The following is a 57,469-nucleotide window of genomic DNA, read 5'->3' on the forward strand; positions in this document are numbered from 1 at the left end:
AGTTCCCCTTTCCATTCTTTTCTTTAAATGGGTAGCTCTTCATTTCCGATATAAAGATTTTTGTTCATCAGTGTTTGTGAATATCTGGGAGATAGTGTAAGCCAACGCACAATTTATTTTGATGCTCTTAAAGTGACTAACCACATAAACATTTAAAAAGAAGTGCATGTCTAAATATATATAAAGTATAAGAATTATATATACATAGATCATGTACATAACATACCTTCACACAATTCCAAACTACAATGAAAGATAAACTCTTTCAGTAGCGTTTCAATTCAATATAATTTGCAAGCATTGCTGGCTATTGATAGTTATGGACTTCTTACTAGTTGTGGATATACAAGTATTGCTAGACAGGATAATTTTTAAGGCCCTCCTCCCATGTTATATATTTCAGGATACTATATAATTTAATTACCCTGTACATCTTAACTAATTAAAAAATCATCTCTATTAAGATATACAGATATACAGATAGATATAGATAAAAATTATCCTCTATTATGTGTCTCTTTGAAGTTAATTTTCCAAATTTACCTTATACGTTTTGTTTCTAAGTTAGGAAATACAAAAGAGTTGGTATGCTGTAACTCTAAAAATATGAAATAGAGGCTGAACCCTGAAGCCTGTGCTTCCCTTCCTTAAAACTTAGATTCTTTGCAAGTTGAAAAAGATTATGTATTGAACTCAAGGGATCACATCCAAAACAGGACATTTAAAAATGAGATCTGAAAAAATACAACCTATAACACACACACATACTCTCTCTCTCTCTCTCTCTCTCTCTCTCTCTATATATATATATATATATTCTGTCTGTCTCTCTGTCTCTCTTTTCTCTCCCTGTCTCACTCTCTCCCTCCTTCTCTTTCTTTTTAAAATAAGCTCAGGTATATATAATTTAATCCATTTCAAAGACCTGAATTCTTAACTTTAGAAATCTCAGATTTGATCTCCATACAGTATCCTGTACAGAACTGGTGAGTTGATTTCTGCACTTGGAAACCTCATAGATATTACATATTAATAAAGATCCAACCCTAAAATCTGGGTTTGCTTCTCCCTTGACACACACACACACACACACACACATCTATATATACATACACACACACACACACACTCATATATACACACACATTAGCAATGTCTTGACAGAAGCTGTAAAACTTATGGGGCCCTCACTGTGTTTTAATAATTAAATAACTGTTATTAAATTATAACACTAACGTTTTGTTTCAAAGTTATACAGGCTGTTAGGAAATTTTCAATGATATAAAGGCCTTTAAGACGCAAGGACTAATTGTATTCGCGATTTCAGATAGTAGTTTAAGCTTTAAAAAAAATCCGACATTTTAAAACTTTACATTTTTTAAATAAAGCATGGATCCCTCACTACTATGATTTTAACTACGTGACTGTTTCCCCGTGATAGGACACCGCTGGGCACACCAGGGCTGCACAGACAATAACAGTATAAAATTAGAAAGAGAAAGGCAGAGGGTGAGTTGTTATTGATGTTCCGAACTTTTCCGATAGACTGTTCAGGCGACTTCTTCTAGGAAGCCACAATTCCTAGTTACAGGTTCCGAACAATCCTCATTATGGATTCCGAACAATCGTAGTTCAGCTGAAAATTTCCTTGTTAAGAAGTTCAGCATAATAATGAGAAAACAGTTGCCACCATCAGATGAAGCTAAATAATGCAAGGAAATGGTCCAAGAAAGTCCAATTTGCTTGTTTGTTATGGTGAAAACAGTTAGGAGGCGAGCACAGAGTATGTAGGTACTGAGATTCTGTCTCCTTTATTCTTGGCCCTGGGAATTGTGTTCTGGACCAGAAGCTCCACCATCCAACTCCTTCTCCAGTTGAGGCAATTCACAAGGTTCTTCCGGTGAATTTCCCCTTCAGGTAGGAACTTGGGGTGGGCAGTGGGAGTCCGGCGCCGCCAGGACCGCAGAGGCGAAGGTGTAGGTGCTGGGTTGCTGCTGCAGGCGCTCCAGCACGTGGGACCCCCTTCCCAACTCCCTAGAAAGAGCCTGACTCCAAGCTCCCCGCATCCTCCGGCTCCACGCGGGACTGGTATAAGGGATGTTAGGAAAAAGTAGGTGGAACCTCCTTGGGTGCCAAGGCAGGGGTTACGCAGCAAGGACCCCCAGTACCCCGGCGTGAGGTAGTGTAGAGACCTCTCTCCCTGGTCTACCCTGCACTACCTTCAACTCAGGTCACCTCTTGGGCTTTGGCCAGGAGTACCGAGGACAGGTTTAGAGTGTGGCCTCCAGGCAGGGCAGGAGAGGAAGGGGGAGGAAATGGTGAGAGAAAAGACAGGGCGAGTGCTAACCTAAAAGAACTTGGAAGAGGGAACAAGAGGAAGTTGTCCGAGAAATTCCGTACCCTGTGAAAAAGCAGGGCTCAGCTGGTTGAATGGGCTGCAGGTGTTGGGACTTCTTGTTGTATGGGTGTCTTTGTGTGGCTAGGCTTGCAGAGTTGTGGAAAAGTTGAGCTTTGGGTGGAACTTTATAAGCCGAGAGTGGAAACCGTAGGGTCACATTCCGGGCTGAGAAAACCTTCACCCCCCGCCCCGCGATCCTGTTCTCCTATAGAGTACTGAGTCCAAATGAAACTGCAAATTGGGCTACACTGTGGCGCGCCCTCTTCTAGGTAATGCAGGTAAAATCACAGTCACGTTTTTGGAGGAGGGGAGCTTCTCCCTTCCCAAGTAGTGTGTATACTAAGCATTAAAAATAAAAACGATTTTCTTTTCACCTTCTGAGATCCCAGGAATATGGGACTTGCCTTTTCTTCAACAAAAAAGCAAACAATTCTGAAAGGCTGCAGAAACACTCACCCTTTAGGGGTTCCAGTATCCAGGAATGTAACATGCAGTGGAAACACAAAAGCTCAACATTTTGATATTTTAAAAGATTTCTCCCTCTTTTAAATCCTGCTTATAAATGCCTGGTTGTAGCAACGTGAAAATGCTTTCTTGTGAAAACATGCAGCAGGGTTCCCTTCCCTTTGCATGCATACTAGCAGCTGCAAAACATTCCAAATGAGCTAAAAGGTCATTATGGAGACTATTAATAAGATGGCATTCAGTGCTGGCCTCATCAACCAATCGAAAGTCTGCCCCAGAAAATGAGAAAAGAGAAAGCAACAGTACCTACAAAGTACTCTAAATTCTGTATTGCCTTCCAAATCCCAAATAACTTTTCATTGTTAGCTGTCCCTCGTGCTATTAACCCACCCCACTCAAGTTCAGTTTCCCCTGTGTTCAAGGGCTGCATTTGTACTTATTTCTTAAGTCTCCAGAACTTTGAGATGTGCAATGCAAACAGTAAAGAATCACATTAATCCTGCTTTGATCTCAGAAAGGAGATCATAGCAGAAATCGGGTCACCACAGAGATAGGCGCTGCTGTGAAAATGAGCTTTCGTTTTTTCTTTTTATTTATTTTTTTCCTTCAAGATATCTCCCTTGGCTTCAGGACATTCATTGCTTGCAAACTGGAGAATTGTCAATATGAACTAAGAATAACTCGTAATTTAAAAGTGGGACAATTAAGCTTCTTAGAGCTGTTTTTTGTCTTATAAATCTAGATACTGGAGTTAATGTACTCACCATGTCTATTTGGTTATTTACATAAACACATTGGACCATATTCCAAATATATGCCCCAAACACAACCTCCACAGGGACTTAATTGCCTAAAAAAAAAAGTTGTATTTTCTCTGCTGCCTTTTACCCTGGAGTCCTGTAAGCATAGAATAATGGTAGTTAATCTGCTTAGATAATTTAAGACTTAAAGATTAGAAGGCCTATATTGACAATTTCAAAAATTCAAGTCTGAGTGCTTTGGCTAAGCAAAGCTTAGGAGATGACAGGTGTGATAAAAGAACTGCCAAAACTAGACTTTATTAAAACTAAAAGTGTGATGTTTTGTGGCTCTGAAAGAAATGATTGTTATAATGCTCACTCAATCCAAATGTGTCCATAAACAAACAACTACAGGGGTATTTTATTTTATGCTACCTGATATTTATACACAGAATACAGTATTTCTCTCTGCTTGCATATACACATGCAGATAAATTTTATAGTGCTTTTCAGCCCACATCCCATATATATAAATATAGTTAATCAGTTAGTATAGTTAGTATAGCCGAGCTACATTCTCAACACAAGTGATGTGTGCATAATCATAAGCATTTGTGCTAAACACACATCCTTCCCCTCATTTCCCAATTTGCTGTGGTAGCATCAACATATCACAGGAGGCTACTTATGAAGCTGTAGCTGCCACCCAGCTTTCTTCAAAATTTGTAGATTGGGAGGAGCACATGAAGATATCTGAATTTGTTAAAAATGCTATTCTCTTTCAAATTATTCCAATTGAAGTTGATTTTCATTTAACCTCAATGGGCCAGTCTTGATGACAGCCGAAATCACACTGACACCAAGGCTACCCAAATGCTTTTACTTGCAGGACAAAATACATTAAACTGCTTTGCTTCAAATCTGTCCTTTTGAAGTGATTTTAGACCTGGTTTGGTGGGAGAACTCAAGTGGGAAAAGAAAGTTTAGGGAGAAAGAGGGCAAGGAGAGGAAGCAGGTGAAAGAGAACCACATGAATAGAAAGTAGGGGAAAGAGAAACCTTTTGTGGCCATAGATTATGTACTGTGAGTTGTGGAGGATATTTTCACATTCAATGTCTGCTCTCACTTTAGTGGCCTTCATTTTTTTTAAATCTGTTCTTCTAAATCTGCTGCCATTAAAGTCAGGTTCTAGAGAATATGTAGTGGAAGCAACCAAAATATCCCTTTAGGAGATGTTGAGAATATGTTATTGGATACAGATGCACAAAGCATTGCATTAAGTGTCCCAGAATGCTTATTTTGGTGATATTTAGCTGAAAAATGTATTTGCTCATATGAGCTGATTTTTGTTTTGTCTTACTTGTGACTTAATCTCTTTCTACAGATTACTTTATAAGCTGACTTTACCCATATTTTGAAGTGATAGATATTTTCTTTCCAGAGGAGCAACAAATGTTGGTTACTTTTTGGTCCTTAAAGATGGCAGTAAACATTCCATCTTAATTATATTTAGAGTTTTGTTAAAAATTTTAATCTTTTCAGTCCACTGTCTTCCTTTTATCAGTATCCCAAAAGCCTGGCATTTCATATGTGTGTAAGGAGAGAGAATAGACCTCCTTGTCTTCTTAATTAAAGTTTATACAGCTTGGAGAAAGTAGTAATTTTCTAGAAAATTAGATCATTTTAGATCACTATAGTTCCACTCTTCTTTCTTAAATATGGTTCTAAGCAAATCTTGCCCTTTAAAGACCATCAAGTAAAAAGCAAAGATTGCTAGAGAAGTATTCTGAATTTAAAGTACTTAGATTTAGAAATCTGACCCTGCCTCTATGAGAGTAGGTATAAATGATAAATGGTGTGACAACCCATGTTGGTTTCTGTATCGCATATCAGAGTGACACATGACACTTCCCATCCCTGCTTATTGGAAACAGCATCATTTTAACTTCTCTCCTCATTATGGGGGTTGTGATTCACATGCACAATAGGTCCTTCTTAAGTCATGATTCCTTTTCTAAACAAGATAGAAACCAAATTTAACAAGGACATAATCAAGGTATTGAACCAAAGGATTTTTTAAATGACCGAAAAAAGGAGTCATTTTCACATTTAAAAAATGTTATGCTTGCTTTTAGGAGATTCACCCAAAAGTTTTTTGTGGCTTTTCATTGCCTACAGAGGACAGACAAGCACCACTGGGACGACAAGCACCACTGGGGAGGCAGTTAGAGTCTAGTGGCGGCGGGGGACTTTAGAGTCAGACTGCTGAAAAATCTTCAGTAAGTTATTTTACTTCTCCCAACCTCAGTTTCTTTCAGTACAATTGGAATAATAATAGAACTGGTTTAAATGGTAATGGTAGAATTAAATGAGACAAATGCCTGTAAAATGCTTACCAAGATGCTTTGTGAAAAGTAAATGTTCAAAGAATACTAGTTAATGCTTAACATTAGCTTTAATGTAATGTTTAACAAGGCCTTTTAGTTTCTACTTATGCATATACTATCCCCTTATTCTGGAAGGCCCTCCCTGGTTCATTGCCCACCTGACTGACTTCTCACCTCTCCAGCTCAACTCAAGTGACATCAGCCCTGGGGAAATCTCCAATGCTTGGAATTAGGTACCTGTTTTTATGCCTCCATAGTGTCCACTGCTTATTTCTTTTACAGCATTTTGCAAGTTTTTTTTTTTTTTTTTTTTGTATTATACTTTAAGTTCTAGGGCACATGTGCACAACATACAGGTTTGTTACAAATGTATACATGTACCATGCTGGTGTGCTGCACCCATTAACTCGTCATTTACATTAGGTGTGTCTCCTAATGCGATCCCTCCCCCTCTCCCCACCCCACGACAGGCCTGGGTGTGTGATGTTCCCCTTCCTGTGTCCAAGTGTTCTCATTGTTCAATTTCCACCTATGAGTGAGAACATGCGGTGTTTGGATTTTTGTCCTTGCAATAGTTTGCTGAGAATGATGGTTTCCAGCTGCATCCATGTCCCTACAAAGGACATGAAGTCATCCTTTTTTATGACTGCATAGTATTCCATGGTGTATATGTGCCACATTTTCTTAATGCAGTCTATCATTGATGGACATTTGGGTTGGTTCCAAGTCTTTGCTATTGTGAATAGTGCCACAATAAACATATGTCTTCATGTGTCTTTATAGCAGCGATTTATAATCCTTTGGGTATATACCCAGTNAATGTATACATGTACCATGCTGGTGTGCTGCACCCATTAACTCGTCATTTACATTAGGTGTGTCTCCTAATGCGATCCCTCCCCTCTCCCCACCCCACGACAGGCCTGGGTGTGTGATGTTCCCCTTCCTGTGTCCAAGTGTTCTCATTGTTCAATTTCCACCTATGAGTGAGAACATGCGGTGTTTGGATTTTGTCCTTGCAATAGTTTGCTGAGAATGATGGTTTCCAGCTGCATCCATGTCCCTACAAAGGACATGAAGTCATCCTTTTTTATGACTGCATAGTATTCCATGGTGTATATGTGCCACATTTTCTTAATGCAGTCTATCATTGATGGACATTTGGGTTGGTTCCAAGTCTTTGCTATTGTGAATAGTGCCACAATAAACATATGTCTTCATGTGTCTTTATAGCAGCGATTTATAATCCTTTGGGTATATACCCAGTAATGGGATTGCTGGGTCAAATGGTATTTCTAGTTCTAGATCCTTATTGTAATTGTTGCTTTATTAATCTGTCTCCTTTTATAAACTATAAGTTGTAGCAAGCACAACATAATATTTATATTTCTCAGAGCTCACAACTGAGCCTGATGGATAGTAAATAATATATGTACACTGAAAGAATATATATTCAATTTTTCTTTATGTTTTGTTTACATTTATAAATAAATTGCAACTGGATGGATTCTTCTGTCTTTAGCTTTTTCTAGCTAGTATTTCTCAAGATGAGTGCTCAACTTTGGGAGGTTAAGGCAGGAGGGTTGCTTGAAGCCAGGAGTTTGAGTCCAGCCTGGACAACAAAGTAAAACTCCTGTCTCTACAAGAAAATATATAAATAAATAAAATAAAATAAGAATTAGCAAGCATAGAGGTGTGCATTTGTAGTCCTAGCTACTTGAGAGGCTCTCTTGAGCTCAGAAGTTTGAGACTGCAGTGCGCTCCGGCCTGGGTGACAGAGCAAGATCCTCACCTCAAAAAAAAAAAAAAAAAAAAAAAAAAGAAGAAGAAGAAAAAAAGGAGTGCTGAAAGGATCCTGTTATTCTCCCTGAGTAACTTTATGAAGAGGTTTGATTGTGGGCTCCATAATGAATTCTTGACATTTTCAGGACAAACTATTTTTGGTGATTTTCTATCTTAATTGAAGAACTTATAAACATGTTGGGTTACCTGTCCAATCCTTAGACATTCTATTGTACTATTCAATATATGGCTTATGTATCTTTGTTGGATGGTGATTTGGATTATCTACTTGAGTGCTAATAGGTTTCAACTACCACAATGTCCTAGCCAAGTGGGCTTCTAATGAATCCAATTATGTCATCACATATTATAGTTAACAGGGATTGCAGGGATCATAAACATTTCAAAAAGCTATTTAGATGTATTTCACTGGCATCTTGGAAGCCTACAACTGTTGAACAGAAATACATGGAAGGCCTCACTGTCTTAGGCTTATTTGAGGGAAGACCAGTATAAATTATTATATGTCAGAATTATAAAATATTGTAATCTATTATATATAACATATTTACATAAGCCAGGGATTAATATTCTGTGGCCAATACTCGTAACTGGATCTGCTTTAATTAGTAGGCCAGAATTCTTTGTATTTATTCATTAATCATTAGGAACAGTTGTTACTGAAGTGTTTGAAAGCAGTCTATTTCCTTAAGGAGATTAATCACCCCCTGCAAAGCCAATTTAATTAGATCTGTAAACTCTCTTCCACCAAAGGGAAAGTTAAGCCAATTCCCCAACTTGGAGTTATCAAATGTTTCAAAGGCACAAGGTGTAAATTAACTAGGTTTTCCTGGAATAACTTAATAAATATATGTGTTAAGTGATAATAATGATGATTCCTGCTGTTCTGCTCGTGTAAACCATAATTAATGTTTATAACCTTTTCCCTAGCCCCCTTGAAAATTAAGTTAAGCACTACAAAATTACAAAAGAAAAAATAAATTTTACACCATTGTGAGAACATTAGAATTTCTATTAATGGTGAAGGGCTATTCAGGTTTTCAAACTAAAGAACAGAGTAAATATTTTGATTTGGTTGCAGATTCAGAGAATGAACTTCACAGAAAGTTATAAAAAGAACGTGGGGAGGGTCATGCAAGTCTGTTTTCTTACATCCAACCAAGGCACTCTGAAGCCATGATAGAACCTATACTGCTTGACATCCAAGACAGTGCTAACCCCATATATTCCCATGAAGGATTTGAAGTGGCTTTAATAACTGACATACAAGACAAAACAAATATTTTCCTCAGCCCACTCTCACTTTAGATTCAAGCTATGGAGTTGCTCACAGCAGGCTAACCAAGAAATTTCTGCGAATGGAACTGATCATTAACTGGTTTTATTATTAACACAGAGAGCATGCATAAAAAACTCTTGATTTCTTTTTCCTATGTAGGTAATGTTGGTCCAGGAAAAGACAACCTCTTTCCTCTTTCCAAATATCAAAATTAGTTTTTGTCACATAAACATGGCCTAACTAGTCCATCTATCAACCATAGTTAAAAGATATTCAAACAATAGTCTACAACTTCTTTTGGAAGCCTATTCCTTGTGGTTGCTGAAAGGATAGTGTGAAAACTTTATTGTTTCAGATTGGACCTCCCAAGCTTGACTGTGAATTTTTATGCCTGAGTATGTAAAAAACTCCAAGAAAAACACAGCCCAAACCACCACATTTTGCTTGCTTTCAGGTTCAAACCCTATAAAACCACCACATTTTGTATGGTTTCCACCCCAAACCATAAGTTGGCATGAGATCTCACTAGACATTCTGCTCAGGTCTAACTGAAATGTTTACCAACCTTGACAACGTTTTTTGTGAACTTGTCACTTATTTGGAATGCAGGTGAAACAAGCTGAGTTCCCAGCAATAGTTGCCTCATTTTGATTTCTTTACCCTATCCCCACCACCCAACTATGGACATGGGGCCACTTTGTTGTCCTCGGTTAATCATTGTTACTCCTTCTGTGACATTCTGCTGATGCTTGCCTTGGACCTTTCTAACACTTTTCTTCCCCTCAAAACTTACGTCTTCTGTGTATCATTCTCCCAGGTTATGGACTTTTTTTCTTTTTTTTTTTTTTGTGAGATGGAGTCTCACTCTGTCGCCCAGGCTGGAGTGCAGTGGCACGATCTCCGCTCACTGCAACCTCCGCCTCCTGGGTTCAAGCAATTCTGCTGCCTCAGCCTCCCGAGTAGCTGGGACTGCAGGTGCATGCCACCACGCCTGGCTAGTTTTTGTATTTCTAGTAGAGATGGGGTTTTACCACGTTAGCCAGGCTGGTCTCCATCTCCTGACCTCGTGATCCACCCTCCTCTGCCTCCCAAAGTGCTGGGACTATAGGCATGAGCCACCGAGCCCAGCCTCAGGTTATGGACTTTGAAGCTAATCAGATAAATCAGTTTTGCTAAGGTGTTAATGAGATTTCAAAATTCTTAGGGAATGCACAGGGCATTAGATTGTGAGTTCCTTGTGGCAGGCATGGTCTCTTGCTGACAATTTAGAATTGCCAGATAAAACATGAAATTTTTATTTGTGAATTCTGACAACCCCATGACCATTTTATCTTCATCTTCTAGTAACTCCCACACAGTAACTGCTCAATAAATACTGATTGAAAATGAATACATAAAAGTAATGGACTATATATATATATTTATATACAAATAGAATATATATATTCAAATGGAATATATATATTCAAATTATACACACACACACACACACATATATATATGTCCTTTGATTCTCCCTAAATCATATTACTTAGGGAGCTGAGTCACCTTGTAGGCCTACTTATATGATTGCAGGCTCCTGAGTCTTGTTTTTGATGGAGATTCAGGTACGTGTGATCTTTGACTTTTCTTGCTTCTGTTGTTTTCTTGTGATCATTGTTCTAGAGGAGCATCCATCTTCCTTGGAGGAGTCTGTAGACTAGAAAGGGATGAGAAGGGGAACACCTGCTATTGTCTCACAGTACACGAAAGGAAGAGCAATCGTGAAAATTCGTTTGGGAGACTTTGAGAGAATGGAGAAGCTAAGTAATCACATCCTACTGTCATTCTCTCTCCACTGGAAGTGGGAGTTCCCTTGATAACTACAAATAGGGGACTCTTCAGAGTCCACAGGGGCTGGGAGGGGAAGTCATAATCACAGATTGGGCTGACTTGAATCTCTTATAAATAGTTCTAATGCCCCCAAAGTCATAATCATGAGGATTCTTAAGGCCTCTGTGGAAGGGGAAAAACTGTGTGGCATGTTTATTTTATAATTATGTTAAATTATCAATTACATTTATCATTGCGACTGCTGTAAAATCATAAGGGTATTCTTATGTTAAGAGCTAGGGGCCATTAGACATAAAGACAGTATTGACTTTGTCTTCATTTGTTGCATCTATTGTTTTTTTCAATAAGTTCCCGGAACGTTTCCAATATTTTTTTATACCTCTCCTTTGGGGCAGTCAGTATCTTTTGGAAAAATGAGACTTGGAAAATAGAGACCTTAGTGGAGAAAGTGCTTATGCTGTAGGGACCTCTTGAACATATAATGTGTTTGTATGTTATCTGTTTATTTATAGCTGTGACTAAAGTTCATGGTTGATATATTTTCATGTATTGGTTGCCCCTGAAAGGCAAGGGAAATACTTTAACCTTGAGACAAACCAGTTCTGAGCTAGACTGAGCCCAGAACGTACACTTCCACATACTAACGTACTCAAATTGTTTTGTAAATGGATTATCTCTGCCACTCGTTGTTTTTTTTTTTTTTTTGAGATGGAGTTTTGCTCTTGTTGTTCATGAGAGTGCAATGGTGAAATCTCGGCTCACTGCAACCTCTGCCTCCTGGGTTCAAGTGATTCTCCTGCCTCAGCCTCCCGAGTAGCTGGGTTTACAGGCATGTGCCACCACACCCGGCTAATTTTTTGTATTTCGTAGAGATGGGGTTTCACCATGTTGGTCAGGCTGGTCTCGAACTCAAGACCTCAGGTGATCCACCCGCCTCAGCCTCCCAAAGTACTGGGATCACAGGCGTGAGCCACTGCACCTGGCTGTCTCTGCCACTTGTTTATCTGATTTCTAGAATCTACTTCTGGCCTCAGGCACATTGACAAAGAGAGGAAAACTATTTGCCATCTTGCTACTGAATTCTGTTCCTGTAACAAAACAAGGTCAAAGTGCTTTGAAGGCCCATCCAGGAGGAGTACTTTCAAAAGTATAGAAGGTTGGTTTTCTACATATGATAATTGAAAATGTGGGTTTTGTAGTCAATTTTATTTTATCTGGAATGGAATTCTGGATCTGTCCTTTATTTGGTTGGAATCGACTTTCTTTTGTTCTTCTAGGCTCCGGTTTTCTAGTATGTAAAGGGGAGGTAATTACTGTATCTACTGTATAGGGTTGTTGTTAGAATTAAATGACCTATTTCGTGGTGAGTCTAGGCCATATATAGTAAGTGGTCAACAAAAGGTAGTCATGATTGTTTAATATCTGGAATAGAAGACTTTTTAAGTAGAATCTCAAAATGTTTCTGTCCAACAAGTACACCTGTGTGGCCTGGATCTCACTTGTGGGCCATGATGGGAAGTGTGGCAGTAATGTCCCTGTACCTGGCTGGCCACATTCCTGGCCCCTCCCTTGAATGTCCAGTTTCTGGTTTAACTGGAAGTTGGAAGACAGAGTTAGAAGACTCTTGCACCCTCTGAGATAGCCAGGGTTGGAGCCTGGTGGAAGGTGGGTGAGGCCTTGTTGGTGCCAACCCAAATTGCCTTTGACCTTCCCCACTGCTCCTCCTACCCAACTTTCTGAGGGTTGTTTGGGGGCAAATGTAGTCCCAGCCCTGCAGAGGTGATGGTTGGGCCCACTGCCTGGGGCTCTGCTGGGCTCCTGGCCCTGCCTTCAAACTTCTAGTGCTCTTCTGGCTCAACCAGAAGTTCAGGTGTGAGGTGGCCTAGTGTTTTGTGTTGGCCTAGGAGAGGGGTGGAGAACAACACTTGAGCAATTTATCTAGAGGCACCCTGGGGAATTTTTTTTTTTTTTTGGTGAGTGGAATTTTACTTCATGCCATTTGTCCCTTTTACCTACTCTGAACTCTTCTTTTCTCTTCTCTTCTCTTCTCTTCTCTTCTCTTCTCTTCTCTTCTCTTCTCTTCTCTTTTCTTTTCTTTTTTCAGACAGAGGCTTGCTCTATTGCCCAGGCTACAAGTGGCATGATCTCAGCTCACTACAACCTCTGCCTCCTGGGTTCAAGTGATTCTCCTGCCTCAACCTCCCAAGTAGCTGGGATTACAGGCATGCACCACCATGCCTGGCTAATTTTTGTATTTTTAGTGGAGATGGGGTTTCGCCATATTGGCCAGGGTGGTCTCGAACTCCTGACCTCAAGTGATCCACCCGCCTTGGCCTCCCAAAGTGCTGGGATTACAAGCATGAGCCACTGCACGCAGCCTTACACTGAACTTTTAATGGATTCAATTCCACTAGGAGCATAAAGGCCACTGCATATGAGTTGTGGAAAGAAGAGATTGGAGGAAGAAGGAAGAACTTGAGATGGGTTCCTCCTTTCAACCTTCTGTCTCCTCCTACCTAGCATCTTCTCCCTTTTAGTCTTTCTAGAATGTCCATCTGTTTTTGGCCATTGCAGAAAGAAGCTGAGCTTTAAAGGTGTAGGAGTTTCAAAATTCTTGTCTCTTCATGTTTGCTCACCTTCTAACCCTGTCTTATGTTCCTTCTGCTATTCTTTTTCTTAGAGCATAGGAAAGGGGAGCTTTTAAATTAATACTCAAAGCATGCAAAAAAATAACTTCAGAAGAAAATGAAAGAAGGGAGATGAGGCTAGTAAAGTAAGGGAAATGGAGAAGAGAAAGAGGAGGAAGGGTTAGCTTCTAAATTCCAAGTCACATTGATATGGAACAGGCAAGGCCTCTCGTCTTAAACTTCAGAAAAGGATCTGCTGAAACTTGATAGAAATGGAAAGGGAAATCCTTCGGGTGGGGAACCTCCAAACATTAGTAGTGATATTGAACAACTCAAAGTATTGAGCAACTCTGCAGGCTACATGCCTGAAGATCACCCATGCAGATAGACCAAAAGGATTAGAATTATCTGTTGATATTAATATTTATTGACATCTAGCTAGTATTGGTAATTTTAAGTTTTAGATTAATTTCTTTGGTGATAGCTATGATATATTTTATAGAAAAGAATTATATCTATAGGCTTGCTATCATAGGCTCTATTTTAATTAGCATTAATTTAATCTACTTATTTTATTTTTAGCACATTTGAAACATTCACTTATTCTAGGAAACTCATTGCCAAAAAGATGATTCCTGTATGTATGGCAGCTATACATTAAGGAGGAGTCTCCCAGAATATGAAAAAGTCAACTGACCTAAATAGTAACTATTACAGGAGCAAGTATCTTCCTATATAGGATTATATCATTTATATGAATTTATATAATAAATTTTCTAAATGCTGTTGTAATGGCAAAAGACTCAGCTTTGAAAGAATTTCAGGTGTTTCATGTCTTCAGCAGAGGGGCAGCCACCTATAGCTGGGGGGTGGCCACAGTCATCTCCATGCCTCCAGTGCTAGCCCAGTGCTGGGCACATAGAGGCACCAGTGTTTCTCAAGCCAAACTAAACTGTGGTGGAAAATAGTGAGGGGGAAATTGTGAGGAAGGGTTATTTATTTGTTTGTTTGTTTTAGCATCCTTATTACCTTGGTGGTAGTCTGGTTTAGAAACCTACTCTGATTTTTTTTCTTGAGACTAAGCGCCTAGAATATTTTAATTAAAAATGTGTTTTGCCACCATTTGTTGAGCAGTTATTACGTATCAGGCCCTTAAATATACTGGGTGCTTCGGACTCTTCACAGGTGAGATTATTTAATGCTCACACAGCCCAGTGATGTGGTAATCTTGACTCTGTTGTACGCAGTGCCTCACTCCACTGCCAGGGCTCAATACATCATAAACAATAGCAGCAACAGCTGCGAGAGGAATCCAAGGATAAATTGGTTGGAATAAAGCAAAACAGGGCTTTACCATATGGGAGATATATCTAAGATGGATTTATTAGATGTAGGATGATTTTTCTTGTAGCCTAAGGGCTTTCTGGAGGGAACCTGAAATCTTTTCACTATGCCCACATCATTGCCAGATGTGGATACAGTGAAACTGACCGTATCCTGTATGTGTATCTCTGTGTGTATGCATGCATAGGTGTGTGTGTGAAAGTGGCAAATTCTGGTTCATATATTGAGTTTCAATTAATCTTACACTCACTTTCTTATGCAAAAATTTCTTCATGAACCTTATAAATATGCAGTAGAACTCTGCCCCCCCACCTTCCATATGTGAATAAATTCATGTTCACCAACATGTAAAACCAATGACAGTAAAATAATGATAAAACATGGTTATTTCATAAGGGACCTGGTTGGTCTTGTATTCTGATAGTAGGATGTAATGGAGTCCTCTACAAAACTTTAAACGTTTATAATGATTATTGACACCATTAATCAGAATTTGCCATGTGAACAACTCAGGGATCTGTTGTATTAAGCTGTCATGTGGTTGCAATCATACCTTTTAACTGCCATCAGAGGTAACTGTCAGCAACACCATATCTGCCCTCCAGTCTATTACAGCTTCAGTTCCCCAGGGCTCCATCCTGAGTCCAGGGCGATTTGTATGGTACAGTAATGACCTGCTGATTCTCTGCACAAAAGCGAAATCATACGCTGTTCAGGCAACACAGTGATTCCACACAAAAGCAAAGGACTGTCTGGTGTCAAAATAATACCAACTCTTACTTTGATAAAGGTTTTTAAAACTGACTACAAGGTACTATTTGGTGGTAAAGTGTGTAGCAGAAATAATGTTTATTTAAATAACAAATTGGCAGCAGGTTAATTTCAGGAGTGTGTGTGTATGTGTGAAAAGGATGCTATTTAGATAGCTATTTCTGTTCTGATGTTTGGTTTTAATTTTGAAAGATATAAAAACTATTCAGATATTTCAGTTGGGTATTTATTTGTGTTGGTGATTATTAACATACATTTTAAATGATATGTCAAATTAAGGGTTTCTTAATAAGCTTTGAAAACATGTGATGAGCACGATACTGATCTATCTACCTGTTTTTCCATTGATTTATCTCTATGGTGTGTCTTAATAAGCAGGTTTGAGGCTGTAGGGGTCAGGTGAAGCCATGTCACTGCTCTATGTGTGTGTGCCTGCCCCATAGTGTCTCCCTTCTGAACCTAAAGTCACAGGAGGAACCTGAGCTGGCACTGGAAAACCATCCCAAATCCTACCCTGACCCTCTTTTGTCTTGCTCCCATACTCCTCTGGCTCTGCAGTGTGTGTATGTCTGTGTGTGTGTCTCTCTGTGTGTGTATCCGTGCGTTTGTGTGTGTCTCTGTGTGTGTGTGTCTCTCTCTCTGTGTGCGTATCTGTGTGTGTGTGTCTGTGTGTGTGTGTGTGTCTGTGTGTGTGTCTGTGTGTGTGTGCGTATCTGTGTGTTTGTGTGTCTCTGTATGTGTTTATATTGAATGGGTTGATTTTCCCTAGAGTATTTGTTGCTGAGTCATTTATCTGTTTAATGATAGAGAATAATTCCTGCTGAGACTCTGACCCAGATCCCAAAGCTTTATTCCAAGACTTGGCTTGTTTGCTTGTTCATTTGTCTATTCTTTCATTCATTCAGTTGATTATTTAAACCTGTTTTTATATACCAGCCACTATGCTGGGCACTGGGATGATAATGATGAAGAAGATTCAGTTTCAAATCTCAAGCCCCTTGTAGTCTTGTTGGAGCTAGTGATCAGTCAACTGGCAGTTACCCAATGCTTAACAGACTGTCAAGAATCCCTTGTCAACTCAATTCTAAAAAGGTTTAAAGAAAATGTGAATTGTAACACATTGGAAAATGAAGGTTACCCCACTAGACTGCAAGCTTGTTTAGGGCAAGAACTGAGTCACATCCCTGAGCACAGGAAGTGCATAGAGTATATGTTCTGTTAAATGTTGATTTTTTTTTTTTTTTTTTTTTTTTTTTTTTTTTTTGGAGACAGTCTTTCTGCAACCTCTGCCTCCGGGGTTAAAGTGATTCTCATGCCTCAGCCTTCCAAGTAGCTGGGATTACAGGTGTGCATTACCATGCCCGGCTAATTTTTGTATTTTTACTAGATACAAGGTTTTGCTATGTTGGCAAGGCTGGTCTCGAACTCCTGGCTTCAAGTTATCTGCCCACCTTGGCCTCCCAACGTGCTGGGATTACAGGTGTGAGCCAGGGGAGGCCCAACCTAAATGTTGTTAAATTTTTCAAGATGCCTAAGAAAAGAATCTTCAGCAATAAACAGTAAATTGCAGATGTTAAAAATAGAGGCTTTGGTGTTCATTGTGGCCTTGGCCTCTACCCACAGTTTAACTTAGTAACCAGTGACAGCCCCACCCCATCCAATTTATTAATCCATTTCAAAAGATATGTGTTTAACACCTATGATATGTCAGGGCACTACTAGGTGGGTGTAAATGTGAACAAGATAGAAACAGGATCTTTCCTCGTGTAGCTCCCAGTTAGAGGGTGTGGGGACCTCAGAACTGGCAGAGAGGATTTCAATAATGTGTGTTAAATTTTATGAGAGAAGAGAAGCTGTTGCATTGACTGCCTGAGGGGAGAGTTTAGGAGGTCAGGAAGAAGAGTGCTTCAGGCAAAAGAGACAAAGTGTGCAAAGACCTGGAGGTGAGAATGTGCAGGGTGCATTCCGGGGACTTTAATATATTAAGAGTCATTGCATTGTCACCTGAAATGAGAGGAGCTTGCAATAAGTCTGGGAATGTGAGTAGGGACAGATCCTGAAGGGCCTTGTAGGGAATGCTAAGTGGTTTGGACTCCCTCTTAAGATCAAAAGGAATTTATTGACTGGATTTGAGCAGGGCAGCACCATGATAAAATTTGCATTTTAGAAAGATTACTTGAGTTACATAGTGAAAGGAGAATTGTAAAGGGTGAAATATCAGTTAGGAAGGCTTTTGCTGTAATCCGATTGGAAGATGGTCCATAGTCCAACAGTGTGGTATAGTGGAAAAATGTATAAGTTTGAGAATCCAACAAACCTTGGCTCTAAAACTTACTATCTAAGTGACTTTTAGCAAATAACCAATTTCACATAGCCTCTACATTTTTTTTTTTTTTTGTGTGCAAAACGGGGTAACTTTGCCTATCTAATGTGAGGCTTAAATGGAATCCTGTATGTAAGATACCAAACATAACATGACATACTTCTAAATGACAGCCCTTTCCCAATGTTGTCAATGGATGTTACCTCCTCCTACCTCCTTGTATTTTTTCCCTTTTAATGTACACCTTGATGCTTTTCAATAGGGTATTTTGTTACTATTATTGTTGGTCCTCTATCTCTGCACCGTGTGTGTGGTAGAGGCTTTCCCTTTTTGCTTCTGTCTTCTTGACTACTGCAGCTCTCCCAGAATGCTCTGAGCCATCACAAGGTTACTTCTGGAAAAGTCCATTTTGTTGAATGCTTTATTCCGATTTGGATGATGTTACAAGCAATGAAAACCAAGCCTGGCGAGGGCTAAAATCCTTGCTCCCTTCCCTTCAGGGTCTTGCTGGTAACTGCTTTCTCCTCCTCATGCCCTCGGAATGCAGCTTTGGTGTTATCTTTGGCACTCCTCAGGGCTGCTTCTTAAGCACTTGTGGAGAGAGAACTTTGTATATTTTACAGATTAGACCTTATTTTCACTCTGAGAATATTCCAGAATCCTGTCATATTTTCCTTTCTGACATCTCTAAGACTCATCTTTTCCTGTGAGTTTCCAATCACTAAAATCCTTTCCTATATTTTGGTCTTCTTTTTATTCTACTCCTCATAAATGCCTCCATTGTGGTCTCTATTCTTGAGTTCAGTCTCTGTTAAAGCAATCTTCTTGGTGCCTTCATTACAACATCTTTTTAAAATGCCTTCACTGGTTTCTTTCATCTGCATTAAATATGGACATTAGGGACCTTCACTGTTCTTCACTGGTTGATTTTTTTTTTTCTTTGCTGGCTTTCCATATTTCTTCTTAATTTCTTAATACCTGAACTCTTTTATGTTTTATTTCCCTCATTCACTTTTGTTTTCCTAGGCAGTTTTAGAGCTGTCTCTTCGCCAGCCAAGAACATTTTCTTTCCCTTTCATATGCCAAACCCAGCCTCTAACAAGTTGTATCCTGTAACCCTTCTGTATTTCTCTCATAGCGCTCTTCCTCACATTTGCTAATGTTTCCCTCTTCCTTATGATAGTCTTTAAAAAAAAAAAAATCAAGGGACTACCAGTATATCTATCTGATAGAGTATATGCGTGCCCCCTTTTGATACAGTCATATCTATCATCTATCAGGGAAGATCTTTGCTATTAGTTGTTGACTTGAGTACATGCTCTTGCCTCCATTGGTACTACCTTAGTTTGGGGCTGACAATTAGTTACCTCCCAGCTGGTCTCACTGCCTTGGCTATCTTTCCTGGTTATTCTACCTTCACATCGTCGTCAGAGATGTCTGTGATCTGGTCCCTTTCCCTTGTTAAAACAGAACAGCAAAACTCTGGCTTTCCCTGGCCTAGAAAATAAAGTTCCACTTCCTTAGGTGTGCATCAAGAGTCTTCAGACCCTGGCTCCTCCTTAGTGTTCCTGACTCACCCTGTCACTTTTCACCCCAAATTCTAAATCCCAGTCACATAGAACTGCTTGAGGAGGCAATTTACTGTGTGTTGAAGTCAAGTGTTCTGCTACCGACCAATATAGTCTGCAGAATTCTTTACTATCTTTTAAAAGCGAAAAAGATTTTCTGTAAAGATCTGTTTTTCTGGCTTTATCTCAGAAAATACGGCAACACTGTACCGCACACCCACCCAGCGGTGGAGGTTTAGAGTGGAATGGGGAAGTCCTGTTGGGTGAAGCGGCTCTCTCTCCAATTTGCCATAGTTTCTGCACTCCTGTTTGCATCCTCAACATTGAGGCAAAGCATCATTTGCCATTTATCACTGATCTCATGCTTTGTTTTATTCCCTAGTATTAGGAGAAAATTGTACCACATGTCTATAGATGAATCAAAGATGAGTCGATACTGCTTTGTATTTCAAGGTGTGCTATGTGGGGCCCACTTGACACTATCATTGTCCTGCTCCTGCAGACATCTGAGTGGGATCTCTGACCAAGCACCTTAGCACTAAGGGTCTGTGTTTAAGTTCTGGCTCCATCACTTACTAGCTGTGTGGTTTGGGGCAATTTACTTAAACATTCTCTGCCTTAGTTTTCACATCTATAAATCGAGAACGATTTATGGAAAGTGCTCAATACATCTCAGCTACATTATTGCCACCATTATTATTATTCTACTTTCTGCAAATCTAATGATAAGAATGACAGATCTTTGAGGGACATGGTTTGGGGCAAGGTTTGGGGCAGGGGTCTTTTGGTGCCTATTAAGCCACATATCCCTAGCTATCAGTTTTGCCACTTAATAGCTGTGGACTGGTCAAGTTATTTAATTTCACTATGGCTTCGTGTTGTCATATTTAAAATGTTAGTGATAACAGTATAATCATAACAATATCCACATCTTTGGCAGTCTCGTCTGAGATAACCACGTACTGAGCCAGCCATGTACTGTGTGTAATAGATGTCTATCTGCCACATAATAAGTACAAGTGAATGGTAGTTATTATTGTCATTGACTGCCCTGCCTCTTGCCCAGGGGTCATCACCCAGTAGTTGTGAGGGCCCAGGGAGCCAGGTCAGCCACCTGTATGTTTTATGTGTTACTTACGCATGGGCTTTTCAAAAATTGAGGCATAATTCATATACCGTAAAATTCACCCTCTTATAGTGTACAATCCAGTGATTTTCAGTACAGTCAGAAAGTTGTGCAGTCATTACCGCTAATTCCAGAATGTCTTCATCACCTCCGAAAGGAAACTCCACACCCATTAGCAGTCATTCCCCATTCCACCTTCCCCTAGTCCTCCACAACCATTAATCTATTTTCTATCTCTATGGATTTGCCTGTTCTAGACATTCCATATAAATGGTTTAAATGGAATCATATGATACATGGCTGGACATGGGCTTTTTTTTTTTTTTTTTTTTCCCTGTGTGTTTTCCTGAGGAGTAAAGCTGCACCCTTTCCCAGAAAACAGATTTCTGTTGGGAACATGAAGGAGGCCCTAAGTAGGAAGTTTCAAGTAGAAAGACAGCATAGGCCATGACTGAGCTGAGAGGAACAGAACCAAACAGACTTAGATTCTAGGGGCCAATGTGAGTAGGTTAAGAATTTAGAGGAGCAGCAAACCATTAATATAAAGAAGCAACCAAGCTAGACTCCCTTAAATTCCTTGCAGCCTGACCCTTAATATATTCTGAGAATCTCAAATATCCACCTGTGGACTGCCTGCCTTAGATTTATCTCACAGCTGGCAAAAAAGACACATTCTGGACTCTTCCTCAGGCTTACTGAATCAGAATCCCAGGGTGGGGGTTGAGGAACCAGGAAAGATGGTTCTGCCAAGAAGTGGATTTAGAAATTGTTGAGTTACATTAGGCAAGCTTATATGACATGGATATGGACCTGTGTTGTGTTTCATCCTCAACAACACTGCTCTGTAATGTGGGTGTTCTTTTTAAGTGTATGTGTCTGATCTTTTTGGTAGAGTTTTACAACTAGGGCTTACTTTTCTTTGTCCATCTTAGCCCCCCTGCACAGTCTTATACAAAGTAGGGGCTCAGCACATATTGGGAGATTGGTTATATAGGAGGCTTGAAGGCATTCACTTGGATATTGCCAGACCCAAAGCCACTAAGGTCAACAGGTCTAAGAGGAGACCTTTCTGGCCCATTCTAAGCATTCTTTGTTTGAGATTTCAAGGCTGGTGTTTGTTTTCAGAGCTCTGACTTGTGACCCAGTGGTCAGGAGCCCTTTGATGTTTGGGTTCCAGAGGATGTCCCCAGAGCTGTCCCTCTCAGCCCTCTGTGCGGTGCTGGTAGGTAAGGGGGGTGGTTTCTATATCTGGAAGATCCCATGGAGCTTGTTAACATGTAGATACCTGTGCCTCACCCCAGACCCACTGAATCAAATTGTTGTCTAGGGAGAGGAAATTGCTACCCAGATACTACCCAAATACTACTCTAGAGTTTGAGGGGTATGATCTTCTTCCTGTGTCTGGAGCACAGTGTGTTATGCTCATGGGGATTTACCTGGATAGGGCTATGGACTGGGTCTTGGGAGACCTGGGCTCAGTCCTGGCCCTACCCTTTGGTTAGTCTCTATGGGACACTGTGCAAGCCACTCACCTTTCACTTTGCTTCTTTGTAGAGTGAAGGATTTGGACTAGGGGAGACACCAGCAATGCAGACATGATCACTGATATCTGTAGGAGGATTCTCTATGAATCTGGGTGTTGGTTCTAAAGGACCCAGCTCTTCTGTGTGCTTTGAGGACAGAATTGTCTTCTAAGACTGGGGTTAGCAGCTGTTCAGTATCATCGGAGGCCAAGTTGCCTAAGCCCACTGTTCGGAGGTTTGATGGTTGGTGTGGGATGGTGGTGACATTAAACAAGAAGCATGGAAAGGCCCTGCTCTTTCCTTTTTCACTTGTCCCTTCCTTCTCTCTCTATCTTTTTCACATTCCAGTAATTAAGAGTTTTATGTACACAAGCTCCATTTATAAACTGCAGATACCTCATAGGAGTGTGAAAGTCACCAATTGTTATTTTTTTCTTTCTTTTTTGTTTTGCACTGTCTTATGGTGCTGATAAAGTCAAATTAACCAGTTGTTCATACCCTAGTATCAAATACTTAATTCTAGCCATTGGAAGACTTTCTATTTAACTGCTCTCTGTTGCATTAAAGAAATTAGAGTGGGTGGATAAAGGCATATGGATGCTGGGCTCCTGGTTCCTGAGGAAAGGGACAGAGGGACCCACCTACGTGGGGATGGCAGCCAAAGACAGCCATTGATTTGGTGGTTTTGCTAGTACTCTGATAATGGCGCTATCGCCATCACTTTTGATGTTTTTGGTAGAAATTCCCTAAAGCAGTGATGCTTCATTTAGACCATCTTTGGATGAGATTATTATCATCCTATCTTATTTTGTTAAAGACTCTGGGTATCAATCATATTGATTGCCCAGGAACTGGCTAAGGCTTTGGTTACTACTAATTTTTCATGGAAGCTTAAATCTCAGTTTGTCCCCAGATATTGTTATTTATTGAACTCTCACTTAGGTTGCATAATTGCTGTTCCATTCAGGTCAATGCTGTGCAGGAAACCTATCCCTTCCTGTTTCCTGACCCAAGTCACTTCATATGTCCTTCCCCAGAGACCCTGCTAACCTTAAGCCCTTTGCCTGGTACCACAGAACTTTGTACAACTTGCTGGGGGAAACAGCCCATGCTTACAGGCCATTTATAGAATGCAGGCTTATAGAACATGATCAATAGGCATGATTAAGGAAATAGGAATTATCCTAATAATTGGAACACTGGCTCAATGATATCTTTATGGCCAGTGAAGGGGCCATAAAGAGGGGAAGAAGCAACTTCTTTGCTGTTGATTCTCTGTGCTCTCTCTCCTTTTCCCCTAGTATATCCCTTCCTAGTCCATGTATTCTACATGCTTTATGCATGCAGATTTACTCACATTTACTTGTGTTTAGTTGCAATTATAGTTTTTCCTTTTTCTTTGGTACAACAAAATTAATGAAGGAACAGAGAATCCTTAGGCATAATTTGTGTGTTCCTGTAGTCTCTGCCCCATTGTCTGGAAAACCACAGACTTCATTTAGGTGCCAATGAATCCGTCATCAGGCTTTGGGTAAAGCATGCATTTACCAAGATCCTTACTTGAGCAGTGGTTTAGCTTTTTAATCTTTTGTTTATAATTTTACAGTTGCTGAGACAAAGGAAAACCCACTCTCTTGGAGGAGCATGACCTTTTCCTGTATTGCTTCCCACTGCTGTTGTTGAGCTCCTTGGACCCTGACTCCTGGACACCACCATCAAGAAGACTTTATGGATGGGCTATCCACCCACTGAGAGAAGAGGAGCATCAGCTACAGTTTCTCTCTAGATTGCCTTCTTCATTTTGAGTAATGACTGTCAGCAGGATCAGATTAAAGACAAAATAACTGGACAATTGCTTGCAGGACTAAACTATAAGGGCACTAACATATCAATAGTATGCTAGCACATCCATGGAAAATATATTTACCAGCCCTTCTCTCAGGGAGGATTCTGTGTGGGGTTGGAAGGAATAGTCTGTTAAATTCCTTAGGGGTAGAAAGTAGGGCATAATCAGAATGTTGAGGAGCATGCTGTTTGACTTCAGGGTTTCTGTTTTTCTTACTAGGATATATAAAACAAGGACTCTAGCTAGATTGTTTATGACCACAGAGTGCCATATGTTTATGACCACAGAGTGCTCCCATGATCTTCCTGCTTGATTCTTGCCCCTACTGACCTCAGCCTTTCCTTTAATAAAGGTTGAACAAGTAGTGGTCTGAGGGAGACACCAATTCATTACCCTACGTGTCTCTTCTTTGCACTCTAGGGCTTTGATAATAAAGACACTGGCAGACTATCTATCTTCCATTTCTATAATGTAAGCCCTTAGGGAGTCTTCATTCACTTGCGGGTGACAGTCATTGCTCATAGAGTAGTTCAAGTCAAATGGAACTTGAACTCTTTGCCTGTGGGCTTGGTGGTCAGACTCTGTGTTGAGTTCATTAGATTATTGGAAACACAAGGTAGAGCTGGGCCCTTCAAAAATATTTGGCTAAAGGATGACATTGCTGGTTATTTGTAGATAAAGCCATCATGGAACATGCTTGGAATTATGAAATATGGAACTGGTGGTCATGTTTAATAATACAACTAATAGTTAAGTAACTACTGGATACTGTAGAGACTTAGAAGCAAGGCAGACATGGTTCCTGCCCCCATGGAGCTTACACTGTAGCTTTCCCTTAGGTATGAAGAACAGTGGCTACAACTAACAAATGGCCGTAAAGATATCATTGAGCCAGTGTTCCAATTATTAGGATAATTCCTATTTCCTTAATCATGCCTATTGATCATGTTCTATAAGCCTGCATTCTATAAATGGCCTGTAAGTATGGGCTGTTTCCCCCCAGCAAGTTGTACAAAGTTCTGTGGTACCAGGCAAAGGGCTTCAGGTTAGCAGGGTCTCTGGGGAAGGACATATGAAGTGACTTGGGTCAGGAAACAGGAAAGGATAGGTTTCAAGAACAGCTTTCGCTTCTGTTCTATATAGGAAACTGCAGCATGAAAAATGCTGGGCTGGGAGTTTTGAGACCTGGGTTTTAGTTTGTGTTCTAATACTAACAAGCTATGTGACTGTAGATAAGTCATTTCACATTCCACTTGGATGCCTCTTGAGTGACTCCAAGCCTCTCCATCTCTAAAACATTAAGATCAGGCCCTATGCTACAGCTGGCCTTATGTAATTCTCCTGTTTCTACACTGTTAGGTCAAATAGATCTTCAATAGTTACTTGATTGTTATTACTTTTTTCTGAAGCGGGTGTTTTACTAATGTTTTAGGATACAGTGAGTCTGCTTCTTCCCTTTGGAGTTAGGAAGGTTGTAGCAATATACACTGTAGAGCATATGGAAGCTTTATTCCTTCCTTTTTTCCCCCTTACCTTTCTCCCTCCCCTTCCTCAAACATTTCTATTGAGCATATACCATCGCCATGTACCAGGTGTGTGCTAGGTTTGGAGATACAAGGTAAACCTGAGAGTTTCCCAGACTCCAGGAGACAAAACCCTTATTTCTTTCATCTGCTGGCTGGCTTTCTCTTTGGAAAGAATCAACGATGTCCCAGGGGAGTGTGCCCATGTCCCAGGGTAACCAACTACAGACAGATGCCCCATTCTACTCAAGCAACTTTTAGAGTGCCTTAGATATACATCAGTTAATTATTCGGGGCCGGGCATGATGCTGTCCACCTGTAGTCACAGCACTTTGGGTGGCTGAGGCGGCAGATTGCTTGAGCTCAGGAATTCAAGACTAGACTAGAGAACATGGCAAAACCCCTGCTCTACAAAAACATACAAAAATTAGCTGCGTGTGGTGGCCCGTGACTGTAGTACAAGCTATTCAGGAGACTGAGGTGGGAGAATTGCTTGAGCCTGTGAGGTCGAGGCTGCAGTGAGCTGAGATCATGCCATTGCACTCTAGCCTGGGTGACATAGGGAGACCCTGTCTTAAAAAAAAAAAAAAAAAAAAAAAAAAGATAATCATTCAGTCTTAGTGTCATTGTGAAAAGATCTGTCTTCAGATATAAGGAAGAAACAATCTTTTATTTCTTAGGATAAATCTGTAGAAGGACCTCCAGACAGTGAAGGCCACTGACTACTTTATACTCTGTAACCCATCCCTTCCCTGGTAGGACGGACTACTTTCTAAACTTACAAAGTACCTCTCAGCAAATAGACATTTTTATATATACTGTGATTCTTACATCCCTATGGGTGGTGACTTCTTTAAAAGGAAAGGAAAAGCCTAATCAGACAAAAGATGTTGCTATTAATTCTTACCCTATTGTGAATCCTATGTAAGCAAATTTGTATCTTTGTTTTTTTCTGACAGTAGCAGATCTATTTGATGTATATCTCTGAGTGTAGAAAATATTTTATGGAAAAATCAATCTATGGAATTTCAAATTTGGAATTGCTGATACACACTATTTGGTTTCAGAATTTTATCCTAGGACATAGTATTAGGGATTTCAATTTCTGGCTTAAATGGTAGAATTAATTACTCTTAACTCTTAATTTTACTTCTGAGTTGAGGTCAAGGAACAGGCAGACACCTCCAGTTAACATCTATACCTCTCCATGGCCAAAAACTTTAATTTTCTCATTTTCAGTTTTGTAGATGTACATCATTACTAAATGGATTGATTAGTATTTTATCTCCTCTCCTTGTCCTTACTTTCCCTCTGGTAAATATGTTATAAACAGTGTAAGGCTCATAAGATAGAATAGCTGGTAGGACTTAGAAGAGAAACATAATTCACATAAATGGAAATAACTCAAATAACTGGAACTTAGAAGAGAAACTGGACTAAGAAGAGAAACATAACTCACATGAATGGAAAATTGGCCCTGGAATAATTGACAACATATTCAAGTATTTTAGTTCAGTGTCACTCTCATTAAGAAGAAGAGAATCAGTAAATCTATGTGACTCTAAATATTTTAATGAAAAGAGGACTATTCTGTCAATCATCTCACATTTTAAAATATCTGGATATTGGCCATGGTAAAGACAAAACATACAGATGATGGACTTGTCCTTCTACCTCTCATTTGCATGGTTTGGAGCATTGTACCTCCAGCCATTGACTCTAAGGCAATTTATATTTGCTTCCTCTTCCCTCTTGAGAGAAAACAAAATCTTATTTTCCAAGCAATTAAAACTCTTCTGCTTCAGCTAGGATGAAAGAATTAGGAGTTCTGTCTCCTTGTATCTAATTGCATGTTTCATCTTTCTTATTTTAATGATTGACAGAAAACTAATAAACTGAGACATCTTTGAATCAAGGTTGAATGTACTCTCTTGGTGGCCCCACTGCTAATTTGTTTGACTATTTTGCAGGATTTCTTACTCTGTAATGGAAAGGTTTATTAAATATGAGGGTGCAAAGCTTTCTGAATACTAATGAACTTATTTGCCAAAATTTAAATGTTCTTCTTGTCAGTGAATGTCTGTCTCTCTTAACAGGATCCAAATTGAATAATGAAGAAAATTAGACTCTATTGTACCCTCAGGAGAAATCGTGGTGAATCGTAATAGAATACAGAGGGGGAAAGGGGTCACATTTTAGAAAAAAAGAGTAGATAATTTGGATTATTAAAAAAGGGATTAACTCAGGAAAACTATTCTTTTCAAAGAAATGTACTAATCATCATTCAGTGAGCAGGATTTCCCACTGCACAAGCATCTATACCTTTGGCCAGTGTAGAATGAGAGTAAGGTCATAATCATATGGAGATGCATGCTAGGTTTCAGTGGTTACAATTTACTAACCTCATTCCCATATGAGACTTTTATATGCCATGATGGAATGGGAAAATCAATAAGCTTGGAAAAGAAACACTCTTCTTCAGGGAAGTTCAATGGGAGATAGGTTGAGTTGGGGAAATTGTCCCAGTTCTTCCTTTAAGCATGAAATGAGGCTGTCCCTTTGTATGTTTGCTTCCATTGCCTTGGTGTTATCACTGATAAAGTCAGTGATCATGATGCCTTTGCCTTGGCAGCACCTGGGGGCACTGGAGGAGCCAGGTAGCTGTACTCATGGCCAGGAAGGCAGGCTGCCAGAACTTCAGCAGCTACACAAGTGGCCAAACATGGTCAGGAACGAAAGTAGTGTGTGTATGGAGTGAAATGAAGTGATGAGGGGAAAGTGAAGGATGATATAAAGGTGGGGTTGTCCAAAGATGGGAGTTCATCCCTGTCCTGCACTTGAAATAGGAAGGCATGGGCTGGAAAAGGATTAGGTGAGGAAGGATCCCGAAGTAGAGAAAATAAAGGGAAGACTGCATGCCTTCAGTGTTTGCAAAATTAATTTACCTGAGATTTCAGGAGGAGGAAAGAAATATCAAGAGAAAGGGAAAACAGCCTCAAAGCCTGTGAAGGTTGAAAAACACAATATAAACAAAAAGCTTTTAAAGCTAAAATTATGCTCTTCTAAGAAAAGAGGCTGGACACTAACAGAAAGCTTGATGACAGCAGGATTTGTATTTAGCTGTTTATTTAGATCCCTAAGAGAAAAGGCTTATGTGACATAGATTCATAAGGTAAAAATGTGTCTTTGGCTGACTATGATACCAGGCTTCACTCCCAAAGGAGAAAAGGAGTGGTCAGCGCATCTCAGATTAACACCAACCAACTGTGCAATATTTCATTTGAGAATGCATTTCCTTGTATTATCCATGATTAAATAAAAAGAGACCTAGTGTATTTGATTGCTTCTGTGGCAAGGCTTGAGAATTATAGACCTAGGTTTCCCTCTGGGAATGATCATTGGATTTTTAAAATTAAGTAAATGGAAGGAGATTAAGATATAGCTCCATCATTTCAAATCATGATCTGCACCTTTGGAAACAAAGAGGAAGCTGGAAAGTGGGAAGGTGAGGTAGGTGTGCAAGAATGGGGAAAAGGATGCTGCAAGCCAAATAAGACTGTACAATTTCTGAGAAAATTAAATGAACAATAGAGTTTGAAAGATAAGTGGATAATGAGGAATATGAGATAATAAGATATTTAAAAATAGCCAATTACTTGGGAAAATGTGGATGAATGATGGTAGATGGTTAAGGGATTTGGGACAGCAAGGAAGGGAAGAGATGACTGGGGTGGGAAAGAAACATGATTAATGGCTGTAAAAGGGCAAGTTTGGACTCGCGATGGCATATCTTCCCAAACTTTGGAGAATGCGCACAACTTAGTAATAAAGAAGGAAAAGATTAAAAGAGGTCATGGTTAACATGAAATTGTGAGGACAACAGAGGAAGCAATAAGTGTCATTAGTCCTCAGGAATGAAAGCATTTCTAGAGAAATGTACTAGTCTATGTTCTTTATTTATGAGCAGAATAGTTTTCGTCTACTTTTTAATAAAAGGTTAATGTATAAAATGAATGCTGTTAAAGGAAAGAAAAGCTAACATTATCAGGAAAGTTGAAGAAAAAATTGCACCTAGAGCAACTGAAGTAAACCAGCAAACCTGTTTTTCAGCCTTTTCTATAAAATTTTGAAATTCATCATCTTAATGAAAGAACTGGGAATAGATTTTCCAAATAGAAATGTGGGTAATGATAAGGGAGGAAGTTTTAACAGTTAGAAATATTTTAGAATGCATTCTTTTACATTTTCCCCATAAAAATGAGAAGAAGCTAAAAAACTTACAGGTATTGCTTTAAACACTTTGGATAAGAGGATTTATAGCAATGTAAGGTTATTGTTAGTAGTAGAAATAACAATAATTTTTAAAAAATATTAGTATTTGGAGCAGGACTAAATACCAGTGATCATCCTTTTTGGTTTCTTGTGTTTGTGTAGAGATTCCATTCAGCTAGACAGTACCAGACCTCCTTCAGAGGGAAGCTGATAAAGTAATTTAGGTGGAAAGGTTTAATGAGATAATGATGCTAAGGCCAGTTAACATCTAATAAGAACATAACCACGAGGGATGATATTGTTGCTTATTAATTATAATGATTCAGAGGAAAGAGACAAGGTGGCACTCATTTAGCAGAGAGTACTCATGAATAAGGCTGTTTTCCCAAAGGAGAAGTGTTGCAGTCAGAGTTAGAAGTAGGCCAAGATTTAGCAGAGTTTGAAATTTATGGCCATTGGGTTATACTAGCAACCACAGAACTGAAGGCCAAGCAGGAGGTAACAGATGCCTTTCTGATGGTGGCCAGGGATGGAGTGGAGACTGCTGTGGTTGCTGGGCCATGCACGGAGGCAGACTCCAGGCTGAGTTTTGGGAGCTGTCTGCTTGCCTTAGATTCCACAGTGGTCATTCGTGGGCAGACAGGCAGGTGTCCAGAACTGGACTAGATGTGCTTCCAGTTCTATGACCTTCCCCTCCACTCCACAGGGTCGGGTGAGTCAGACCCAAGGATAGCTATTCAGTCAGTATTGGCGCCCAGCTTTGTTGAGGGAGCCCAGAAGATCCTTTGGTCTTGTTTTTAGAGGCACAGACCTAGCTGTTATCTGTTGAATTGCATTTGTGATTCCTTGGTGTTAGTCACTAACCATATTCCGCTTCCTGAATTCACTGTGGGTCTGGTCACCTCCATGTTTGCCCAGGATGGCAGAACTGTAGTACAAATTTACTGCAGACATACTAAGGTCCATATTAGTCAGGTGGGCAGGAATAGAGAATTCGAGGAAGAAACAACCATGTGAAAAAAAACATGGAGCTTTTGGAAATCTTGTGACTCCTCAAGGTAGGCATAGAAGCTTGAAACAGGACTAGCCTGGGGAAGTTAATTTGGGGCTCGGTAAGGAATATAAAAACTCTACTCCTTATTCAGCACCTTTTCCCGATATGGGTCTCCCTCTGAGTCCTGGATCCTAGGCTATTGCTGACTCCTTTCTTGGGTCTTTGGATGCCACCTCTGCAATGATAGGGAGGGGTTTTCTATACCTTCTTGTGTAGTTAATTTTATTGGCTGAATGAGGATCACCTCACAGGATTTTTCTTGTCCTATATAATGATGTCACTGACCCCTGAAATGGAAAGGAAATAATATTCTCATCATTAGCTTTTTAAAGCAAGTATATTTTATTTTATTAAATGCGTGGTTTTAGAGAGGCAAGAAGTGACAAGTGCTAGACTAGAAGATGGAAGATACAGGTCTAGTCCTGACTCATGCCTATCAGCTCTGTCACGTTGGACAAGTCTCATGCCTTTCAGAGCCTTAGTTTCTGCATTCATAAAATGAGGGGTTATTGAGGGTAAACTTTATGATTAAAAAGCCATGTCCAGCTTTAAAATCATGTATTTATGCATATATGTTTGTACAGATCCTACATCCATTAAACTTTTATGAGAGAATTAATTGATAAATCCATATGAGAACAGATATTTCCTTAAATCTGTAGTTCAAAGTGGATAGTTAAGGTCAGAGTTACCAAGGAACCAATGCCATAACTATTGAATACTAACTATGTGGCAGGTTCTTCACAGATAAGGAAATGAAGATTTTTCCAAAGGTTAAATAAATAGTTCAAGATCGTATAGTCAATAAGGAGTAAAGCCAGTGCTCAAAGCCAGCCATCCCTGAAACTGAAGCTCATGACCTTCATCACCACTGTGTGCATCTCCCCCTTCTTTAGAACCCAAATGCTTATGTCCTATCACTTACGGCACCAGCCACCGGAAGTTTTCTTCAGTCATAATGGTTCTCAACTGGGATGTGGGGAGGGAGCAAGACAAGGAGTAGTTTGAAAACTCTTCCCAGTTGATTCTGATACACACATGTTTCTGCCTCTAAATTCAGCTACTCTCTTTGAGACATAACTTGGCCAGAGTCATTCTAACATTATTACCTGAGAGGATCTTACTTGAGAATTTTCTGCTATGTGCAGTTTCATGTTTCTGTTTCTTCTTGCATGTCTTCAGAGCAGGTAGAGACATTGAACACAATGATTCCTCTTCCAAAAGGGTAAGTGAAGCAAAGAGAATGGAATGATTCAACATTATTCACCTACCCAGTGGTCACAGAACTGACATCTTCCATATGTAAGACTAACCGCCACAAGATATTGTCTTTCTAGCCAATTCAGTTAATAATGTGTTTATATAGAAGGAAAGTTTCACTGTTGTTATTTTGTTCTGGATTTTTCCTGGTAAATGGATCATTTTAGTGACATCAGTTTTTTTTTTTTTTCTTTGAGATAGAGTCTCAGTTTATTGCCCAGGCTGGAGTGCAGTGGTGTGATCTCCATTCACTGCAACCTTCGCCTCCTGGATTCAAGTAATTCTGTTGCCTCAGCTTCCCAAATAGCTGGGATTACAGGTTCTTGCCACCATTCCTGGCTAATTTTCATATTTTTAGTAGAGATGGAGTTTCACCATGTTGGCCGGACTCAAACTCCTGACCTCAAGTGATCCACCTACCTCAGCCTCCCAAAGTACTGGGATTCCAGGTGTGAGCCATGGTGCCTGGCCTGATTTGGTCTTAATTCACAATTCTTTACAGTCTCAAATGATTTCTTTTGGTGTTTTTTTAAATTTTTTTTCTTTCTTCTTGTTGAATAAATTATTCATTATTGCTCAGTATAGTTGCATTGAGCTCATTGTGAAAAATTAGAAACATTCTGATACAGGACTTAATTAAATAAAGATACAATAGAGTACAGTATCATATTGCCATTTAAAAGAATGAGGCAGCTTTATCTATGGAATGGTATCCAAGATATATAGTTAAAATTTAAAAAGCAAAGCACAGAACAATGTGTATGGTGTGCTACCATTTGTATAAATACATACATATATGTTTCTATGCATTGCCTAATTGTGGAAGGACATTTAAGGAACTGGTAATAGTGGTTGTCTCTGGGGAGAAACTGACTGACTCAGAGATTGGAAGACTGTCTCTGTTGTCCCTTTTATATAGTATATCATGTTCATGTATTGCCTATTCATTTTTTTAATAAAGAAGAAAGTAGAGCTATCTTTAGTGAGATGGAAAAATACAAAAGACATATTGTTAGATATAAAAAGCAAGGTGCAGAGTAGTGTAAATAGTATATGATACTATTTTTGTAATGTAATTATACATACATGTATATACATACACACACACACACACATCTATAAAGAGATGCACCAAATTGTTAACAGTGGTTCCCCCTAGGGAAAAAGAAAGTGTGTGTGTGTGTGTGTGTATGTGCGTGTGTGTGCACATACTTTCCTTTTTTTATCCTATGTACTTCTATATTGTCTGATTTTGTTTTACACAAGGCACATAGTAATTTATAATAAATAATTCATATATCTCAAACCCAAATAATTGCACTTGATTTCTGCACAACTATCAACAAAATTCTCCAGCATTTCTGGCTAGCTTTATTTTGCTGTTTGCTATATCTCATGGATTCAGTTCAGATCTCTTCTTTGACCTTTTCTCTGAAGCTCTGTGAAGTTTCTATTCCTTTATCTTTACTCTAATGCATTCACCTTTATCAGTAGGGCCCAGCTAAGGTCATGACCATGAAAATCATGGTAATACTACTGGTAGTTCCTTTCTCAACCACTTTCCTTTTTAATTAATCAAGAATAATGCAACTAAAATCCTCCTGATTCCTACTTTACACACTTCAACTTGGTTAAATAAAACTCCCTACCTATTTCAGGAAAATTTATTTGCTTTCTGGATGATTCCTATCTACAAATATGTTGAATTTCCAGTCTCAAAGAACAAAATCCAAGAGAACTTCCTCAACTCCACATCCCCTTCACGCACCACACCATTTCTCTGTTTTCCTTGACAGCTATTTCCCTTGACAATGTTGTCGTTACTTTTATAAAGATACTTTCTCCCCTCCCATTCATCCTTAAACCTACTCCTCTCAGGCTTTCAGCCCTAACCGCTGTCCCCGAACTCTCTTGTTGAGGTCATTTATGGTACTTACTTGCTAAATCCAGTGGCCAGTTTTCAGTCCCCATCTTTACCTCCCAACTCATTGGCCAATTACTTTCTCCTTGCAATACTTTTTTTTGGTCTTCTGGACACCTCTCTTTCTTGGATCTTCTTTTGCCTCACACACTACTCCTGAGTTTCTTCTTTATCCTCTTCACCTTGAAAAGTGGGGACTACTCATGGCTTAGTTCTTGAGCCACCTGCCTTCTTTATCCAAACCCATTCTCTTGGTGAGCTCATCTAGCCTTTGGCTTTGAATACCCTCTCCATGCTGATGTCTTCCAAGCTTTTTATGTCCACACTCCAACTTGTACCTAAACAATGGACTTGGTGTCTTCTTCTTCTGTTTTTTTTTTTTTTTTTTTTTTTTTTTTTTTTTTTTTTTTTTTTTTTTTGTTTGTTTGTTTGTTTGTTTTACCCTGAGATGGAGAGTTTCACTCTTTGTTGCCCAGGCTAGAGTGCAGTGGTGTGATCTTGGCTCACTGCAACCTCTGCCTCCCGGGTACAAGCGATTCTCCTGTCTTAGCCTCCCAAGTAGCTGGGATTACAGGCACCTGCCTCCAAGCCTGGCTAATTTTTGTATTTTTAGTAGAGATGGGGTTTCACCATATTGGCCAGGCTGGTCTTGAACTCCTGACCTCAGGTGATCTGCCCCCCTCGGCCTCCAAAAGTGGAGTTGATGTCTTGTTGACACCACTGTTTAGCTTTCTAACAGGCATCTAAACTTAACATGTCCAAAACAAGTGGATCCACCTGCCTGCACCACCCTTTTCATATTGCTAAATGGCAACTTAATTGAAGCTCTACTTTGTTCTAACTGCTTTCGCTACCTCCACCACTAAAGCCCTAGTCCAAGCCTGATTATCATTCACCTAGATTAGTGCAATAGCCTCTTATCAGCTCCCTTGCTTCCATCCTTTCGCCTAAAATCTGTTCACTGATGGCAGCCAAAGTGGTTCTTTAAAAAATACATATCAGGGCTGGGCGCAGTTGCTCACACCCATAATCCCAGCATTTGGGGAGGCCGAGGCAGGCGAGGTCATGAGATCGAGACCATCCTGGCTAACATGGTGAAACCCCATCTCTACTAAAAACACACACACACACAAAAATTTGCCGGGCGTGGTGGCGGTTTCCTGTAGTCCCAGCTACTTGGGAGGCTGAGGCAGGAGAATGGCGTGAACCCAGGAGGCGGAGCTTGCAGTGAGCCAAGATCACACCACAGTGCTCCAGCCTGGGTGACAGAGCGAGACTACGTCTCAAAAAAAAAAAAAAAAAAAAAAAAAAAAAGTAGTACAAATCAGGTTATGCCATTGTCTTACTCAAAACCTTCCAATGGCTCTCATCTTACTCAGAGTAAAATCCAAAGTCTTTACCAGAGCCTTCAAGGCCTATATGCTTCCTGTATTCACTCTTATGTCTCTGGTCACCCCCCATTCTCTCCTCCTCACTGTCACTGTTTTCATGCCACCTTGACTTCCTTGCTGCTTTTTGAACATATCAGGCGTGCTCCTACCTCAGGGCCTTTATATTTGCTATAGGTCTGGAATGGTCTTTTCTCAAGTATTCACATGGCTCAGTTCTCTCCCTTCATTCAGCTCAAATGTCACCTTATCAGAAACCTTCCATGAATATCCTGTCTCGAATAGCATTCACCCATTTCACTGTACCCCTTTACCCTGCCTTATTTTTGCCATCATATGACACATTATATATCTATTAGTTATCTATTGTAAATATGCACTGGAATATAAGAGCCATAAGAACAAAAATTTTTTGTTTACTACATCTTTAATATTTAGAAGAATGATGGTTACAAAGAAAGTGCTCAAAAGATATTCCCTGAATGTCGAATAAAGAATGGTGAGAAGTTCACTAAAGCTTCCTTTAGCCTATTCAAACTACAATGGAATTGCTCTTAAGACAGTTTGTTTCTCCATCTCAATTTTCTCATGTCTTTTAAAAAAATTGTTGTAAGTTTTTATTTTGAAATGATTGTAGACTCACAAGTACTTGCAAAAAGAGTATGTAGAAGTTTCATCTATTCTTCACCCAGCTTCCCCTAAATGTAACATCTTTCATATCCTTTCTTTTTACTATTTCCTGTTTCCTTGACTTCAGTTTCTTATTTCTTCTGTAAGTCTTTCTACACATGCTTTCAGGAACTCCTCCATCTCTTATTTTATGGCCAAATCATTGGTGAACTTTCTAAAACACCAACATCAAATTCCTTCTCCAAGATGATGGTCCTATCGAGGAAGGGATAGAATACTTCAATTAAATATGCTTAATCCTGTTTTTCATAATAACAAATAAATCAAAAGAAAAGAAAGGCTGTTTCATCTTTTAAGCTTGTAGTTCTACCAAGAGATACTATCTCTTCTGTAAGTCCTGTATAGCAGTTTGTTTATTGTGATTTCTACAGACAGGCAATTTGTTGACTCTAATGTATATTTTCTCTCTTATATTCAACTGTTAAAGAAAAGTTGAATAAAACAAATATATGATTTCTTTTAAAATTATTTATTCTGCTAAGTCTCTGTCATTTTTAAAAATTCAACACACGGCCGGGCGCGGTGGCTCAAGCCTGTAATCCCAGCACTTTGGGAGACCGAGACGGGCGGATCACGAGGTCAGGAGATCGAGACCATCCTGGCTAACATGGTGAAACCCCGTCTCTACTAAAAAATACAAAAAAACTAGCTGGGCGAGGTGGCGGGCGCCTGTAGTCCCAGCTACTCGGGAAGGCTGAGGCAGGAGAATGGCCTAAACCCGGGAGGCGGAGCTTGCAGTGAGCCGAGATGGCGCCACTGCACTCCAGCCTGGGCGACAGAGCGAGACTCTGTCTCAAAAAAAAAAAAAAAAAAAAAAAAAAAAATTCAACACACATTTATTGTGTACCTACTATGTGCATGTGCCAAGCTCCATCCTAACAATGGTCTCTTATTCCCCCAAGATAATCCGTGATGAACATCACTTTTTAGACATTGTAAGTTCTGAAAGATCGATTGAAAACTCCTTTCTTCCAGGTAAGTAGGTTATTCTCTAAGGAATGGGCATTTATGTTCAGGTCATAAGGGCATGATTATGTGCTAATAACTGGTCTCCAGGGCTAAAAAAAGAACCCATGTCCCTTCCAATATGCCTGAGATATAAGATAATCTACGACTTGACAAGATAAGGCTCATCAATTTCATCATCAGTAAAAAGAGGACATAACTGGGACGTCACTAACTGCTATTGTTAAAATGAGTGTGTATTAAAATCCTTATGGATGTCCCTTCATATTCAACATTAATTAGAAACCTGCCCTATCTCAGTGTTCTTCCATAATCAATCCCCCTTTCCAGTATTACTAAGGTAACTGTAAGCCTTGTGTGCCTGAACTGTCCTGGTTTACATCTGTTGTTCCAGCATAATTATTAATTGCAGCCCCGTTCACTGTCTGATGAATCTTGGTTTGGAAGATAAATTATATGGTCAACCTAAGTATTAGGGTCCCTGGGATAAACAATCAAGGTGCCGTTCTTATTTATTGGTATTGGTTTGTCACAAGCTGTGAAAACAGTTTTTCTTTTGATTGTTTCTTCCTGAGTTGTCACAAAGACCTTCACATAAAATCGCTCTCTCCCATTAAAGTAATTATTGAAACCCCCTTCAGTAATGACCACTTGTTTTAGTTTTCCTTCTCAGATTCCCAAGACCAAATGTAGAGATTGTTTTTGCTGGGTCAGGATCAAAATTGTTCAGAGACACTAGCCTTGTGTAGGGAGAATTTCATCTATCTAATCCACAAGAAACTTGAAGAGACATTTTTTCCTTGGTAACATTATCTTGTAGAAAGAGTCTGTGATTGACTACTAATTTTAGCCCAGAGAATAGAAAACTCAAATGTACTCAATTTCAATGTAACATATGTATTTGTGGCCTAAGATACTTAATGTCTCTAAAGTTACTACTAGCGAATGAGTAATTGAAAGGTGAGTTTGGGTGACCTTCTTAGACATAATCTCTGTTAAAACTATTTAGTCTTTATGGTTCACAAGAAAAGGTTTTCTTGAGTTGATGAATAGAATGACATTTCTGATATGATATTTCTACAACTATATTCTTGGCTGATGGTAGTAGCAGTACTACCATTTTTTTCATTATTTAATTTTGGAAAATTGACCACTATTTTTTTTCATCTAAGGCTGTGTCCTTATTGTACTGAAGCACCCAATCAACTCAATGTAAAAAGAAAAGCATTTTAAATAATGTGGAATTATGAAGACAAAACAACTAGTGAGGAAACTAAATTGTTTTTATCTAATTATTTTATAACTCATCTGTGAACTATAGATAATTCTGCTGGTTTTTGCCTTCCTGAAACAGTTTCAGTGAGAATAAATAACATACTTAGTAAAACATTATGAATGTTTGAGATAATAGATGCACAATGACTTTATCCTTGTTTGTAGCTTGCTTGAAAAATTAAATTGAATGAAACAGAGTGTCTTCAGTGTGTTTTTCTTCTTCTCCCTCTTTCTCCTCCTTCTCTAGTTAAAGTACATTAAAAATTATTATTGGTATACATAGCTTCATTATAAGACACTGACAGATGCTGAAATATCAATGATACTCGTCTAGTGTTCATTTAAACAAATTCCATGCTTTTATTAATACTAAGAAGATATCAGGAAAACTGGACTCCTAAATCCCTTCTTAACCTAGGGAACTGGGTTGAATAGCTAAAGGAAATTTCTTGGAATAATTATGCCTTTTCCTATCTTAGGCATCAACTCTACTCCCTTCACCCTACCTCCCCTGTCTCTCCTAGGAGATATATAACAAACTCTGGAGAGGCCTCTTTCATATGAGTTGAGACAGCTCCTTTTCCAGGAGTTTCTGGGCCTGTTTATAAAACACAGCCTGAGAAATTGCCCAAAGAACCCTGCAGTTCTCGAGTGCATAGGGAACTTCCATGACTTGGAAGTAATGGCATCAGGTGGTTGGAGAGGGTGGCGTGATAGACCAGGTTTCTAGTCTTCCAGGAAACCAATTGTACCGGGATCATCTTAATAGGTAATATATATTATATATTAAAAATATATGCAGCTTTCTTAAAAACTAAAGGCCTACCAAAAGAAGGTGAAGATTTCGTAAGATAGAAAAATGTATTCCCTGATTAAAAATAATGACCTATTCCTAATGACGGGACAAGAACTACCCACAATGCACTGCATCTTCTTTTGGCAGGGGTACTCTGAGTACCCTGTGCACATCTCTGTAATTCTCAAGAGACTTACTCACTGTCTTCCAGCTAACAACATGACAGGGATTTATTGAGGTGCCAAGGCCAGGGCTTAGGTGTCAGAATTGGGAAATCTGTCATATGATTATTTGGGTGACGAACTCTAGGTTCCGTAAATACTTTTGTTCCATGAGTGGTTCATGGAAAAACTTAGAGGCTGCCACAGCAACTGTAAGCCTTCTGAACGGGAACTAGGCACAGGAGAGAGTGGGGGTGGGATATGTGTTCAATGGGGAAAGGTGACATTTTTTAGGATGTATTTTGCTGGAAGGTTTACCCCCTAGCAGGGCCAGCCTTAAGAAATGCTGGGAAGTGGCTCTTTGGCAACATTTACCTATTTTGGAAGTGTTCTTCTTCTTTCCTACTCCTTCTCCCACTCTTCCCCTTTCCCCAGTTACTTAACCAACCCAGAGGTATGATTTTGTAATCTGGTTACCCAGAGTCCCTTTGTTGTGGCCCTTACCTGAACTGATATGCTATGGACCTTGTCCACTTCTCATGTTCGCCAGATTTCTTATCAGAGTCTACCTGTATCATGCCCTCTTCCCATTGGATATTTATTTCTGCCTTCCAAGAGAAGAGGAAGTGATCCTATAATCTAATTAGAACAAGAGCAGAAAAGGTAAAAACAATTTAATACATTGTTTCTCCTAATGCAGGGGTGGAGGGTAGGGGCTTTACACTTCACGAATGGCCTCTATAACAGCAGTATTTTAACTCAAAGCTGTGAATTTTTCAATGGTGAAATTCCAGGACCTATGTTTCAAACCGGTGGGAGTAATACTTTGAGGGCAAGAACATTTTTAAAGCACCCTCAAAATCATGCACATAGACAACTACCTGTTCTGAGTAAGGGAGGCCCAGCTGTGGAGTTTGGGAGAGCTGGAGTATCTGTTTTGCATAGCCAGGTGTCATCACAGCTGACAGAGGAGGTGCTGTCAAGGAGCAAGACAGCCTGAGAATGTGCCTGACGGCTTGGTCAACAGGAGGACTAGGGACTGTACGTACCTTTCTCCTCCCGGGGGGTTGGCGCCATGGGCTGAGGCCAGGAGTGCCTGGGTGAGGGTGCATAGTGTATATAGTGTATAGGCACTCTCACCCAGGCACTCCTGGCCTCAGACCATGGTTTGACTACAGCTTATTCCTAAAAGATCAGAAAGGCAAATGATTCAGAAGTATGTGCAGCTGATTCATACTGGTAATATGTAATCTCACAATCCGTGCCTGTTTTCTTTTAAGTGTTGATGTGTTGCTGATGCAGTCTGCACTCTGCTCTCCGACTGTCCCTTAGAAAACAGCAACAATGCTTTATTTCTGATTACATAACGACTCAAGCCAAAGAACTTTAAAAAAATGCCCACAGCAGTTTTGATTTTACACTGTTTATGTTTCATTTTTGCTCTACTAATCCAATATTTTTTGAATATCTTCATAGCCTAGCCAGAACATATTCATTGAGTTATTGACTAGACAGGACTCTGATTTAACCTTAAACTCTTAGGAAAACTTCCCATGTGACTTACAGGATTTCCAGTGCAAATCAAGAGAACCATTGTTGATTCTTAATAATTATGTGGTTTCTGTATGTAAATGTATGCCTTTCACATGCATAAATGCATCAGGGCATAAAATTTCCAGTGCCATCTAAGCATACACATGTGGACACATGCACATACACACACCCACTGCACAAATCTCTGGTCTTCAATTACTAATTGTTCTCTCATTTGAGCTGACTACTCTACTGCTCCTATAACTACTAAATAATAATATGGAAAGATGCTTAAACAAAACAACCTAGAGTCATAATTGTTAAATTTTAAGGAAGAATGGCATTGCTACTAGACACATGCAACTAAGCAAGGATTTTTGTAGGAAAGTGATGAGGTTACAGAACTGTTATAATCAGCATCTTCTTTATTGGCAAAAAGCATAAATAGGTAGTTTAATCATCTTTTTAAGTGGTGATATTGACTAAAACATGAAGAAATGCCATTCAGAAGGGCTTTTTTTTTTCCATTCAGATTTGCAATGCAGATCTGTGTGTGTGAGCCCAGACCATCTTTGCTGTTTCTTTTCATGAAAACCATAGTGCTAATACTGTTAGGGGATTATTACAGTTGGTGAGCAATGCTGCAATGAGGCTAAATTCATAGTGTTCTCAATAAACCTGAGCAGGGGAAAATATATATGAGAAATAAACAAAATAATTATAAATTAGGGTCAAGGCTATTATTTTCTGGGGAGGAAGCCATTAGTTTTCATTAATGCACCACATTAAAGAAATTCTCACATCATGTAAGATTTCTAGATAATAATTATGATAATTTTTGAGTAGCAAGTTTGTCCCAAGTCCCATGCTTAGCACGTTATTTCCTTTGTTCTCGTTTGGGCCTCATATTTACTCTATAGGTAGAAACTATTATCATGTCCATTTTCTATTTATACATATATAGAACATGTATGCATAAAACCTGTATATATTATACATATATAGAACATGTATGCATAAAATACCTAGAACATGTGAATTCAAAGTTATCCCCAAACACATCTAAGTGATTTATTTGGGAGCTGTGTTAGGATATGTAGACAGGGTGATATTTTTTTTCTCTTAAACACACTATTGATATGGGCCATCATGTCACGATGTTTCAATGCATGGTCACATAAGCAACACACATTTTGGTTTTTGTCACATTTCAGTTTTCCCTCATTTTCTATTACCTTTATATCTCTGATGGACAAATCTAGGTCACTTTGAAGTTGGTTGCTATGGAATGTCTTCTCTAGTAAAACTTCAGGGAAGTTTATATTTCCCAGGAAGTCATCTTTAGAACTTTCAAAGGGATATTAACTTTTAAAAACATAAACACACATAAAGTCCTAAATTAACCATGAGAGAATGTTACATCTCCCAGTGCCATCTTCCCAGTTACTCCATATGCCAATTTTAGGCTCATGCGATTTTAGGCACAACCCCGCCCTGTTCCTTTTCTGTCTTTCTTGGGTCTTGGGGTCTTTAGAGCTTTTGCATCTCTTTGCCTGCCTCTGAGATCAGGCTTCCTGACACCGTACCTCTGTGTTGCTTGGAGAGGCAAATTAAAATATACAATCTCCATACGGGAATGATTTAGCAAAATTAAACACAGACAGAGGGCAGAGAAGGCGGGAGGTGTCAAATGTTTCTTCTACCCCACTATCAGTTTGATGTGGTGGCCTTGTTCCTACCTAGTTCCCCTTTATGCTGTCCACTACCCAAAGTTAAAATGTCTGAAATGTTAACAGAATACACATGGATAGAGATATGTATAGGCTTCCTTCTCCCTCTTAACCCAGTGCATGGAGTTTTAATTATGGCTTATTTCAACTTAATTTTGCTTTGCCCTTAGGATGAAGAAGATTTATTTCAATAAGTCTCAGGAGGTATTATGCAATATGTAAGTACTTGCAAGAATCTGCTTAGCCACCTCCAAAGAAAATTATTCCTTTCAATAGATCATTTGCTTTCAGAGTGAACTTCCTTTCCTTTTCCAAACACAAATATGATCATATTGGTGAGTTGACATCAAAGTTGCTGACTTTAAAAGGAACACAGTTATTTATTATTAAAGCCAATGTGTAAATAAAATCTCTGCTTGGTTAGAAACAAATTTAATAGGAAACATGTGAAAGAGCTATGTACAGGGAAGCAATATCATGTACTATCTCCTTTTCTTAGTCCCTGCCTGAGGCAAGATATGGAATACACAGCTCAATAGTGGTGGGAGGTTTTATTACAAATGGAGAATTTCTCAATTATCCTAGATCTCAAACTCAGCGTGGTTCAACATGACCCATTAAGCCATCATTTAGGTCTAAGGTGATGACTGACATTGGGAGGGGACAGCTATCACTGAATACAGAAATGGTTATAAAGACACCCACGAGGACCACCATTTATTTTCTTCTTATCATTGCTCCACTGTTTTCAGATCATTTAAAAATCCACACTGAGCAAAAAGCTACTATTGGTTAGGCTGTACCTAATCTCTAGCATGCCTCCTGAACATGGCCATAGTATGCACTTAGAACTGTTTTAGGCTGTGCCCAACTTTCAAAGTGGTTTCAAGCATAATTTCTGAGCTCTAGTGGGGATGAAAGCCCTCGTACCCTCCTTTTGTTTCTTGCTAGTGCCTTGCACGGCTTTCTGCAAAATACAACTCATGGATTTCTGCAGCACAAAAAAGATAAGATGTTCGGTATCTTTCATTTTCTGCAAATAGTCTGTATTTACAATACTACTCCAGTGGTTTCTGACTACCGCTTAGGGCAATTTTGCTTAGCCTAGCGGAATGTCCTGGAAACTACTGGCAATGATTTAGCCTCCAAAATTGGAACGCATTTAGTAGAGACAGAAAGCCTATGAACAAATAGTGGGCATGTGCCAGAGTAAATAAGTGTGGTTCATGAGCTGCGGTCAGAAATGTCTCTCTTTCAGTATGCAGGGCAGAGCTGTTGCCAGTATTTGCCATAAAGTCATCACACAAAGCAGTTTTTCCTCTCAGTAAGACAGACTCAATGAAAAAGACCTTCTAGTCTCACAATCTACTATTGGGCCCATAGTCACAAGCCAAAGGAGACCTGAGCCGAGGGGTCATTTTCTCCCGTTATCCTTTCTTAACCAGCCTGCCAAGCTTCTATGAAAAAAGAAGGAAACCCATGAGGGAGTAGGAGGAGGTTGGATAGGTTAGAAGAGGAAAGATTCTTTGTAACACTCAAAGCTCCTCCCAGGATCTCATAACAAACCACAGAGTCAGTTTCCTTCCTCTCTTTTCCAAACCCAAACTTTGGCCCTTACTGTCTAGTTCCTTCGAAGCACTTGGTGAGACTATCATCACTTGGTGAAGTATTAAGAAAACATTAAGATGCTTTGCTGCCACCTTTCTCCACAGAGTTCTGTCACAGGCTTAAAGACTGAAGAAGGCAGACGTATATGGTTTCCACTTTAGGTTATTTGCATTTTCCTTTAGAACTTAACTCCTTGACCACACATTACAGAAGGATTTAGTTCATTTGGATTGGAATAGCATGATTTCTGGTGCAGTGTGCATGCTTGCCCTCTGAGCTTAGAGTCTGGTTTCATGTAGTTTTCTATTCCCGTGTAGATGTGCAGTCTTAGCAACCACTGAAATTCAAGAAGGAATCATTAAAAACAAAACAAAACAAAACTGAAGAAACCATCAATCCGTACCTAGTATGGCATTCATTGTGGGGATATTGTCATAGGGGCATGTATAGTTCGCCTTTAAAGAAACGCATAGTAAGAGATGTCATTTTTCAAAACCTTCTTGTGATTACCATTGTCATCTTACCATAAAATAGTAAAATATGGATAAATGTTTCAGAAGCATCTCACATATGACTACTTTAGGAATGAAAGAAATAAATACCAAATATTATTTCTGTATTACATAACCAATTTTCTAATTTATTCCCATAATTATGGAACCCTCAGTTAAATGTAACCAACATTCATTAGACATCCACTCCGTGCCAGGCATTATGTTAGGTACTAAGAACACAGAGATGAAAGGCAGAAAAAAAATATCAAAATGTTGGCAACTGTCAGTTTTGAATGGTAGGATTTAAGAATTTGCACTCTGGTCAATTTAGAAACCTAAATAAATTTTTTTTTTTTTTAATAAGAAAGAAAAAAAGTCCCTCATTTCAAGGAGCTTGAAGTTGATGGATATGAAGGTGAGTGACCCAATAACTTAAAAACAGTATGATAAGCAGCAGAATAGAAGGATGATAGAGATGGCAAAGTTTCCTTAGGACACCCGTGCTAAGTTGGATATGAAGCTCACATTCTACCATAGAGGAATGAGAACTGGCTTAAGAGATAGAAAAGTGGAGCTGGGTTTAGACTCTTTTTTACTTATCCATGTGATCACAGACAAATTGCTTAACCTCTCTAACTCATAGTTTCTTCTCCTATCAAATGGGATAATAATCTCTGTCTTGATTAGTTACAGGGTTGTTGAAGGATTAAATGTGAAGATATATATGAAATAGCACAAAGACCTATGTACATAATATAAATATAAGATGATATTTTTATTATTATTGGTCTCAAAACCTTACTTGCTGGACCAACCTACATAGCCAATAGCAGTTTATCATTATTTAACTGACTACTGAATGTTTCACTTTCCTTTCATCTAAAGATCTCCAAACTCTTCTCTCAAAGTCACATAATCAAGGGCTCTGAGATCTTAAAAGGTGAAATAACTAGGCTCGTATCATTAAATAAGCCCATCCCTCAGCTAGTAGAATCAATAGGCTTTTGCTACTTCAAGTGAAGTTGGGAGGCAGAACGGCCTAATGGGACAAGCAGGGGCTTTGAATCAGATGAATCTGTGGGCTATTAAAATTTCTGCACCTCAATTTCCTCCCAACACAAAGTGTGATAATACTATCTGTCTCAAGTTTTTGTGAGGATTAAATGAGATAAGTATATGCAATGTTTGGAACAAGGTAGCCACTCAATAAATGTTGCCTTTTCTCTAGGCACCAGTGACATCAATCCATATGATCCCAAATTCTATTTTACAGTGCCCGTCTTCTTTTGTGAATTGATGCTAAGAAGTATAATAATCAGGGCCAATACTCCAATATGATAACTGAAGTGACAATGAACAGAAAAGGAAGAATCTAAAAAGGAAAGTGAAAGAAAATGTATACTCACTACATAGAATTGGGTGACCTAGGAGCTCTGGGTTGGTCTGAGTGCTCAATGAATGGTGGAGTAAGTATGAACACCCAGGGGCTAACTAGGAATGGCTTAAACTGAAAACTGGATGTTCTAATCTCGTTTTGCTTATTTTTCTGATTCCCAACTGATTTCCCTCAAATTTCACCTTAAAGAAGGCAAACATTTCTCCTTTCCAGTTTCCTGGTTCCTTTAATTATACTTGGATTTCTGTCCTTTTGTGCTGGATCCAGCAGATGCAATACTAATTTTGTCGGCCAAGCTTTTGCAAGGAGCCCTGCAATCATAGAGTTTCTTCACCTGCTTTCTTCCCGTCAGTCACAAAGGAAAAGGATGGCATGTATTCAAAATGCACAGGCAAACAAACAAAAAACAAACAAACAAACAAAGAAACAAAACAGTTACTGGAAGGACAAAAGGTTTCATGGTGTATACGTCATTTTATCCCAGGTTCTGAAAATGCTGCTACACTGTCATTGCTGTATTTCCCCTTCAGCCCCAAGCCTCATCATCCACAGCTAGGGATGAAGGCCTAATTTAAGGATGCAGAAATGAAAATATCCAATTCTCTTCAAAACAGTTTACATTTTAAATCTTTCTCAATTTGGTGATTTTACCAGTAGAAACACTTTCTGCCACTGATTCTTTTCTAAAATTTCACTCTGGATTACAGATTAGCAAAGAGTTTCAAGATCTGATGAAATATGGCAGAATAAAAACCTAACCGTCATCATTTTGATAATCTCAGCCATATTTTATGATCACTTTAAAAATTGTTTTGATGGGTCTTTACTTCTATTAAAATCTCTCAAAGGTATGGGATCGGGGAGGAAGAAGGTGGTACAGAACCTAGGGAACCCAGGTTGTATAAACTGGAACCAACTAAAAAACAGGCTACTGGTCTGGTCAAACCTGAGAAAGCAAATTAGGTCATTTTGGTGGAGGACAATTCAAACACATACACATACACACACATGCAGGCACAGGCCTGCAGAGGAGGTTTCTTTACCTGGATTATCTCCTCCATCTCTCCTGTCCTTGTCTGACCATGCATACTTCCAATATTGAACATATATTACTATTTATTTTGGTGAAAAACTATTAGGCTATTTCAAAGACATGAGAAAAACACAACCAAGAAATGGTGTAAATCAAACTGATCCACCTTTCTGACTTGTGATGTGGTAAGAGGTGGTAAGGGTGTCTGGACATTGTCAGTGCATTGCAACCCATATACCAAAGTGACTTTGTTATATGAAAGCAGTTTAATTTTTTTTCCTTTTTGTAACCTTGTGAAATTTCCACATTAAAAAGCAATCACATCTTTCAAACTGGAAATGATTGTGTTTGGCACCACAGTCTCTGGTGTAATGGGTTGAGCTTGTTTTCGCTAGAGCGAAATCAGCTTTCAAAATAAATCACATGTAACAACATTCTACTCCCCAAATCGTATAATCCTATTAACCAAGTTTCATTTTTTTTTTCATTGTCACTGAGCTGACAAGATTGGCCAAGTTTCCACGTGGAAACAGAAAGCTTTGGAGGTCCTGGCCAAGGCAAGGAGAGCTACCCAGCTCCAGCCTTGCCAGAGCTTGATGAGCCCTTAAATGAACTCATCTGTGCTTCATCTCCACCTAACAGGCTTTGTGGGGAACAGGGTCATCCAATCACTTAGCAATTCAAGCCACTCAACAAATAGTCCAGTTGGGACAATCGAAGGACAGTGGGTTACCATGGCCATCCCAGTGAATAAGACCTTTATCAAAAGTACATCAGAGTGCCAGTGTGCTGAATGAGAATGCATCCCAAGTGGCTGTGGGGAGAATCTTTGCCAGAAGTGTAAATTATGTGGCAATATCTAAAAGAGCACCTTATAATTTCAGATTTCTCAGGAAAGCATATTTTCTTTGGGGTAAAAGAAGAAAATGAAACATCTTATAATAACCAAGTAGATTTGTTTTCTTCTGCCAGCAGGAAGAAAGCTCTCCTAGAAAATGTTTAGGGAGTTTCCAGTCAAAACTTACTATTCAGCTTGGTCTTTGTCCTTTCCAAACGGTATGAGCCACTCTTTGCACTTGAGGTGATCGGTGAGGCAACTGGCCATCTGTGAGCATCATAATGGTCTTATTAAAGCAACGCAGCTAAAGTGGTTGGAAGCTAACGTCAATTTATAATTTTCCATAAGTGACAGGTCACAACTTTTGTTAGCCATGTCCAGATTCTGTCTTAGGCTGAAATTCGCAAACCCACGTCTTCTCCCTGGAGAGTACTCCTTCCAGTAAGTCCTTGGGGCAGCTTTTCCCACGAGCCAGTATCTTCTGGCATAATATTTACATGTAGGCCTCAGGGTAACTCAATTCTTCAGAGTCAACACAAACTCTAGTTGGTCTGATTCTGTCCTTTGGAAAGCTTCCCCCAGACCAGAGTTTTGTGTCAGATTCTTTGGTTTGCAGCTTTTCTTACTCGGTTGGCAAGCAGTTAACTCTGACTTTAGAATCAGTCCTGGGTTTGAATTCTGTCCCTGCTACTCACTAGCCTAATAAACTTGGCCAAGATATTTAACCTCATTAAGATTCAGTTTCTCAAACTATTGAAAGGATATAATAATATGCCCTGCTTAAGGCTGGGTGTGGTGGCTCACACCTGTAACCCCAGCACTTTGGTAGCCCAAGGAAGGAGGATTGCTTGAGGCCAAGGAGTTCAGGACCAGGCCTGGGCAACGTAGTGAGACCTTGTCTTTAGGAAAAAAATTTAGCTGGGTATAGTGGCACATATCTGCAGTCCTAGCTAGTTGGAAGGCTGAGGCAGGAGGATAATTTGTACTCAGGAGGTACAGTGCAGCTATGATCACACCACTGCACTCCAGCCTGGGTGATACAGACTCTGTCTCTAATAATTAATAAAAATAATAATAATATACCTGGATACCTTGCTTAAAGAATTACTGTGAGGATCAAGTAATAATTGGAAATTATGGAAATTAGCAGGTATCCTCCTCCCTCAGAATAATTATGGGACCATTGTTCATAAAATTAAGTATATAAGAATAATAGCAAATAGTAGGAATAAATAATTTTGTCATCTCAAGCCTTTGAAAGCATTTCTCTTGAGCTTTTATTATAACAAAAAGAATAATTAGATACAAGTGGAGGGTTCTACATGTTCACCATTTGTCTCCCTTTAATTCCCTAGAAATAGAGTGGCTTCCTTACATTACAGATTAAATAGTATTTAAAGTAGATTCATTCCCTAAACCTCAAGGAAAGCAGCAATTTTCTATGGGAAGTTACTTTTGAGTCTGAACCAGTTTTAGATACACTGGCGAGGATCATAGAGCATGAAAGAATAATAACTGGCTTTTGTAAGGTATCCCACTATTTAAAGTTTTATGGTCATTATTCAAACCAGTGAAAATAGAAGTTACATTAAAGAAAGAAGGGTAGTTATCTTTTAGTGAAAAATTTAGTAGTTATGCTAAAATGAATCAAGGCTTTTTACCCCACTCTATGTAAGGCACCAACCATAGGAAAATAGCTATATAACATATGAAGAATTTAATTCTTGAAGTATTAAGTACTATCTTCCTATGAGAGAAACTTGTGTATATAATTTTCTCAGAATATCAGACAATTATTCTTAAGGGTATGGTTATGACATTCTTTCTGTGGTCATTTATAAAGTTATTCTTATTTTCATTATTTCCCAGTGATTGATCAGGAAATACTAGTCCTTATTGATATACTGTCTAGATCTAAAATATATTTTTGGTTTTAAAATGTATTCTGTGTTTAGTTGGAGATAAGAGCAAACAAATGTTTATCTTGGTTTAAAAATAGTTAATTATACGTAAACCAAATAGGATATATATGTATATGTATATATGTGTATATATGTATATATGTGTATATATGTATATGTGTGTATATATGTGCATATGTGTGTATATATGTATATATGTGTGTGTATGTGAGTGTGTGTGTGTGTGTGTATATATATATATATTTTTTTTTGAGATGGAGTCTGGCTGTGTCGCCCAGGCTGGAGCGCAGTGGAGCAATCTTGGCTCACTGCAACCTCCCCTCCCGGGTTCAAGTGATTCTCCTGTCTCCGCCTCCAGGGTAGCTGGAATTGCAGGCATCCACCACCATGCCTGGCTAATTTTTGTATTTTTAGTAGAGACGGGGTTTCACTATGTTGGCCAGGCTGGTCTCGAACTCCTGACCTCAAGTGATCCACCTGGCTCAGACTTCCAAAGTGCTGGGATTACAGGTGTGAGCTACCGTGCCTGGCCCAAATTGGATATTGACAACTCATTTTTTATGACAAATTAGGAGGCCACATTAATGACATATATATTCATAATATAAATATATTATGTGCTGGGCATGAAGTTAACTCAAACCAGTTGTCAAAATATCTGAATATATTACATTGGCTATTTATATTTTGTTTATTTAACAATATTTATTGCTTATTACAAACGTTGTTAGTGTTTATGGGGCTTATTTTACATACAATAAGTTTCTTCCATTGTAAGTGTACGATTCAGTATTTTAAAAGTAAGTTTATAGAGTTATGCAGCCATCATTACAATTGAATTTCATCCTGGATTGACTAATTATTGCTCCTGAGTTTAAGGTTGTTTAGACAGATCCTGAAGGATGTGCAGCCAAAATGAAAGGGTCCTCAAACAAATTCACCATGCCCAGGTGGCATTACTAACTTTTAGCAGACAGTGGCAAAATCATGTGTGTGCTACATATCTGCCTTCATGAGTAGCCCCTGAGCTCTCTAGCAGGGAGATGATATAGCAGATTTTCTTATAATATCAAAATCTGATATTTACCATCTGTGAATGGCAAATCTGGTACCAATACCAGTTCAAGTGCTTGGTTCCTCAGGCTATCTTTTGATTTACATTTCATGTTATAGTGCTAACATATCTCATAGTAGAAGTGTTTATTTTATTTATTTTATTTTATTCTATTCTATTTTTTAGACAGGGTCTTGCTCCGTCACCCAGGCTGGAGTGCAGTGCGTAATCATGGCTCACTGCTGCCTCAACCTCCTGGGCTTCAAGCCATCCTTCCACCTCAGCCTCCTGAGTAGCTAGGACTACAGGCACAAGCTACCATGCCCAGATATTTTATTTTTTATTTTTTGTAGAGATGGGGTTCTCCTGGGCTCAAGCAAACTTCCCACTTAGGCCTTCCAAAGTGTTAGGATTGCAGGTGTGAGAGTCTGGCCTAGAAGTGTTTTTGGTAAGTGTGTGAAATGGGCCCACAACTTTGGGCTGCTGATTTAGCATTTTTCAACAGCAGGTGCTTTCACCAGTAAACATGAAGGCGGTGATCTGAGAACATGAGCATGGAACATTTCTGAATCTCAGGGCAGTGGCAATCTGTCAGTGCACCTGCTTCTCTGGAGCTGCTTCTGTCTAAGACTTACCCTGGAGCACCACTGTTGTCTCAGTCAGTATCTCCACAGAGCAAGGGATATTATGTAAATATCATACAAAAGTAGTAGTTGAAAATTGCTACTCCCAGGAAATAATCATTGTGCTTCCAAGCAACCAGATGTTAAATACGGCATAGCAGTCATTGAAAGTGGCATGCTTCACTCTGACAACAAAAGCATTCAACTGGGGACAGATCTTCTGACCTTCTCTTTCAGGCTGCCAAAACGATTAATTGAAAAGTAAAAGTGCAATCAATCAATTCACTTCTTTGATACATGATTGATTCTTCTTCCTCCCTACCCTATAAAACCAAACTCATTTAAACAGCTTTCCTCTTACAGTATTGGAAGCCATTTTGGCAGCTTGTAGAGAGCTTCAGCAAAAAACTGTGGAACCCTGGCCGCCTCATGGAGTCTGCTGTTTTAAACCGGATGATGCACAGTAGTCCTCAGTGAAGCAGACCTGTAACCAGTCTGGGTATTCTCTTCACATAGTGTCTGACAGATTTCCCAAAAGAAAGTAAAAAAGGCTGTCGGCAAAGAGTCTCACCTGTCTGGAATTTTTTTCAGAAGGGTGTCTTAGAAAGGGGGATGTGTTAGCAGTCTGTTGTAAAGAGGGACAAACCCTCCATGAAACACTAAATCATCTGGTCCCCTTCAGAATATTAAATCTTAACTTCTATAGACAAAAGACAGTACCTATACTCAGAGTTTATAAAGTTAATTTGACTCTGAGCTGCAGTAAGCAAGGATATTACCCCATTAACCTTGGGCAGACAAGTGGGCTTGTATCATGGTCTGGAATCTTGCCCTTACAATCCACAATTGCTGTGTATTACATGATCATTTGCCTGCTAACAATTACTCCCAAGTGGTAGGATAGCATTTTTTTTTTCTGCTCATAATAATACCCCATTTTCCCTGGGGGCACAGGTGTTATCCAAAGAAGGCTCTACTACAAGATTTTTGTTCCAAAGTTTTCCTGGCCAAATGGCTACCACTTACTACATCACCTCTATATCCCTACTAATGTTTTCTGGCCCAAGCAGGAATATGTGAAGGAAAACTAAAAGGAGACATTGGGCTTCTAACACTGTAGTAGAGTGGGCAAATTAAAGGCTAAAAGTCATGTAAATAAGGCTTTTTCATTTTTGAGAGTGACAAGAATTTTGGTCAATTCGAGATGGAATCCTCTTAATTTGGGCATCTAAAATTTCTGCATCACAAAAAAAGCCTATGGTGTTATGCTGGCTGGCTAGGTTGAAATAGAACAATAAATAGTTGAGGTGAACTCATAAACTTTAGAAACTTAGATTATATTTGCAGCATAGATGGTGAAACATGGAATATTTCTTTTTAGTTCCTATTTCATAATAGTCAATGACACAAAGATAGAGCTTGGAATGCATTTAGATATCTAATACAGCTGTATTATATATATATATTTTTTTTAATTAGACTATGGCTGTGTGAAAACAAGGACTGTATCTTAGGCATTTTTGGATCTCCAGCTTCTAGCCCAGGTGCTCAGTAGGTATTTTGTGAATGAATGAATCGCAGTGTTGTGAAGAGATTGTAGACATGGAAGGGATGCATCTTGAATGACATGGTGTTAAACTTAACCGAAGTTCCAGTGGTGGGCATTTCCTTCAGTCCAGATCATCAGGTGAAAAATAATTCACCCACCAATTCTGGTTAACTTAAGCCTTCAGACAGCCATCGCGTGTTTGTCTTCCTTTATGGGACCTGGATCATATATAATGTAAGGTCACCCTTAACAGATATTAATGTAAAATCAAATTAGTCAAAATAATTTTCGGCCGGGCGCGGTGGCTCACGCCTGTAATCCCAGCACTTTGGGAGGCCGAGGCGGGCGCAAGGTCAGGAGATTGAGACCACGGTGAAACCCCGTCTCTACTAAAAATACAAAAAATTAGCCGGGCGCGGTGGCGGGCGCCTGTAGTCCCAGCTACTCGGGAGGCTGAGGCAGGAGAATGGCGTGAACCCGGGAGGTGGAGCTTGCAGTGAGCCGAGATCCGGCCACTGCACTCCAGCCTGGGCGACAGAACGAGACTCCGTCTCAAAAAAAAAAAAAAAAAAAAAAAAAAATTTCATCTGGGTGTGGTGGCACATGCCTGGAGCCCCAGCCACTCTGGAGGCTGAGGTGGGAGTATTGTTTGAGCCCAGGAATTCTGGGCTGTACTGCACTATGCCAATAAGTATGGTGTCAACATGATGATTTCCCTGGAACAGAGGGCTATAAGTTTCCTAAAGAGGGGTGAAGCAGCCCAGGGTGGAAACAGAGCAGGTCAAAACTCCTGTGCTAATCAAATGTGCAATTGTGCCTGTGAATAGCCACTGCACTCAGTCTGGGTGACATAGTGAGACCCCATATCTTAAATTAAAAGTAAAGAAAAAAAGTATGCTTAGAAATATATTTCTCATTTTCACAATCAGCACAAAAAGCTGGAGACCCTATCAGTGGTACCTCCTTTTAGGTGAGTCTTTTAAATATATCGGGGACTGAATTTCCTGTCCCTCTCAGACTAACACTCATAACAGTATTTGTTAGGTGCCATCACCTTTAACAGAAAGATCACATCAATTTACATATGTCCAGCTAACAATAAAACCAGAGGTTCACATTTCTGTAAAATAAATTATTTGTGAGTAATTAGTTAATGACTCTTCTTAGTTATTAAGGCATCTGTTAAGGAGGAGTGAAGTTACTTTACCGGATTAATATACTAGATAATACTACTCACTCTCACTTGTATATATTACTGTAGTGATTTGAGATTATTGGATTCTAGATAACTTTATATTTTATATAACCTGACTTCTACTGGATTTGTGTTTAATGGGTACACATTGTACTTATCCTGTACTTATACTTAATTTACTATACTGATTGTACTTATTCTATACCTAATTTATTGTATTTCTTACCCAAAGGAACTCAGAATGGCATCTCAGATATTTTATTAATCCTCATTGCATTTCAATAAAGTGGCAAACATTGTGATGTTAATTTTGGCTTTAGGTACTGAAGGCAAAAAGAAGTTAGATTATTTATCATAGATCAGTCAGGTCAGGTATTCATTCATTCAGTACTCAAAAACCATTTCTGATATATGCCCAGTACACATCAGAGTAGGAAAAGTAGAAAAGAAAACAGAACAGAAAACATGCTTCAAGTTCCTGTGCCCTCTTTCTCTAGCAATATTCATGCGATGAATATTTATAACTTTACTAGTTAGGATAATGGTAGTTGTATTAGTGAGGGCAATGCTAACTGTTTTAAGTAGGTGCTAAAATGCATAAGGCCTTACACACAATATAAGTTTCTTCCTTTTTTATTTATTTATTTTTATTCTTTTGAGACGGAGTCTCACTTTGTCACTAGGCCAGAGTGCAGTGGTGCAATCTCGGCTCACTGCAACCTCTGCCTTCCGGGTTCAAGCGATTCTCCTGCTTCAGCCTCCCAAGTAGCTGGGACTACAGGCACGTGCCACCATACCTGGCTAATTTTTTGTGTTTTTAGTAGAGACAGGGTTTCGCCGTGTTAGCCAGGATGGTCTTGATCTCCTGACCTGGTGATCCACCCGCCTCCGCCTCCCAAAGTATTGGGATTACTGGCGTGAGCCACCACGCCCAGCCCATGTTTATTTCTTACCTGTAAAATGTCTTGAGTCATTTAAGGGGGAGTGGGAAGGAGGGGATGTACCAGTCATTCAGGGATGCAGGCTGGTCGAGGCTCTGCAGTCTTCAGCATTTAGCTTCCAAGGTCACTATGATTATCTGTGTTTGGTGGCTGGAGGAGGATAGTGTAGTGGAGAAAGTTTGGGAGGGTCTATGAGCTGAGTCTGGATGTGGCATCCATCACTTCTCCTATCCCATTGGCTAGAACTCAGGCTTACAGCATTGCTAAGGTGCAGTGGGGCTTAGAAATTATAGTCCTGGCTGAACAGCTTATTTTACCCAACTTTGTGCCATAAACAGGAAACAGTTTTGGTAACTGTTAACTGTCACTGCCTGATAGCCTAAGTCATAGTTAGGCTTTTCTGATCTTATCCTTTAGAGATTTTAACTTGTCTTGTCCTCTCGCACTGAGGTCATCAAGGCAATGATTTGATGTCAGAGCAACCTGGGCTCTGATGAACAACAGTAGCCACTCTGAATGTCACGGTATGCATGTGTTTGCTCCTTGATCAATTTCTGTTGTTTAAGTCTGACTTTTCTTAGGCCTTTAGCTGATGCTAATTTAATGCCTAGGTCTATGTAACTGCGATTCAAACTCACTGTAGTAATTCTGCGGAATTCCTAGGGCATTGCCACCAGCTCCACACTGGCTTGTATCCCTGTCTGTGTTGTGCTGGTGGGCCCAGTGGTGTTTGTGGTACATCGTTTAAAATATTTTATAAATAGCTATCTCTTCCATAAAGCATAATCATCTTCTACTTTTTGCTGTTTATTGTTGGAAAGTCTCCTGGGAGCTGGAAAATAACAGTTCTTCATTTTGAAAAATGATTTTTTTCTACTTTTAGCTCTGTTTCTTCTTCTTTCATATTATACCTTCTGAGGGTCTGCTTTGATGATACCAATGAGCCAAAAAGGAGTTTTGCCAGGATGTTGAGTGGCTAGATAAATATGTTATGGAAGAAAAACTCACCTCTGTGGAAGATGTCAATAACAATGGCTCATACATTGAAAATGTGTCAATTTGAATGAGACACAAAGTGCCCAGATTAAACATTATTTCTGAATGTGTCCATGAGGGTGTTCCTGGATAAGGTCAGTATTTGAATCAGTGGACTCAGTATGGTAGATTGCCCTCACCCATGTAGGTGGACATCATCCAACGGACTGAGGATTGGAATAGAACAAAAAATGGAAAAAAGAGGAATGTGCTCATTTTCCCCCTGCCTTACTGTTTGAACTGCTCCTCCGCTTGGACTGAGACTTATACCATAGGCTCCACCAGCTCCCAGGCCTTCAAACTCAGACTGAATTACACCACAACCACCACCACCTGCTTTCTTGAGTCTCCAGCTTGCAGACGGCAGATAGGACTTCCTAGCCCCCATAGTCATGTGAGCCAATTTTGCATAATAAATATTTCTGTCTCCCTCTCTATATACATCTTATTGGTTCTGTTTCTCTGAAGATCCATGACTAATACAGCAGACAAGATGCTGAACTTTCTATAGACATAATTTCATTTAATTTTCATAATCTTTAGAGGTTGATATGTTATTCCTATTTTATACATGATGAACCTGAGATAGAGCAGGGTTGAGTAACTTGTCTAGACTGCACCAGAAGTAAGTGGCGGTGCTGTGAATGAAACCAGTATTTATTTAACTCCAAGTCTGTATTTGCCATCATTTCAGTGTCCTGGCAATGGGTTTACATCCTCAAAGTTTCTATTTTCCATAGGCTCTCCATATATACAATCTCCATATCCCATTAGTGCTCTTGGCAAATAAATGGTGCACTAAATAAAAATAGATATTTCAAGACATTTTTCTTGTCTTGTTCCTCCCACTAAATTATATACACTGAGGAAGGAGCAGGCTTCTTAGAATCCAGAGTACGTTTCCCACCAGATGAACCACGATTTGCAGCTTCAACTGCAGTACTTGACAGCATTGCTTAATAAAAAGATTCAAATCCACCTACAACTTTATACTCAAAAACAGATTATGCCAACCTTTAAAGGCAAATAGTATGAGAAAAATGATAATGTAACCATTCCCTGGTATATATTGATCAAATGTGAGCATTATGGTTTCATTATGTCAGTTAATTTAGATTGAGATTAATTCAAGTTAGGTTTAATTTGGTACCAGTGACAAAAAAAAAAAAAAAAAAAAAA

General features: G+C 39.3%; 1 long non-coding RNA gene across 1 annotated transcript; it reads right to left on the reverse strand.

Moving 5' to 3' along the window:
• Positions 1-36,154: 36,154 nt before the first annotated feature.
• LOC108513528 (uncharacterized) lies at positions 36,155-48,226 on the reverse strand. Its single transcript, XR_001880927.1, has 3 exons — positions 48,159-48,226; positions 39,844-39,978; positions 36,155-36,336 (listed from the first exon to the last, which is right to left on the reverse strand). It is a non-coding gene; the product is annotated as an uncharacterized LOC108513528 (long non-coding RNA).
• Positions 48,227-57,469: the final 9,243 nt, after the last annotated feature.

This window comes from Rhinopithecus bieti, unplaced genomic scaffold, assembly GCF_001698545.2.
Source record: "Rhinopithecus bieti isolate Rb0 unplaced genomic scaffold, ASM169854v2 scaffold_31127, whole genome shotgun sequence".
NCBI lineage: Eukaryota > Metazoa > Chordata > Mammalia > Primates > Cercopithecidae > Rhinopithecus > Rhinopithecus bieti.